Source organism: Budorcas taxicolor, chromosome 1 (genome assembly GCF_023091745.1).
Source record: "Budorcas taxicolor isolate Tak-1 chromosome 1, Takin1.1, whole genome shotgun sequence".
NCBI lineage: Eukaryota > Metazoa > Chordata > Mammalia > Artiodactyla > Bovidae > Budorcas > Budorcas taxicolor.
Window position 1 is genome coordinate 10,153,773 of NC_068910.1, and position 67,720 is coordinate 10,221,492.

The 67,720-nt window shown below is 55.9% G+C and overlaps 5 protein-coding genes and 1 long non-coding RNA gene across 8 annotated transcripts in view; 1 reads left to right on the plus strand and 5 right to left on the minus strand.

Moving 5' to 3' along the window:
* Positions 1–1,160: 1,160 nt before the first annotated feature.
* On the minus strand, positions 1,161–17,838 carry TRAIP (TRAF interacting protein). Its single transcript, XM_052642976.1, has 15 exons — positions 17,741–17,838; positions 12,708–12,765; positions 12,129–12,212; positions 10,102–10,141; positions 9,063–9,190; positions 7,784–7,878; positions 7,260–7,373; positions 6,429–6,516; positions 5,588–5,677; positions 5,015–5,103; positions 2,325–2,480; positions 2,051–2,099; positions 1,650–1,799; positions 1,494–1,544; positions 1,161–1,286 (listed from the first exon to the last, which is right to left on the minus strand). The coding sequence occupies exons 1-15, from the start codon at positions 17,836–17,838 to the stop codon at positions 1,161–1,163; spliced, it is 1,416 nt and encodes a 471-aa protein (XP_052498936.1).
* Positions 17,839–18,056: 218 nt separating this feature from the next.
* On the plus strand, positions 18,057–24,008 carry LOC128050121 (uncharacterized). Its single transcript, XR_008199636.1, has 5 exons — positions 18,057–18,114; positions 18,667–18,708; positions 22,327–22,423; positions 22,649–22,854; positions 23,232–24,008. It is a non-coding gene; the product is annotated as an uncharacterized LOC128050121 (long non-coding RNA).
* On the minus strand, positions 20,672–23,761 carry CAMKV (CaM kinase like vesicle associated). Its single transcript, XM_052642410.1, has 10 exons — positions 23,667–23,761; positions 23,425–23,556; positions 23,176–23,250; positions 22,819–22,957; positions 22,555–22,675; positions 22,325–22,400; positions 22,090–22,226; positions 21,853–21,931; positions 21,535–21,622; positions 20,672–21,244 (listed from the first exon to the last, which is right to left on the minus strand). The coding sequence occupies exons 1-10, from the start codon at positions 23,759–23,761 to the stop codon at positions 20,672–20,674; spliced, it is 1,515 nt and encodes a 504-aa protein (XP_052498370.1).
* Positions 24,009–34,469: 10,461 nt separating the features above from the next.
* On the minus strand, positions 34,470–38,084 carry LOC128045060 (protein piccolo-like). The gene has a single exon (XM_052637522.1). The coding sequence runs from the start codon at positions 38,082–38,084 to the stop codon at positions 34,470–34,472; it is 3,615 nt and encodes a 1,204-aa protein (XP_052493482.1).
* Positions 38,085–47,271: 9,187 nt separating this feature from the next.
* On the minus strand, positions 47,272–60,093 carry MST1R (macrophage stimulating 1 receptor). Its single transcript, XM_052641913.1, has 20 exons — positions 58,855–60,093; positions 55,765–55,953; positions 55,562–55,690; positions 55,218–55,388; positions 54,327–54,487; positions 53,814–53,979; positions 53,564–53,700; positions 52,988–53,149; positions 52,799–52,892; positions 52,432–52,641; positions 52,177–52,323; positions 51,925–52,087; positions 51,653–51,841; positions 51,374–51,577; positions 51,022–51,102; positions 50,687–50,868; positions 50,441–50,550; positions 50,024–50,189; positions 49,502–49,638; positions 47,272–47,527 (listed from the first exon to the last, which is right to left on the minus strand). Exons 1-20 carry the CDS (start codon positions 60,091–60,093, stop codon positions 47,272–47,274), a joined length of 4,293 nt encoding a protein of 1,430 aa, XP_052497873.1.
* Positions 60,094–64,437: 4,344 nt separating this feature from the next.
* Positions 64,438–67,720, minus strand: part of MON1A (MON1 homolog A, secretory trafficking associated) — an 11,295-nt gene continuing 8,012 nt past the window's right edge. For all 3 annotated transcript variants that reach the window (XM_052640025.1, XM_052640017.1, XM_052640033.1), the window contains 4 exons: positions 67,494–67,720; positions 65,796–66,561; positions 64,888–65,035; positions 64,438–64,795 (listed from right to left, as the gene is read on the minus strand). The exon at positions 67,494–67,720 is cut by the window's right edge and continues 259 nt beyond it. In XM_052640025.1, the coding sequence (XP_052495985.1) occupies positions 64,655–64,795; positions 64,888–65,035; positions 65,796–66,561; positions 67,494–67,720 (1,282 nt within the window). In that variant the 3' untranslated portion in view covers positions 64,438–64,654. The remainder of the gene's footprint in view (positions 64,796–64,887; positions 65,036–65,795; positions 66,562–67,493) is intronic.

Here is a 67,720-nt window from a genome sequence, read left to right on the forward strand (position 1 = left end):
CCCACCCAGTAATGAGAGACGGAAGTTTAGGGGTCCTCACCTAACATGCTCAGATACTCAGTTGTGTCCGATTCTTTACGACCCCATGGACTATAGCCCACCAGACTCCTCTGTCCATGGGATTTTCCAGGCAAGGATGCTGGAGTGGGTTGCCATTTCCTTCTCCAGGGGATCTTCCTGACCCAGGGATTGAACCTAAGTCTCCTGCCCTGCAAGGCAGATTCTTTACCAGCTGAGCCACCAGGGAAGCCCAAGTCCTCACCCAAGTTAGGACTTAAAAGAGAAGTCTTCTGGGAGAAAGTGTTCTTGAAGCCAAGCCGCGGAGACTAGCAATTTGGCTGGTAGAGTTGAAAGCTGACGAACGGGTTGTGACAGGTCACTTGTGCTTGCTGTGAGTTCCCTGTGTGTCTAGACCCTGGTTCACCCATTTGCTTTCCTGCTTATGGCCTTGCACCGTGCCCAGGTTACAGACTGTGGACAAAGCTAGGTGATAAATCGCTTGTTAGAGTCTCCCTGTGAGAGGGCACATGCCTAAGGGCGGAATTTCCGGGTCTGGGTCTAGGTGAAGGTGCCCCCTTTAGAAAATCATGCAAGTCAGTTTTTCAAAGTGAGTGCAAATTTACCCTCCCAGAGCCAGAAAGAAAAGACTGTATCTTTTTTATTTCACATAGAAATCTGCCCCCTCCTCTCCCTATTACCATTGACCATCTCCTGCCCTGCCTGGCCCAGGCCATGCCAACAGCAAGTCAGAAGCAGGCAAAAGCCTGGGCGGGCCGAGGTGGCCTGAGAAGCCTCAAGACCTTGGTGCTTACAGTCAACAAAAGACCCCGGTCTGAGGACCAGAAGTAGCCCAGCCACATCTGATCATGGCTATAAAAAGAAGTCTGGAACAAGGGGCAAGCCCTGCCGGCAGGAACACTGAGCTGATCACGTCAGCCCCGACAGGGAGACCCAGTATGATGGAGGTGGGGCAGGGTGTGTGCAGGAAAAGTAGGTTTCTGGGCCCCACTTTCACCCCCATCTTCTTATTTATCCTTGTCCACTGGGCTGGTCCTAGAAGAGGAGCCATGCCTGCCAAACCCTCTGCCAAGCCAGTCACCAGTCCTTGGCCTGTAAGTCAGAGGCATGTTTCTGGCCACCGATCAGACTCACTGTTTTCACTACCATAGGAAATTGTCCAGTGTGGCCTGGGAGGGGGTGGGTGCTGTCCTGGCCCCCAGTTTCTGCCTAGCCCTGCCCTTGGGCTTTGGTTTAACCAGCAGTGGGCGGATCATAGTTGTGTCGGTCTGAAGGAAATGTCAAGGAAGAGGCCTACAGAGAGGACTGGAACGCAGGGCTCAACCTTGGGGGTGGGCAGCGCTGCTACACGGGGCAAGGTCTGGCTCTGCCCGCCTGGGACTGCAGCCACCAGTAAGTTGGGGTCTGGGGGTACAGGTGAGGGATGATGTGGGCACCATAGCTTAGCTCAGCCCAACACCACAAAATAAGGATACAGGCTGGATGAATTTTGTTCGGCCTCCAAGTCCATCGAAGCCAATCCTTACCTAAAGCAGAAGGAAGAGGTAAGTGGGCTGGCCTAATGGGCGAGGGCCACCCAGCCCCACCTGCAAGAAGGCAGACACTTTTCCCTTGTGGGAAACCACACTCACTGCATCTGTGCTGCGGCAGGGCTCTGCCCTGACCCTCTTGGTCTGTTTCTGGCCCAGGAGAGCATTCCGGATGAAGACGGGGAACGCGCTAGCCAGCTCCTCATCAGGCTCCCCCAGACAGCGCTGGCCCCCCAGTGAGAGCTGGGACTCCTGCAGAGGGGACCCCAGAGCCAGGCTCGATGAGACAGGTGGCAGCAAAGAGGGGGGTGGGAGGCATGTGGGAACAGGATCAGGATCTCTGGTGCCTCATCCGGAGGCAGGAAGGACAGGCAGTAGGGTTCCCAGGGTCCTCCAGGAGTGAGAGGGCTCCGGCAAGACCCTGACCTCTCAGAAGACCAGCTTCATACTCAGTCCTGGCCAAGGATGGAGGGTGACTGCCTGAACATCTTCAGGGGCCTTACCTGCCTGGGGCCTTTGGTTATCTTCTTGGGAACATCCTGAACAGGAGAACTGCAAGAGAGAGATGTGAGGATTAATGACATAAGCAAGAGAAGGGCTTTGTATAGAGTGAGTACTCAGGAGAGGGAAGAAGAGGTGGCTGGAACCAGATTCATGTCCAAACCCAGGTGACCCTCAGTGCCCTGTCAGCCACTCAGAGCTATTAGCACAGGACCTTCAGAGATCTCTTAGCCATCCTCCCTCCAGGCTGTGGAAGGGCCAGGGACTACCACTTACTGTGCTTTCTCAGGGAAGAGCCTCTTGGCAAGGCCATGCTGGGTGGTGGAGGGCTGGGATGGGGGAGTGTCCACATTAAAGGTAGCATTGAGGTCAATATCATCGCCAAAGGCTGGCCGGCGAAGCTTCAGGCCCACCATCTCCACAGGAGCTGGGCTATAAGGCAGAGACAGTTCGGATACTCAAGATCACAGTGGCAACAGCCCCTCAAGCATTAGAGATGGGTCAGCTCCAGGGGCCTGGAGCTCACACCTGGTTTAAAGCTATCCTTCAAGGAAACCCTAATCTCTCCAGAAAAAAGAGATAGTCCTTGGCTTGGTCCTTCACACAGTAGAAGTCTGGAGACATGCAAGGAAGAAAGCAGAAACCCACAGAAAACCCAAATACACAAATAAAAAACGTTTTGTTCAAGAAGCCTCATTTCTCAGAGTGCATGCAAGGATCCTGTCAGAGAGGTGACCACAGGCTGAAGCAGATGGATGTTCCTTCCAGTGCTACTTATCATGGCCAGTGGACATATTAGAGGCTGTCCAAACAACTCCCCTAGAGGGCTGGCACTTTCAGAGCTTGAATATGAGACATACATTCAAGTAGTGTTCCTAGAGACTTCCCTGGTGGTCCGGGGGTTGGGAATCCGCCGTGCAATGCAGGGAATGAGGGTCTGATGCCTGGTCAGGGAAGATCTCACGTGCCACAGCTGGGTGTGTACATCCTGGGGGGACCAGGGTGTACACAAGCCTCCAGAGCACCTCTGTGGCCCCTGGCACCCAATGGCATCTGAATATGAAGCAGTACCTGTGCAGAAGACAGTAAGCTCATTTCTGCCGAGGAGACTAGGGAAGGGAGTGCAGAGGACAGTGGACCCTTCAGTGTGGAGAAGAGCTGGGGGACACGGAGCAGGAGGACACAGAGCAGAGGGACACAGAACAGGGGCCACGGAGCAGGGGGCCACGGAGCAGGGGACTTGGAGCAAGACACAGAGCAGGGAGACACGGAGCAGGGGGACACGGAGCAGGGGGACACAGGGGACACGGAGCAGGGGGACACGGAGCAGGGGGACACAGGGGACATGGAGCAGGGGGACACGGAGCAGGGGGACACGGAGCAGGGGGACACAGGGGACACGGAGCAGGGGGACACGGAGCAGGGGGACGCAGGGGACACGGAGCAGGGGGACACGGAGCAGGGGGACACGGAGCAGGGGGACACGGAGCAGGGGGACACGGAGCAGGGGGACACGGAGCAGGGGGCCACGGAGCAGGGGACTTGGAGCAAGACACAGAGCAGGGAGACACGGAGCAGGGGGACACGGAGCAGGGGGGCACAGGGGACATGGAGCAGGGGGACACGGAGCAGGGGGACACAGGGGACACGGAGCAGGGGGACACGGAGCAGGGGGACACGGAGCAGGGGGACACGGAGCAGGGGGGCACAGGGGACATGGAGCAGGGGGACACGGAGCAGGGGGACACGGAGCAGGGGGACACAGGGGACACGGAGCAGGGGGACACGGAGCAGGGGGACACAGGGGACACGGAGCAGGGGGACACGGAGCAGGGGGACACAGGGGACACGGAGCAGGGGGACACGGAGCAGGGGGACACGGAGCAGGGGGACACGGAGCGGGGGGCCACGGAGCAGGGGACTCGGAGCAGGCCACGGAGCAGGGGACACAGAGCAGGGGGACACAGAGCAGGAGGACTTAGAGCAGGGGGACACAGGGGACATGGAGCAGGGGGACACTTGGAGCAGGGAACTCGGAACAGGACACGGAGCAGGGAGACACGGAGCAGGGAACTCGGAGCAGGGACACATGGAGCAGTGAGGACACAGAGCAGGGGGACACAGAGCAGGGGGACACGGAGCAGTAAGGCAAGGGGTGTCCTGCTGCGAGGGGCAGTGCAATTGGCCCGAAGCCTGAAGGTCCACCCCGCCCACAAGGCCAGCTCCATGAGGGCTGAGTGCAGAGGGTCCTGGGAGGTGTTTGGCAAGGGACTGGTAGGATGCCCAGGGGTTGCTATGCTGGGCAGATGGGAGGAGTAGATGGTCCCAAGCCTCACACAGAGGTGGTAAAAAGGGAAAGGGTCAGGGAAGCAGCTCCTAAGTTAGATGGGCAGGCTCCAAGCAAACGAGTGGATGCGCGGAAAAGGGACCATAGTGATTTTCCAGCATTGAAAAGTGACTCGAATAAAACCGGCTGGGTCGCTGGGTTATGTTTTCTGTTCGGACCACCAGCGGGCCAGCCAGGCCTGAGGACCCACTCAGCCTGTCGGCTTCCGGGCGGCCACACAGGCAGGGACAGCCATCCCTCGGCCTCTTGGCTCCCTCTGCTGGCAGCTCTAGTGTGCCAGTGCTGGGACCAGAGGAGAGCTCTTTTGGTGGTGGCTTCATGTTTGTTTCAGAACCTGGGGCAGGCGGATGTATCAGGTGGGCTGCTCCATACACAGGATGCCCCTCCCCTTTCCCTTACCATCCCCAGGGCCTTTCTGGCCTTTCTTTGTCAAAGCCCAGGGCCTGCCTCAAAGCTGCGTTCCACCTCAGTCTTGGCTGTCACTCAGGCCAGGAGGTCCACAACCTTCAGGCCGACCTGGGCCACCTACCCCCCAACAAAGCCAGAAAGGGTGAAGACACCCTTACCAGGGAGCTCCTCCAGCTTGGAGTCCCTGTTCCACCCCAGAGGGTCAACGAACCTCTCTAAAACGAGGCGGTTGATAGTTTCACTGTCTCCTGGTGGCAGCTTCAGGGTTTCCTGCAGTATCGTCAGCTTTTTTTTCAGGCTCTTCAGGAAGGAAAGAGAAGAGTGTGAAAGAAAGACTGAGGCACCAAGTCCAGAGTGGCCACCATGGACGTGAGCTGTACGCATGAAAGGCAAGCCCACTGGGACCAGAACAAGGCCTGAAAGTCAAATATCAGGCTCAGGAGGCCAGGACCACCTGACCTCAGAACCCCTCTGGCGGTGACCTCCTCCGGTGACCTCCTCCTCCTCCTCCGGTGAACCCCCCTCCTCTGGTGACCTCAAGGATGCAGGTACAGGACAGACTGTCAGCAAGATCCCTGTGCTCTCTGTCCTCTGCTGAGGAGCCCAGGCTTCAGACCAAAGCCCAAGATTCCTGTCCTGACCCACCCTGAACCAGGAGGATACAGGGAGCCCAGAGCTGCGACCACTGACTGATACAGGGTTTGTGGGCAGAACTCACCCAGCCCACATCTTGGAGGGCACATAAACCACCCTTCCTTCCCACCTGCTCGTAGATGTTCCTCACCGCGATTTCCTTGTCAGCACTCTGTAAGTCCTTCTGAGATGACCTCAGCTCCAACTTGGCCTGGTCCAGTTCAGAGCAGACTGTCTGCAACTGCAAAAAAGTGTAAGGAGCGAAGGATGAACACAGGGCTGGCTGTGTGCCCCGCCCCCACCTGCTGCTACACTAGCTCGTGGGAGCCCAGACCCAGGAGGAGCGGGGGACACAGGGAAGACCCGAGCTCCATGGGGCTGGACCTTTGTCTTAGTCTGGCAGTGTTCATCTAGAGCAGTCCAGGGCTCCTCCCTACATCTATGCCCTGACATGCACCATGCCCAGAAATAAAAGCAGCTGTGTTGACTGATTCAGGTTTCAAGAGGCCTTCTACAGGGAGTCAGTCCCCTGGTGGTCTAGTGGTAAGAATTCTGGGTTTTCACTCCACAGCCCAGGTTCAATCCCTGGTCAGGGAACAGAAGAACAAGGGGAATAAACCAAATGGCAAAACACAGCACACACACAATAAATAAATAAAATAAACAAACCACAAAGAAAAGAACAAGAGGCCTCCTACTCTAGGCCTGGAACAAAAAACAGGCCCCTGAAGCCATCACATTTGTGCCCCAGCCAGCTGAGAAGTACCCAGAGAGCAGAGGGGAACAGAAGTGTGCAGGTGTTGGGGTGACAGTTGCGTGACCTGCCACCCTAAGCAGACAAGCCAAGCAAGCCAGAGTCAGTGCCTAGTGAGGACCAGAAGCCAGTCTCTGTGAGTCATCCCACAGCCCCAGGGCCTGGCCTAGGAGCCGCTCACACGCATGACAAAAGGACAGCCACCTCTCCCCTCACCCTTGGCTCCCCATTCAGTTACCTTGCTTCTGGAAGAAAACAAGTCCTTCTTCAGTTTGTCAGCTAGCTCCCCTGAGGCCTTCCGGGCCTCTTTTAGATTCTCGTACTCTCTACGAAGGGACCATGGAAAAGAGATGTCAGCCCGGGACACCCCCCTGGTCAGACTGAGTCACAGCACCAAGCAAACACAAAGCCCAGCCGAAGCCCCCAGCCCTTCTCCTTCCAACTCTGACACCGGAGCCCAGCAGGGACCGGCTGGCACTGCAGGGTGTCAAGCACCCCAGATGCTAAAGAGCTAGTGAATCGCTGTTTCCTGCCTGCTTGCAGGCACTGGAGATTTGAGAGGGTGTGCAGGAAACCCTGGCCCCACTAGGAGGCCCCCTACACCAACTGGCTGCACACCAGGCATCAGGGATCCTTCATACCTGTCAGCCAAGTGGCCCCTTTTCTCCAACCCCACACCCATGGGAATGAACACCTGAGCTGTTTCTGATGCAAGCCAGGTGGGGTCAGTAACCGCGTGCTAATGGGGAACAGGCTCCAGATATCAAACTGGAGCATGGCGAGCTGTGCCAACCTCCTTAGAAATAACACTTCTAATTCACATGCAATTCTCTCAATAATTCTGTGAGGCAGGTTATTATTATCTGTTCAGGAAGCTAAGGATCAGAGACGTTAAGAAACTGGCTCCTGGCCACACAGTAAGAGGTGGGATGTGGTTCAAACGAAGGCAGCAGGGCTCCAGAGCCTGCTCCTCACTCTGCCTGCTCGCTTCATGAGAGACGGGCAACACGCAGAGGGGCATGGCTTGGGGGCCATGACTCAGCTTGGATACCGGGGCCAGAGTACCCACTTCTTGAGGGACACGCAGAACACAGCCAACTGCTCCACCGCGGACTGTCCCACACCCATGTCTCGGATCATCTCCTCCACCTCGGGCCGCTGGCTCTGGAGTAGGAGCTCGATTCTGAAAAACACCCGGCCCACGGCATTTAAAATCTGGAGGCTGATGGGTAGGTACCCAGTGCAGCTCTGCCTCCCTTTGCTGCCGTTGCTATGGAGACAGCCTGAGCTGCTAGGATGCTTTAGCAGGCGGCTCTGCCCAAAGAAAGGCCCCAGCGCAGAGCTTAGCACAGCTGCAGGGATGGTGCTGAGAAAGGGTGCTGACAGAGGGTCTCAGGTCAGGGATGCCCACGGAGAGGTTCTTAGAACAAAAGCCCTGCCAGGTTTCCCATGGAAAGTGGAGGAGCCTGCAGAGGCTGAGTAAGGACTGAGCCCCCCGTGGCCTACAGAGAGCTGAGCCATCCCCTGCTGCAGCCCCGAGAGCCGTGCCCCGGGGATGCAAGGGCACAGGGTAGGCCCCAGCTCTAAGCTCACCGCTCCATGTTCTTCATCTTGCTCCGGAGTCGGCGGGCCTCTTCCCGTGCTTGCTTGGCCTCATCCTGCTGCTGCTCCAAGTACTTCATCTGCTTCTGAAGAGCAAACGCACCCCAACATGTCTGTTGCTTGGCGGATCCCAGGGGCCAAGGTTAAAGTCGCCGGGAGAACTCCACCCTAGAACCGTCTGCTTTTGAAAATACTGATAAGCATGTGTGCAAGCCCCAGGAGGTAAGGCTCCTGGGCCCCACTCTGACGTGTGCTTTTGCTGCTACGAGGCCTTGGACCAGCTGCTTCCTCATCCCCCTGGCTTGCTTCCTCCTGAGATACGTCTTACCATCAGCATAGCCCACTCTCAGCATCTAAAGGCCTGCTGGGGGCTGCCAGAGTCCAGCGACTGTGTAGGAAGCTGAAGAAGCCTGGAGCACAGATCCAGGCCATGCTATCCATCAGCTATGGACAGTTGCCAGGGTAGGACAGCTGCCCTCAGCACCTGGCCACTTCATCTCCGACCTGGGAACGCCAACACACTCCTGCTCTGTGGCCAGGTGCTGGTCTGCTCCTTCCTTCCCATTGGCCAGGCCACATGATCCAATCCAGCCACCAAGCAGAGCCAGAAACGGCGAACACCCTGGGGCCCTATCCGTTCACCCGGCTGGGTCCTTTTCCTTCTCAAATGGCATCCGGCAATGACTGGCTCCTTCATATGAGGTCAGAATTTCAACTGTGGATTCAGATCAATCACCTCCTGCCCCTTGGAGAGCAAGAGGCTCACCAACCCAGGCTGATACAAAATTCATCTGGGTCTAGAGCCGCTTGCTCTGCAGGCTTTGATCTGCCCGGTCAGCTCAGCACAGCCAACTTCAAAGGCCCCCTGCTCCTCTCTGGGATGCTGTTTGATCTGGCTCCAGAGAGCAGCCCAGCCAAGGACAGGCACGCTAATGGAAGGTTCTTCAGGCTGGCTTTGTCAGTGGAGTACAAACCACTTTGGGAAACACGGCCTAGGCTCACTGAGGTCTTGGTTGAGCAGTCCTTCCACGAAACACTGGGCAAGCCTCACCTCTCCAAACTAGTACAACAACCACAGGTTCGGGCAATACGACCCTTTTCTCATGGGCTGGGTAGGAGGCCTGGGGAAGATGGAATTTCCCTCCATTTTACAACTGTACAGACCACGGTATTAGCCAAGGCAGACACAAAAGACAAGCCCACAGTGGGGAGCCCAGGAGGAAGACTGTATCTCCCCAGCAACCTGTGCCCACGGGGGCTGGGGACCCACCTTGAGGGCGGAGCACAACATCTCAGCCTTGTCCAAGGCCCTCTGCAGGGACTCCACAGTGGCGTTGCGCTCGTCCAGCGTGTCCCGCAAAGAGTCGATGATGAGCTGGTTGTCTCGTTTTTCCTTCTCTGCAGCAGGGGTTGGGGACAGAGGGAGAGGAAAGGCCTGTCTACTATGCACTATGAGAACCTGGGGCCCTGGGCCCCAGCACCCCACCCCAGAGCCAGGTGAGGAACAAGTCGTGGGCCACAGGTCAGGCAGCCTGCTTATCTCTCTGGCAAGCACCAAACCAGGGATGCCCAGCCATTCTGGGGATGAGACCCTTTTTCTGCTGCTCAGAGTTACTGGAGTAAAGATTTCACTGCTCCTTGATCCCACAGTCTAGTTAATTCATCATCCCAGAACTCAAGCACTGAAAAAGTCAAAGTGAAAGTCCCTCTGTCGTGTCCGACTCTTTGCGACCCCGTGGACTTTCAGTCCATGGAATTCTCCAGGCCAGAACACTGGAGTGGGTAGCCTTTCCCTTCTCCAGGGAATCTTCCCAACCCAAGGATCGAACCCAGGTCTCCCACATTGCAGGCAGATTCTTTACCAGCTGAGCCACAAGGGAAGCCCAAGAATACTGGAGTGGGTAGCCTATCCCTTCTCCAGGGGATCTTCCCAACCCAGGAATCAAACTGGGGTCTCCTGCATTGCAGGTGGATTCTTTACCAACTGAGCTATGAGGGAAACCCTCAAGCAGGTTCCTGCCAAATCTGGCAGCGGAATCCTCAACTACAATATTCTGACCTGTTAGGTAGACTCCTCCCAGCCTGGGTCCTAGGCGAGCAGCCCCAGGACAAAGAAGAGGCTCACCCCATCTGGGTGAACAGCATCAGTCACCTCCCTTTCCTTTCCTTTTCTGCCATCACAAGAGCTGATAAGACTTGGATATACCAAGCAGGGAGAGCCCCTGGATATGCCAGAAGGCTGAGGGCTTCCTCCCAGGCCTCAGTCCAGTACCCAAGTCAGGGGCTTCCCAAGGCCCCTGGGAACTCACCTTTCTGGGAAAGCAGGGCTCTGGTATTATCCAGTTCATTCTGCAAGGCAATACTCATAGTAAGCAGCAAGAAGGCATCACAGCTGGCCCCCACCCAGCCTCACATAAGGTCTGTGGGGAGCCCCAGGCGGGGACAATGAGGCCTGTGGGCCCAGAAAAGCATGAACCTGCTGCTCCTCAAGGCCAAGTGAAATCAATAAGGGAGACAGAAGCCTTGCTTTGTCTCTGAGTGTCTTTTTAAAAAGTCGGTAAAATGCAGATAATCTCAGGTATAAGACCCTAGGACAGGAAAAGAGGCATAACAGGGGGCAAAATAAGTGGAGCCTGGCCTGCACAGTCGGTTTTATGGCAGAAGCTTCCATCGCTTCCTCAGGCCTGTGCCCGTCCTGACATTCCCTGGCATTAGCTGGACCCAGCAGGGACACAGAAATGGGATGGCCAAGCACCCTGGGCCACACTGCTCCCTCCACCCTGGGTCCTACCTGCTTCATGGTCTACCCCCTCCCAGCCCTAAGCTGGCTCTGTGTGCCAGGACTCTTCCAGCCCCAGAAACCAATAGGGTAGGGGAGCCAAGACAATTCTGCACCCCTAGATGAAACCTCACCTGCACTAGGCTCTAACCAGACTGTTGTGAGGGTCAAACGAGCCTCCCCAAGCCCATACATATGTTCCACAGCCACTGCCACAGAACCACTGAGAGGCTGGAGCAGAAGAGAGCCCCACTCCCACTCAGGAGTCCCATGAACTCAACACCCTTGTGGGCAAGAGATGTACCTACTCCATAAGCAGGAAAACCAGGCTCAGTAGACCTGAAAGGCTTGGCCTAGGGTCCGTGATGGTAACTGGATGCAGAACAATCCTCATCCAGGTTACTCTTCCCAGGTCAATGCAAGACTCATATTATGACCAATACAAGGCCGGGCCCCTCTTCGGGGCTAAGCTCCTGTCGTCAAACTCTCTACTCAGGACTTTGGGGCAGGAGCTGTTGGTGGCTGAGCTGGTTAAACAGGCTGGACATCTCAGCTGGAAGCCGTGGGTAGAGAAGGGCACACGGGCTGCCTGAGAGCAGCTGCCAGCCCAACCTTTCCACTAGTCCCTAGCACCTTCCACACCCAGGCAGGGTGCCTTCCAAGTCCTTGCTCCAAACTACTCAAGATTTTGCCTCTATGTCTCCCAGATATGGCTTAGAAAATCAGAAAGAACTGAAGCTGCCTTTGTTGCTTTTCTCACAAGGAGGACACGGCTTAAAACTGGGAGCAGTTACCATGACGATGAACACGTTAGCTTTAAGCACAAAAGCTCCACATCTTGAAGCAGTGAGGTTCCAAGGACGTCACAGCCCCCCGGGGGCCAGAGCCGAATGAATCCTAATCTGACAGATGGCCAGAAAATTAACCCTCAGAGTCCAGGTTCACTTGCAAACCCCAATCCCACTTCCTTGAGAGGTTTCTGCCAATCCAATCCCTTTGTGCACGAAGCAAGCTAAATCTTAAGCTTGGAGGGGAAGCAGTAGAAGTGTAGAGGGCCCACCCATCCTCCCCTGCAGTGTGGGTTTCCATCCTGGCTGCATATCTTGATTCCAGGGGCCCTGCCCTCCATTCCTGCTCTGGGAAAGACTCAGGCACCTGGATACACACCAAGCTGCCCAGGCAGTTGTGAACAGGCAGGTTTGCGAACAGTGGGTTCACACATCTTCCCTGGCTGAGGACTGGAAAAGATGGTTGTACATTCTTTGCAAGGTGAGGGGACTTCGAGGGACACATTCTAAACTATGGTCAGAACTGCTCTGAAATCCCAAGAGGAGGGCTCACAGTCAAGTGGCTCCCCTTCCTCCCTGACAGAGGATTTCTCCAATGACTGGAACATCATCAATTATTCTCTGCTCTCACTGTCCCAGCTTTGAATTCTCTATCAAGTCTCCCCTTCCAGAACCCATCTCCAGACTCTAGGTACCCTCCCTGGGTAGGAGCAGAAAGTGAACTCTCAGAGGGCCTGGGATTCAGCAGAATGAGATAAAGTCTGGGTACCTTTAAGAATTCTGCATCTAAGACATTCTCCTCCTCCTGGGCAAGGTCAAAGTAGAGCTTATTGATAATGGTTCTTTTGCCAACCTGAATGAAAGAACGAGACACAGTGTGACTGCATAGCTGGGTCACGGGCAAGGAGGACAGGGGACATGCAGCCAAGCCCATCTCCCGCCTAGCCTTTCACAGCACATCCCTTGGAGGGAGGTGACCTCTGCAATCCTGTAGGTGTCCCAAGCTGGCTACCACTAGTTACTGAGTCATGTCATTACAGATCCATGTGGCAACTGCTCAAAAGATACCCCAACTCTAGGTGCTGGGCATTGCAGGGGAAAGGCAGATAAGGAGACCAAATCTAGCCAGGTGAAGACTGGCCCAGGCAACGAGTCCATCTGCCAGCTCCCCCTGGGCAAAAGCAGGCCTCCCGCACCATTTAAGAGCACAAGTGAGGCTCCACCAGCCTCAAACCAGATGGTCCAGACAGGTCAAAGACATTGCTTTGCTTCAGAGACCTCTCCTCATCCTTGCTCCCTGGCGAGGAGTATCTTTAGCTGAGGAGTTTTTTCACCCCACCAACTTTACCTGGATTCGGCACTGCGGGCAGGTCCGACTCGGTGCTGTCTCAAACCACTGAATTAGGCTGGAATGAGAACAGAAAAACAGACTGGTTTTAGGGGGAAACATACAGGCCAGGTAGCCACCCCGACCATTACAGCGTCTGTCCTGCTCCTCTCTGACCCATCACCTGCCCACCCAGGAGGGCAACACCTGAGGTAGTGATGGTATATCCCACAAAGCCTGACTCGTACAAGCAATCCAACCAACTGGCCCTTTTTTTTTTTTTTTTCCTTGGCCCTTGCTGGCTTGGACTTCTCTCTCCTGAGCTGTAATTTTATCAACTGTCTAGCCTTTAATTGAGGTTAGGGGCAATGGTCAAAGTCAGGGTCCCTCAGAGACAGGAATTATAATATTCCAAAGGGGTAACTTTCAAAGTGAGGGCAAACTAGAGGTAGCAAGCAGAAGTAAAAGTGAAACACAGCCCAGCTATGCACCATCGATCTGCCCTAAACGTTAAAATATTCTTCTACTAGGGCATTATCTGCTGGTCCAGTGGTAAAGGACTCTGCGCTTTCACTGCCTGGTTGGGGAACTAATATCCCACAAGCCAGGTAGCGCCGTCAAAACAAAATCAAAATGTAGTAGACAATCTACTAGTTGGCCTACTTGTGGACAATCCCCCCAGGGACCACGGGAAAACAGTCCTTTTGGGAAGATGATACCATCTTTCTAGACTGCGATTTTTTTTTTCTATAAATAATTTTTCAAATACATATAATACAAAGCTAACCATGCACAGTGAGGGAATACTACACAGCAATGAGAATGAATGAGTCTATAACTCAGAACAAATTATGGGTGAATTACATAAACATAAGACTGAAGAAGAGAAGCCTGATACCAAAAAAAACCAAAAGCAGTAAATTGTGTTTAATTCCATTCACATGAAGTAAAAGGTAGGCAAAACTCATCTATGTTGCTGGAAGTCAAGACAGTGGCTATCATGTGTGGAGGAAAGGCAGACTGGTGGGAGTACCTGGAAGACTGCACGGGGCCCTTGGACTCTAATCCACAGAGACTGGTAAGAGGCCAGAGGAGAAATTCAGGCAAGGCTTTCTTGCGACTGCACCAGGAGGGAGCAAAAACAAGCAACAGGTGTCCTTGCTTGCTCGCTGGGGAGAGGAGGGGAGTGAGGAGCGAGTTCCTCATATGAGGTGAGTGCAGAGGGGCAGATTGGCAGGCTGAGCCACAAGGGTAGCTTAGGTGGTGGTGTGCCCACCCCTTTGGTGGTCCTGTGTGGAGGGATCCTGTACAGTACCCTGGTTTTGCTCCAGGACCTCAGAAATGGCAGCTGGGTTTTGGCCTTTTTGTATCTTCTTGTTCATAGTTTGCGCAAGCTGAGCGCGTATATAGTTACTTTTAGTCCCTTATAGTTTCTTCGTGTTCTGTTGTCTGAGGAGGCATTTGTGTAGGTGCAAATGCAAGCATTCTGGAAGAGTGTCCCGGGTCCCAGTCTTTCTCAGCAGGAGGTTTCTGAAGTGCTGATGTCTTGCTCTGAATTCTGGTTACATAGGTGTGTTCAGTCTGCAAAAATTCTGCAAGCTATACATTTCTTATATTTGTACTTTTATGTATTATACTATATTTCAATATAATGCTTGGTTTTAAAGTAAACAGTTACACAAGAGAAAGCACTGCATATTGTAAACCAGAACATAACCACAGAGACTTCAGACACTGGAACTGTCACTCACCATGACAGACACACTATGCTGGATAAAGAAAAATTAAGATCGAAAATATCAAAAGAGAATTTGAAAATAAAAGGTGACATATCAGAACTTAATACGAAATAAACAGAAATTCCAAAACTGAACAAATGGCCCAAATTAAGAATTCAATGGATGAACTTAATAGCAGTTTAGGCAGAGTTGAAGATCAGTACATTGAAAGATATGTCAGAGGAAACACTGGGAATTAGAAAGGTGGAAAAATACATAAGAAATGATAAGAGATATAAAAGTTACCGTGAGGTCTAGGATACATATAATTAGAAGTTCCAGGAAGAAAGCGTTAGGTGGAATAACGCCCTCACCTCTATGTCCTAATTACCAAAACTTGTGAATATGCTACCTTATAAAACAAGAGTAATTTGGACCTGTGATTAGGTTAAGGAGATGGGGAGATTATCCAGGGGTGTCTCATGTAATCACAAGCGTCATACAGAGAGGTTTGAAGATGTAACACTGCTGACTCTGAAGATGGCTAAAGAGGCCATGAGCCAAAGAAGGCACAGCCCCACTTACATCTTCATTTTAACCAAGCAAGACCCATTTTGGACCTCTAAAATTATAAAATAACTTCTGTTGTCTTAAGCCACTAAGTTAGTGGTAATTTGTTACAGCAGAAATGAGATGCTAGTATAGAAAGAAAAGAGATAATGGAATAGAGGCAATATATGAAGAAATATGGCTGATAGTTTCCCAGAACTGAGTAAAGATATTGTTCCACAAGTTAAAGAAACCTCATGAATTTCAAGCAGAATAAATAAAAATAGTAACAAAAAGTGAATTGAGGTAACTATATTATTGTCAGACAAAACAAACAGGTCAAAAAAGCATACAAGAGATAATGACTTTATATATTGATAAAACGCTCACTCCAACAAGAAATAACAATTATAAACATATATACACCTAACAAAATAGACATGAAATATATATATGAAAGAAAACTGTACAGAATTAAGGGAGAAATAGCAAGTACAATAAAAGTTGGAGATGTTAATATTACACAATTTCAATAATGGATAGAACAATCAGACAGATGATCAATATGGAAACAGAAGGCTTGAACAACACTTTATACCAACTAACCTAACAGATGTATACTCCCCCCAACAATAGCAGAAAACACATTCTTCTCAAGTGCACATGGAACATTCTCTAGGATAGGCCATATGGTGGGCCACAAAACAAACCTTAAATTTTTTTTTAAGATTGAAAATCACACAAAATAGATTTTCTGATTAAAATAGAATGAAACTAAAAATCAATAACCGAAGAAAAATGGAAAATTCACAAATGTGTGGAAATTAAACAACACACTCTTAGACAACCAATGGGTCAAAGAAGAAATCGCAAGGGAAATAAGAAAATACCATGAGATTAATGAAAATGAAAACATATCAAAACTGTGTAAGACAGCAAAAGCAGTGCCAAGAGGGAAACTGATAGCTTTAAACACACACAGTAAAAGCGAAGATACCCATTACGATGGCTATTATTTAAAAAAAAAAAAAAGTTTGGCAAGGATGTGGAGAAACTGGAACCCTTGTGAATTGTTAGTGGGAACGTAAAATGGTACAGCTGACACGGAAAAACAGAAGGGCAGCTTTTCAAAACATTAAACATAGAATTACTATAGGATCCAGCTAGTCCACCTCTCAGGATAACCCAAAATAAATGAAACTAGGAACTTGAAAATATACTTCTACACCAATGTTCATAGTAACATTATGCACAGTAGCCAAAACATGGAAACAACCCAACGTCTATTAACAGATGAAGGGACAAACAAAACGTGTTATTTTCATACAATGAATAATAATCCCTTAGTCATAAAAAGGAGTAAAATTCTGAAACATGCTACAACATGGATGAACCTTGAAAAGACTGTGCTTAGTGAAATAAGCCAAACTTAAAAGAACCAAATGTGATTTCACTTATATGAGGTCCCTAGAAAAGAAAAATTCACGGAGACAAAGTAAAACAGAGGTTTCCATGGGCTGTGGGAAGGGGGGAATGGAAAATTATTGTTTAAAAGATTCAGTGCTTAGTTTGGACTGATGGAAACGCTCTGGTAGTGGTGATGGTTACACAACATTGTGAATGTACTTAATGCCACTGAATTGTACTCTTAAAATGGTCAAAATGGAAAGCATCTTCGAGCTCATCGAGTAAACATTCTCCTGAAAAAAAATTTTTGTTTTGAAAAATTTTTTAAATTTTTGAAGTTTTCATTGAAATTAAATGGTGGCAGACATGTCCAACAAATATTGCAGGAATTTGATCCCTTTATGAATCTTGTGAGAGATTAATGTGTGAAGCTGGGCAACAGAACAATACTGAAATGGTGGTAATATGAGAAAATAGTATCATCATATCAGAAGTTTTGGAGCAAGTATAAACAAAGGCTGTGTTCACCAGAAAAATCAATTGCTTCCATATGTCCTTTCCAAAGGGCCTATTTTACTATGATATAAAAATCAGGTCATATACATTTTTCATAAATTAACTTTTTTGTTAAGTAAGCTTTTGCAAAATGTTAAATGTTAAGTCTTATATATATATTATATGTTGCTCCAATAGAATGGTGTATAGTGAAAAAAAAAGGAAAAGGAAAAAATGGTTAATTTTATGTTACATGTATTTCATCACAATTTAAAAAAGAAACTCGGGACTCAGCCTGTCCACAGCTACCAGGGGGATCTCCCCACCAGCAATGCACTCAACAGAATGGTCCTACCAGTCAGCAGAACACCTTGATTCGAGAGCACCTCCTTGCCATTTGATGTTAATTTGGGTTTGCTTAGGTCAGTGGAGTGTCTGACCAAGAAGATGACTCTGGACAGAATCATTCCAAACCCAAGCAAACCACAGCAAACCCAGTAGACTGTTGGCTACCAGGTCTGGCAGAAAACAAAGGGCTCACTAATGTGGTGAAAGCATCTGCACGGACAAATAATTTTGAAACCACATTTCTCTGCAAGCCAATCAAAGAAACCTCTACTCTGTCTTCATTAAACCAAGCCTTGTACCTCCCCCGCCTCCCTACTCCGCAACCCACAGCCCCACTCAGCTCAGCTGTCACTTCCTTGGGGAAACCTGCCACACAACTCGCCTCTGCCCAGGTCAGGAAGTCTCGTGGGATTCCCATCTAATGCCTTCTTCATCATCAGTCGGGGGTCCAGGGACGGGTCACCCGGAGCCCCGACACCCCACAGTCCTGTAGCCCTACGGGAGCGAGGGCCCAGCTCCAACACAGCGCTCACTCACCAATGCGAGTGGAAGGTGTGGCCGCAATGGATGGCGGCCACGTCGCGGGAGTGATCAAAGAAGTCGGAGCAGATGGTGCACAGGGCACGGATAGGCATGATGACTGGTCTCGAGTCGCCGAGGTAGCCAAGGAAACGGCGACGGGTCCAGCTTGGCGGCCGTGCCTCCGCGTCTTCACTAGCTTCGAATTTGGCTCCACGGCTCAACTTCCGGGAGAGGATCGGAAGTGGCTGCACTGAAGGTTAGGTCCCGATTGGAAGAACCCTCGGGGGGCGGGGCTTAACGGCCCCGCGGCCGTGGAGAATCCTGGGGCGGAGCGCGGGCCTGAAACTAACTAGCGGTAATTCTCACGCGGTTCGCTTTTGAGACCGCAGGTACAGCGGGAGCGCAGCGTTGGGTTGGTACGGGGACCAGCTAGGCTGCTAGCCGGGCCCCTTTTGGGGGCAACACAGGGCGTTATGGTCCCAAGCCAGAGGTGGCTCGAGGTGCGCTGGGCACGGGCTTCTGAGCCCTGTTCTCTCAGCGCAGCCTTCTCTACTCCCTCGGAGCAGAGTAGGGAATGGGACGACGGTCACGATAGAGCGGGTCCCCTGGGCTCTGGGCGGTGCTTGACAGTATAGTGGAAACCCATAGTTCCCAGACCGAAAAAATGCTGCATTCTCTTAGCCCTCCTTTCTGAGTGGTCCTAGAAGGATGGACACAAGTCCTAACCACTCAGGACATCTCAAGCTCACGTAGGATCTATACAAGCAAGACTTGATTCCTGAGTTTAGAGGTGATTAGAGGTGGCAGGGCCAGTATCCTGACCTTAGTCCTAGCTCTCGGGAGGATCAGTTTTGCCTCGGGACTGCAATCGAGTTGTTTTGGAGGCCCAGTTGCATCTTAGACAAGTGACTAACAAACCTTTTTTATTATTCCCACATCAGAGTTGTCTTTGAGATCCTCTCTGAGGAAGAGCGGCATCCCTGGTGAGTTCACCTGGGCTAATCTCAGCTGGAAGGAGTACTCCTAGGAGTTTTTGTGATTAACTGTTTTTAGTAGTATTACTCCCCTCTTCCCAGAAAAAAAAAAAAACTTATACACAGCCCCATAATGTAAAGCTTATCTGTTCCACGTGAAGTGGACCTGAGTGAAGTCCTTGGGACCTATGTGGAAAGCCACTGTGTTGTTTACAGGAAGGAGAAATCAACACAAAGGGCAGGATAGAATCATTGTGTAATGCCTATCCTGCACCCACTCCACAACCCAGGGAAACCCACTTTGGCCATGTACAAAAAGGTCTCTCCCTATGGTGGGTGGCCCTCAGCGGGTTCCAGGTCTCATGCCTAAGTCGACACAAGGACTCCTTGTTCAACAAGACTTGTCAGAACAGTAGCCTCACATGGTTTTCTAGAGTCCAGAGGACCCCACCCCTACCATCAAGGACCATCCTGTGGCATCCCAAGCAATCCGCATGGCACTGAGCTCAGACCACTACCAGCGAAACTACCCCCAGCCTCTACCCTCCCCACTGCCTTCCAGGGGCCCTCCCCAGTGATATAGAGGAAGCAAAGGCGAGAGGGTGGCCAGAGGCTTTGGCAGAGTGACATTTATTTGCCAGGTTCAGCAGGTACACAGCCCACCGACCTTCATACACCAGAGCAGACCCACAGGCATGCAGGGAGAAGGGCAGGACTACCCCCGAGTGCCAAGCGAGGGCTGGGACCAGTGTGGCTGCCTGCCCAGGCTCTAGTAGGGTCTGACAAAGGGCACCTGCCAGGAGCCTCCATTAGGAAACTGGGGAGCTTTATTCACTCCCTCATTCCAGCAAAAGCAACTCAGCGTGGCCCAGAGACACCTGGGCCTCTCTCTAAGCCTTGATAGAAGGAGAAGTGGGTCATAAACATAGAGAGTGTTCCTGTCTATTTCACTGTTGAATTGAGAGAGCAGAAAATCTGGCCCTGTGAAGGGCAAACCCCCAAATCAGACTATGGGACACTGCCAGGCAGCAGGCCCGCTGCCTGGGGTGGAGAGGACTGTGGACTGAGCCTAAGGAGCCCATCTGGGAAGAGCCAGCGGCAGCTGTCCTTGTTCGGCCCAGGGTAAGGACCCAGCTAGGCTGGTACACTAGGTCCTGGATGTGCACTCCGCCCTCCCAGATCTCATCGCCACATCCTAACTGCTCCTCCTTCCCCTTGCAGGCTCCTGAAGCGCAGGGCACAGGGCAGCCCACTGCAGGACCCAGGGGGGCAGGAAAGAAACAGCGCGAGGGTCTTAGGAGAAACGTCCCAGGGACAGAGGTGGGAGCTTCTACCCTCCAACTCATTCTCATTCACTTCTGAGGACCCCCATGGCTACCAAGCAGCGCCCCCGGCCATGTGGCCAGTCTTGTCTTAAAGCATTCTGCCCAAGATTACAGCCTTCTCTAACCAGCCTGTTTCCACTCCTAGAGCAGCCCACACACCACAGGCACATACCTTCATGTGCAGGAGCCTAAGACCGCTGACAGGGCCTCGCTGGAGGACCAGCTCTCAGGGCAAGGCCACCCAATTTAGGGCCTGGGAGAGGATGGGACCTTCAGGGCCTGCCTGGGTGTGGGGGGGAACTGTGAGGCAGAGAGGGGAGGGGGGCAGGGGAGCAGGGACCTCCTGAGTATCCCTAGAGCAGCATCCCACAAGAAACAGAAACTGATGAAGCTAGCAAAAGACAGAAAAAGCCACAAGGAATCCATGCAGGGGCTAGGGCTGGTCCCGCCTCTGGCCTGCCCATCACTCACGCACATACACACAGGAGATGAGACTGGTCTCCTGTGGCCCCCAAACATGCCCCATGCTGGGAGGCAGGGGCGGGGGGGAGCGAGGGCATCATGCCAGTGACTCTATGTACAGTGAGAAGCCCCTCATCCACTCTCCCACCCTCCTGCCCATCCCCCGCCCCCCACAGCCTGCCCCCTCAGCTGGTCTCCACCCTCCGAGACTCCTGGGCACAGCCAGCAGCCTCTTCCCCTTTACTAGAGGGTGGAGCCTGGCCTGTTGCGCCCCCTGGGGCTGTGCTGTCCGGCTGGGCCAAAGCCGGCTCAGGGGTGGCAACAGCCTTGGCAGCCGGTGTGGCACTACTTTGGGTGGTGGGCACGGTGCTCTCTTCCACGGCTGGTGTGGCTCTCCCATCGGTGGCTGGAGTAACACTTCTGTCGGTGGCTGGGGTGACGCTCCCATCGGTGGCTGGGGTGATGCTCCCATCAGTGGCTGGGGTGACGCTCCCATCAGTGGCTGGGGTGGTACTGCCATCTGTGGCTGGGGTGGCACTACGGTCGGCGGGGGCCACGTTCTCGCTCTTTGTAGCATCACCTGCTGTGGCTGGGGTGGCACTGCCCCCAAGGGCTGAGGCAGCTGCACTTGCAGCTGTGGCCCCGCCTGCAGCCCCAGGGGTGGCAGTATCTGTGCCTGGAGCAGACTGGGCTGCAGCCGTGCCGGACTGCTCTGGGGCCCTGAGCCGTTTCATGAGGGTGGTCACTCGGACAGCTTTCTGAAAGGACAGTGGAGAGAGGCTCAGAGTGAGGCTTATAGAAACTGGATCTGTTTCTTCACAAAGGCCAAACCCAGACCATTCCATGAGGCTCTGGCTGCCTCTGACCACCCCAGAGCCAGGGACCCAGCTGCTCAGCACACCTGCCTAAGGTTATAACACTAACAGCTACACCTGATGGTTTAAGAAAAGCCTGTGTATGTCTGCAGGGGTGTGATGCAGACAAGAAACTGTGGTGCCAGAAGGAGCACTGAGGATCAAGCCAGGAAAGAGAGCCATCCAAGCCTTACCTTCCACTTAGCTCTGGCAAAGTTCTTTTCAATCTGGGCACAGACACCATCCTTAATGTTCTTATCAGAAGCAGCATTGCCAGAGATCCTGGAAAGGGTACAAGTGTGTCTAGATCTGAGGGCATATGGCCTTCATGGAGACTGTGCCCAACCCTTTCCTTATAAGATCCTCTGAGCTGGCCTGAGCTCTGGGTACCCCCCTGAAACCCAACTCAAGGCCTCAAGGATGGAGGCTGCTAGGTGTGAAGAAGACAGAGGACAAGGAACCCCTGGACTCTCCTCCCATCCTTCCTGCCCGCCCCCCTGCTCCCTGCTCACCACTCATGGGAGATGGCCTCTTCTGCAGTGATCCGCTGGTCTTGCTCCACCTCCATCAGCCTTGTGACCAGGTCTTTGGCTGGGAGAAAGCCAGGCAGAGTCTAGGCATGGGCACCCCTCTCACAGTCTAGGGGTGATGAATGGGCTCGGGGATGGGATCAGAGTCCAGCAGAGAAGGTTGACAGCAGTCCCCCACACCAGCCCTTTACTCTGCCCTCATGCTGGGTACCTCCTTACCTGCCTGTGAAATATCATCCCAGTATGGAGAGTCAAACTCATAATCGCCAGCCAGGATTTTGCGGAAGAGATTCTTGTCGTGGTTCTCATAGTCATCTTCCTCTACCTCCTCATAGAAAGGTGGATTCCCTGAAAGCCTGCATGGGGGCCCACACTCAGGGTCATTCAGGAAGGCCATGGATGCAGACCGTCTTCCCACCTCACTGCCAGCCTGTTTGCCCACTTATCCACTCACAGGATGTACATTATGACTCCAATGGCCCAGCAGTCCACAGGGCGTCCATACCGCTGCCGGCCTACCACCTCTGGGGCTGCAAACAGGATCCATCTGCTGGTCAGTATCAGCCCTACCCTGGCCTTGTACCACCCACACCCATTTGCTGGGATGGGGACTTCCTCCTCCACTACCCAGAGTCAGTCTTTGAAGGCTGTGTCCCACCCTGCCCTGCCCCACTCCCTGCTTGCCCAGGTATTCGGGGGTTCCACAGGGCTCCTTGATGAGGCCATTCTCTAGCTTGGCCAGGTGAAAGTCGCTGATGACAATCTTTGAGTTCTTCAGTCTGTTGTAGTAAACCAGGTTCTCCAGCTGCTCCAGCCGGGAATGGCATGCGAGTGGGCAGATGAAGACACCATGAAACCCTCAGAGGGTGGACCATGGCCCCGAAGTGCTGCCCACCCCAGCCCCGGGCCAGTTGCCAACTGACCCTTCGACCTGGTTGCCGGCCTCACCTTGAGGTTCCTGTGCACGATCTTGAGTGAGTGCAGGTAGGCCACCGCCTCCAGGACCTGCCGCACCACGTTGCTTGTATCTCGCTCCGAGTAGTAGCCCTGGTCCAGGATCCAGTCAAACACCTCCCTCCCCGTGGCCCTGAGGGACACCAGCCCCTGAGCCTGGCGTGGGCAGGATCGGGGGTGGGGCGGCAGGAGTATGTGGGCAGGCTACCGACACCAGGCAGCTGGCTGGGCAAGGCACATAGGCCTGGGACCCCAAGGGTCCAGAAGGGGGGCTTGCCCTGGCTGCAGAGGGCAGAGCAGGTATAGACCTGGGAGGACTAAGGACTCCTGGAACCCCAGACCCACACTCACAGCTCCAGGAAGATAAAGTACTCCTTGCGAGTCACAAACACATCCACCAATTGCAGGATGTTCGGATGCTTCACCCTGGCAGCAGAGAGAAGAGCCAAGCGCTAGAGCTGGTTGAAGCCCCTCAGAGAAGCTTTGGTGGGCCACAGCACACTCACTGGCCGGAGGCTGGTACTGCTTGAGGTCCCTGGCCCTCGGAGCCCTGCCCTGCTTCCTCCCCTCCCCCTCCCCACCCCAGGGCCTCACACTCACATCTTGAGGATGCCTATCTCGTTCTTTGCTGCCTTCCGCACCTTGCGGCCATCCCGCTTCTGGAACTTCTTGCAGGTGTGCAGCTTGCCTGTCGTCTTGTCCTTGGCCCGGAAGATCTCACAGAACTCCTCACTGCAGCCAGCAGGCACTCCGCTCAGCCCTGGCCTCAGCATGGGCTGTACTCCACTCCCCTTTCCCCAGCCCTGGCCCGCCCACCCTGGCCCAACAGACCCGGCACTCACGTCTTGATGACCTGTCCCAAATCATATCTGTCAGTCACCTCCGATGGCTGGTTATAGTTCTTCTTGTCGCCCAGAGTCACACACCCAAACGGCATTGCCGGGCTCTGAGCTGCAGACAGGATGGGGTCTGGTTCAGCTGTCCCACTCCCCACTTCTCCACACAATGTAGAGGTTGTCTTTGGGAAACCCCAGCCTGGCTCAGATCAAGCCAGAGGCCGAGTCTACACCAAGAAGGGCTAGAGGGTGGTCAGACTGGGATCCCACCCCTGCCTTTTTGGCCATACTTCCAGCCACTCAGCTTGGCTGCCCACGCTACAGCAGCCCCTGCTTATGAAAAATATATTAAACTGACATATCCTAGAATCATTCTGCATTATGTATAATCAAAAAGAGATTTATCAAATGATTGATTTAAATTTCAGTGATTTCACAGATGAAGGGGGTTGTAGCTACCCACCCATCAGTCATCTCCGCAAATCTAAAGATGCCAGGCGTTGGCAAAGATGTGAAGAACATGAGCACTGCTGGTGGAGGGCAAGTTTCCCATTTGCAAAACTGTTTGGTGAAACTACTGAAGTCGAACATTCCCTAATAACCAGCAGTTGCACAGCTGAATATACATCCTATAGAAACATATACATTTGTGCAGCAGGACACTCATACAAGAGTGCTCATGGCTGCAATATTCCGAATTGCCCCAAACTGGAAACAGCCCACATACCCATCAGCAGCAGGATGTATTGTGGGAGAGTCACACAATGGAATATTATTACACAACAATGGAAATGAGGGGAATGAGGGAACTACAGCTCTACCCAACCACATGGGCAATCTCACCAATAAAAGTATTGAGTGAAAAAAACCACATAGAATGTGAATCTATCGATATAAAGTTCAAAACAGTCATCACTAATCTATACTGTTTAAGGATACAGACATATTGGTCAAGCTATAAAGCAATACTAAGAAGTAAACACCATGAGACCTCCTAAGAGAAATAAAACAGGTTGTGATTGGGGGGGGTTCTGGAGGACCTATTTCCGAACCTGAGGAGTGGTTTCACAGGTCTGAGCTTTATAATTGGATAAACGTACATACACGTATTGGGTTCATTCCTAGATTTTTGTTATATTTCACAATAAAAAATGTGAGTAAAAATTACGGCCATACGTACTGCCGAATACTTGATCACTATTAAAAAGAATAAAATAGATCACAATGTGCTGCAGTAGGACAGTGTGAGAAAAAGCAGAGGGCAGAACAGTGGGTAAAGCGTGCTACACTGGGGTAAATTTTTTAAACTTTATGTATCTGTGTACACTCAAAGTCCTTTCTGGAAGAAAATAAGAGTGCCCTTTGGGGGAAGCAATTAGGTGTCAGAGGGGCAGATTTATTCTGTCGTTGTTTAGTCGCTCAGTCATGTCCGACTCTTTGCGACTCCGTGGACTGCAGCATGCCAGGCTTCCCTGTGCTTCACTGTCTCTCTCAAACATCATCTACTGAGTCGATGATGTCTACCGTTCGTTAATTTCCTGTTAGAATTTGTACTGTGGTTGTTTTTACTGATTTAATAAATATTGCATTCACGCACAGTGCTTGGGGGATTCCTCAGAGGGAGAACCCCCATCTGGGTAGAGAAGCGAGGAAAGGCTTTGAGGAAAAAGCAGCATTAAGGCCGGGCCTTAGAGGGAAAGGATTTGTCAAGAGGTGTGCAGGGGTAACGGTCTGGAAAAGCAAGACAAGCCTGTGTTGTGCCTCACTGCCAGGGCCCACAGGAGGCCTGGCCATTGGGCCCAGGGGAGAGGCCTCTGGCCATGGGTGGCTACTCCAGGCAGAAGGAGGGGCACAGCTGGCTGCACTAGGTTCCAGGCACTCTGGCACCTGGAGCGTGGCCCCCCACGGATCTGCCACCCTGCCAGCCCAATCCTCACCTGGGATGCAGGGTGGACTGGTGCACCTGCAGGAAAAGGCCTTCGCAGCCCTTGCTCAGAGGTAAACCTCAGGAGGGGAACTGGTGAGAGAGTCCGGACCTTCCCAGATCTGACTCAAAGTTGGCCTCCTTAATGCCTGGTTGGTGTGACACTGGGGTGATAACACGCTTCACACAAAAGGCTGCATTCAAACTGCTCTGCTTCTCTGACTGTGCACGGTCTCTCACCAGCCTGATTAGCACTTGCTGTGCAAAGCGCCTGGCCTGGGGCCTTGAATACCTAGGTGCCCTGCGTGAAGTGATTCACAGCCACAGGGTATGGAGGAGAGAGGACGCTCCCACCCGAGGAAGAAGCTGGCTCAGAGGGACTTTGCCAGCCAGGGTCAAAGGCCAGGACCCACACAAGCCCCGTGGCCGGCCCTGGCTGGCGCTTGCTTTTTCCCAGGAGGAGGTTACTTTCTTCCCAGGGCATCCAGTCCTGCAAAGTCTCCCTCGAATTTGCCCTCCGCATTAGAGAACAAATTCCACCATTCCCTCACCCAGGTTCTTTGGGCTCAGGGAACACAAACGCATTTTTCATCAGCGTGATTCAAGCCAGGGCTTAAGCCATCTTGTGAAGTACTGCAGAAGCAAACAAGAGAAGCTTTGAAGATCGTCCCTGACTGCGTATCTTTGCCACTGTGGTCACAGCCCGGCTCCTGCATCTGCTGGGAAGGAGCATGTGGCTGGAATCCCACTCTCACAGCTAAGAGCAGAGGCGAGGCCACCCACCACTGCTGGCCACCCATCTCTAAGGCCTAACAATCCGAGGGAGGGGGCTTGCATCAGTTGCCCCGATGGCTCTGGTGTGTAGCGATTCCCTTTCCAGGCTGCAATCCAAGGGCCCTTTACGGGGTGGGAGGGTGATACCTCAACCTGCAAGTCCCCCCAGAGGGCTGGGAGGGACCTATAGCTCAGCTCTGCTGCTCTGCTTACACTATTCCCTCTGGCAGGAATGCCCTTCCCCCTAAGCCTCCCATCAGTATCCTATTTGTCACGGCAGAGTTATTTATAACATTCAAAAAATCAGCAACTACCTAAACAACCAACAACAGGTGACTCGCCAGCTCAACCATGTCCACTCAGTGGAGGAAGTGTGGGCACTGGCAGGGGCACTACCCATCCTGGCCTCCCTCTGGAGCAGCCTCCACGTGAGCCAAGTGCGGAGACCAGGGCTAAATCTCTTCTTTCCTTGTGATTCCCAATGTTCTAAGGTTATTTGTGCCACAGATCATTGGTGACCATCCTGAGGTTCCAGGTTCAACACAGCCCTTTGCTGAGATAACTTCTACCACCTCTACCTCTCCCCAGCCCCACGCCAATAGCTCCCTGCTTTAGCCACGCAGTGTGGGAGGTTTTGTACATGCCTGTCCCTGATCTTGGCCCTGCTTCTGGTCTCGCATATGCACTCAGACCTGCAGGGACCCAGGGCCAGTCTTGGGGGTCTGTCTCCACCATAGGGACCTCTACTCAGTCACATCAACCTGGAGCCATGTCCTGAAGCCTCGTGGCGGGACACACCTGCCTCCCTGCTCCCATGGCTGCCCTGATCTCAGCCAGTCACTACCTCCCTTTACCCATCTAACTGTACTCACTCGCCTCCACCCGCAACCTGGCCCCAGGACGAAGAGAGGAGAAAGAGGGGCCCTGCTTACGATTAGCATCTTGGTCCCTTCTACCCCCACCCACTCTCCCATCTGCTACCCACTGCTGCTGCCTAGGAGGCTGCTGGTGTGTGTACCAAGCCCCAGGCACCTGCTGGCAACAAGGGCAGCCCTGGCCCCAAAGCTGAGAGGAGCAGCTGAGACATCGTCAAGAACAGTAGAAGGCCAGGCAGAAAGAAAGAGTATGTTTCTCTCCCCCGCGCCCCACTGCCAAGGCCTGGACAGCCCAGGGTCAACATCCAACAGCACAGAGCTCCCTCCCAGTGACATGGGACCCTGGCTGGACCTCAAGTCCACACTGGGACAAGGGAGGGCACAGAAGTCCCATTGCAGCCATTTCCCTAGAGACATGCTTCTTTCCGTTCGCTGCAGAAAAGCTGACTGGTGTGCACAGGGGGTGGTCCCAAGGGAGCTTGGGGGAAGCACAGAGCCTGGGGAGCCTCTGAGGGAGCCTGAGGGCCAAGCATCCCCTAGCTACTCAGGTCTGACCCCTCGGGCAACGCTGATGGAGCCTCAGCTTATGGGTGCCTTGGTAATAAAGGGTCCCAAGCGGCCCTATCGCAGCCTAAGGCAAGTCTGGCCCAGGGGAAGCCTGAATGGGACAGAGGCCCCTCCAGAGGTCCAGCGGTCCCACAGAGTCCTGGCCCCTCCTCCACTGGGGTCAGCCTGGTTCTGGCCCCACCCTTCATAGCCATAAACTGGAGTTTCCTGCCACCCTGTCCTCTGCCATGTGGAGCTCCAGATCTTGCAGTAAATCTAGGGAGGCCAGGAGGGGCCCAGGAGGCCTCCAGCAGCCTCCCAACAACTGTGGGCAACACCTCCCGATTTAGTGGCAGCTGTGAACACCAGCCTGCAGGCACCCCCTCCCCTTCCCTGCTGTCTACTTTCAGGGACCAGAGCTGGGTTTCCTGCTGTAATCCACATGCCTTGGTCTGAGCTCTGCCCAGCGTGAGGCAGACATTTCATCCACAGGATGGGTAGAAATAGAGACCTCGCTCTCAGGTCTGTGTCAGGAGGCAGAGTCAAGTTTCTCGTCCACCATCCAGCTGCTTTAGGTAACTGGGAAGGGGCCTGCCCTGGCTGGGCCTTAGTCACTAGTTCCGGCTGCTGACTATCTCCCATCTAATTAGAGCACATGCGGGGTTGGGGAGAAGGCTCTCCAGTCTTGGGGTGGGCATACAATCCAGTGCTGTCTCCAGAAAGTTCAGCCTTCAAACATGCAGGCTGAGCCAGGAGCCAACTGATCCCTTCCAGGCACCCGGGTTCCAAGCTTTGAGCCCCTGAAGGAAAACCCACTGGCGGCCCTGCTGCCCTTTGAGTGGAGGAGCGGAAATGCAGAGAAGGCCCTGTGAGTATAGGGTTGCTATGGTGATGGAAGTTTTTAAAAGGGGGGAGGGGTAAGGAAAGGTGTTATTCAAACCCCTTCTCCAGGAATTCCCTGAGACTTTTGTCCTGATTCCTTCCCTATGGGTTCTGTGACCCTGGTCTCCATCAGGGAAGAACTGGGAGACTTTAGGAAAAAGAGGGGCAGGGCCACAGAGAGACAAAGGCACAACCTGTGGTGGAAGGGGGGTAGAGAATTCATATAGTAAAAAGGACGCAGGCACAAGGACACAAGAGAAAAGGTGGGCTGGGGGTTTTGAAGGGGCCTATGGATGTCCAGCAGAGCCCTAATGTCTCCATGACCATGTGCTCTGCACACCTGGGCCAGGAGCTGCCCCTGATGCCTGGACCTTTGAGACTGACCCCTCCTGTATCCCCCTAGACATGCACTGAACTTGGTGTGGGAAGAGGCCATCTGTTGTGGTCCCCTCGGTCCCAACAGTTCCTCAGCCCCTCTCCCTGTCACCAACGCAGCTTAGGTAAGGCAGTTCCAACATGTCGAAGGCACAGGCGTGGGGGATGGAATGAAGCTTGGAGACCTGGCTACTTCCCTTTGCAGCCCCTCTTGTCAGCTGACCCAGCTCTGCCTGGATGCACCAGCCACCCCACCCCCCACCCCCATCTGCTCTTCCCTAGAGGCCTTGGGTCCCCAGGGCCTCTCTGGCAGCTCAGCCTCATTCCCTGCCACGGCTGCCCCCCTCCCCAACAGTGGATTTTGCCTGAAGGCCAGAAACAGCACCCCGAGCAGTCTAGAAACAGGATAACAACTGCACAGCATCCTCCCCACCCCACCAACTCTGCCTCAGTTTCCCTGGATGGAGATCACTGACTCTGTGGCCTTCTCCCAGGGCAAGGACTGCCCACCTGCCAGGACAAGGATGGGAGAGGAGGGCCAGCAGCTGATATGGGAAGAGGCAGCTGATACGGGAGGAGGAGGAGGATCCCTACCAAATACTGTAAACGAAAAGGAGAGAGACCTCTGCTCCAGCCCAGGGCCCAGCCTGACAGAGAGGGGAGCAGAGACACCAATTTCTCAGTTGAGGAAAATCGGGCCCAGCAGATGCCTAAAGCTGACAGGAATTGACTGGGGATGGGGGACAGGGAGGACACCAAGTCCCTGCAGGTGGTCCTTGGGGGGCTCAAAGCCACCCTTGGAGGAGGGTGGCTGGCCAGAAGCTGGACTGCTGCAGACTGAGCTTTTGGTGATGGACAGAGAGCCCTGCTTCCTCGGAGGGAACCTGGTGAAGCAGGCTCTGCCTAGGGGGTGCAGACAAAAGCAGTTTGGCACAGCTATGGGGGGCTGGGAGAGCCTAGGGTCTCTGCCAGACGCTACAGGCTGGGGAAGGCAGACTCACTCTCTCATTGTTCACCCTGCCAGCCGGGGGTTCTGCTCCCTAACCGTGCTGCCACCCTGACCCCCTTCCCCAGTGCTGCTGACTCGCCCCCGCTGGCACAGCAACACACATGCGGGAGGCACACGTGTGAGCACCAAGCCCCGCACCTCCCGGCAGAAACATGTGCGTCCCCCACCCCCACCGCGCAGCGCTGGGTCGGTGTCCTGGACCCTCGGGGAGGCCGCCGAGTTAAGGCTCGGAAGCTGGATCTCGCCTAGGGGGCTGCTGGTCCCCAGGGGCTTGAGCCTCCTCCCCCACCCCGCGGCAGCCCCGCCCAGCCCCCTTCAGGTTGTCGCCCATAAAGAACTCTCGTTGTCATGGAAATTAGCGACTGCTTAGCTGGAGGGAGGGGGGGTCCGGGGGCAGTTGGGAGGGGCTGGAAGCGGCTTTGGGAGTCCAGAGGGACCTCTGAGCCCTCGCCCCCAACCCCCTGGGGCAGCTCAATGTTGGAAGGTTACTGTTTTCACAGCGAGACGAGGGGTGGGATGGGGGACAAGGAGGGGAGATTGGCCTGGACTTGAGTCTCAGAGGCTTCCCTTGGGACCCCCGAGCCGTCTGAGGTGATGGGGAACTTCAGCCCAACCCCGCACGCCCAGCCCTGGATCTGCAGAGCCCGCGTACTCTGCCCCCGCCAGGACCCCAAGCCGTTGCAGCGCCCCCGCGCACTCGGCTACCCAAACCTCGAGCCAGAGACCCAATCCCTTAAGACCTCGCAACGTGCGTTCCGAGGGCCCACCCCTCCCGGCTCACCCCGCACCTGCAGCGCTGGTCGGTCACTGGGAGGATGCGATCGAGGGTTCAGTGGGGGCGCCGAGGGCTACGGGGGCGGCGGGCAGAATCCGCTCCGGGCACGCGGGGCAGACGCGGCGCCAGCTGCAGCCACTTCGGCTCGCGAACCTCCAGCATCTCCCGCCGCTCGCCGGCACCGGATTCGCACCCCGGGCCGGGGGCGGGCTGGGGGCGGGGCCTCCCTCAGCCGGCTCCGCCCCGACCCTGGAGGAGCCAGAGCCCGGAATCCCACTCGAAGAAGGGCTGATGAGGGGTGGCAGCAGAGACGGTGAGCACTGGCCTGCGTGGCCCGGGCCAGGCTCTCGAAGGTCCGCTTAGGCACTCGGACTGACCGGGCGACAGGGACTGGAGGTACCTTATGATGCTCATTGTAGAGGGTGAGGCAGAGTAGAAGGTGTGGGGAGAAAGCCTGAGTCCTGGAATTGCACAGGAGTGTCTGGGCAGGTAGTGATCTCTAGGGTACTGGCGCTCTGTCCAGCCCCCAAACTGAGTGAAAGGCGCTCAGTCGTGTCCATCTCTTTGCGACTCCATGGACTATAGAATCCATGGAATTCTCCAGGCCAGAATACTGGAGTGGGTAGCCATTCCCTTCTCCAGGGGATCTTCCCAACCCAAGGATCAAACCCAGGTCTCCCGAATTGCAGGCAGATTCTTTACCACCTGAACCCACCAGCTCCCAAAACCTGACCCAAAGAGCAGAACCCACTAAAAGAACCAACTGGGCAGTCGCTAGGGCAAGCTTCACTATAGACTGGCCTCCCCTAGCTAGTAAACACATGGGGGTGTGTGTGCATGCAAGCTAGGGCCCCAGACCTTGGTGCCAGTCTCTCTGCCCACCCTTCTGTCCCTTCCTGCCAAGTTAGAGCCTTTCCCATCTCCAACTCCCAGCCAGGGTGGATGGCCCAGTCTGCCCCCTCCAGTGTGCCTCTGAATTTCTCAAGCTCTGAAAGTTACCTATGATAAGGGTAGACTCTGCATTCTTTCCCATTTAATCACCCTTGAGCACTTCCTGAGCACAATCACCCCTGGTGGCCTGGGCTAGGATACAGGGATACAAGAGAACTTACAGCCCCCAGGAGTCCCAGCAGACCTGCCCCCTTACCTGAGAACCTGCCCCCTGGCTGAGAACTGCCAGGAGGAGGCTCTGCAGGAAGTCCTTGGCCATTTCTCTGTGCCTTGTCATGGATGCAAGTGGACCAAATGCCTGCCATGCCACCCCCCACCCCCACCCAATCCTTAAGGCCAGTGTCTCAAGGCCAGACTTAGGCTTGCCCGGAGCTGGGCCCCACCTCACCCAAACCCTTCTGACCCCATCCTTGGTGGGGTCTTCTCCAAACCTTTGGCCATGAGTGAGTCTCTCATGGATGGTTCCCTATGGCTGCAGGTGTCCAAGTTAGGAAGTTGAAGCTGGGGGTGGGGCTGGAAGTCTAGCCTGGGACATGACTACTTAAACAGGACCCATCAGTATCTTTCTCCTCAGGGGGTGTTGAGGAGCCCTTCACATCCTTCCCTGGCTTGGTCACAGCCTCTCGGCTCCCTGGGCTCTGGGTGGTCTCAGCCACCACACCAACTCCACCACTGGGGAGGACTCTCCTGGCGAGCTGGGCACAGGCCAGAGCCTGTGTCCTGTCTCCGGGTGCTCAGTTCGTGTCTGCAGAATGAATGAATGAATGAATGGCCTAGCACTCAGTCCTTCCTGCTGTCTGCCCACTGTCATTGAAACAGGAGTTCTCTGAGTTGTATGGTGCATCGGATCCACGGCTTGCCAACCCCACACATCACACACATTTTCTGCCTTTCCTGAAGATCATGGGGGAGACGCGGGGCCAAGGAGAACTCCAACATCGGGGATTTCGAGGCAGGGGAAGAGGTGGCTCGCTAGAGCCTTGCCTGCTGCTGGCAGTGCTCCACCTCTTCTGGGTCCCGTGCACACTCCATGTGCCTGTGGGTGAGCACGTGGCAGGGTGTATGTGCACATGTGTGATGATCTCTGTGAGTGTGCGCTCTTATGCCAAAGGAGATGGCAACAGCACAGTGTGTGCAGTGGTGCCCAGGGGCACATGTTTGCATTCTGTGTGCACCCAGGCATGCTTGCGTGCCATGCGCACATGGACGCTGTAGCTAGCTAATCCTGGTCCCCTTCCTGACTGACACAGCCCTAAGGATAGGGTCCGACTCAGGGTGTGAAAACTGGACTCAGGAAAAGGGCAAACCATGTCCAGGGATGGGGTGGGCTGTGATGACCCTATATCATTGGCCATTTGTAGACTGTCCACAAAGGGCCGTCCCTCACTCTCAGGTATGTGTGGAGATAGCCAGGTCTCTGTCCTTTGTGGAGAGGGCACCCTAAAGATGAGGACCCAGGATTGGGACAGGGGCGTGGCTTGTTTCTCAACGCTCAGCCACAGGGGCATAGGCAGGACAGGGCCTCAGTATTTTGGCTTCAGCCACCAGCTGCCCTCCAGACAGGAAGTAGCGACACAGCCGAGTGCCTCCCCTCACCTCTTCCTGGCCATGGAAGACACAGACCTTTGTTCCTAGCCCCACTCTTCAGAGCTGGACAAGTCAGGGGCCATGGATTCTAGCCACCCTCTGACCAATGGGAAGCCCTGTAACACATGGTGGAGTTTGGGACTAAAACAGGTCAGTTGGCGTTGGCATTACCCCATAGTCTCTATTAGGATCTCCTAACAAGATCTGTATCCTATTCACCCTGTGGGCAGGGGTGGCCCAGGTTGGGAGACAGAGGAGGCAAAGGGACCCACAGTTGACAGTTCTGGCTCCCACCAGAGAGGCAGGATAAGGTGAGAATCTCCATATCCACAGAGGCTACAAAGGAGCCTCACCCTCCAGCTCAGTTTGTATCTCCCATCCAGGACCCAGGACTTATGAGCCTGATTTCCTGCCCCATGGCATCAAAGGCCAGCACTCCTACTCCTTCATATTCTGACTGGCTGACAGAAGCCCCTGCCTACCTAGCACAGAGCTCCAGCCGTGGTTCAGACTTGAGAGGAAATCTGCACTTTCAGGTCAGCTCCCCCAAGAAGCCCAGATTCCGACACAGACCCTCCCTTGGAGGCAACAAAGCTCCAGGCCCCCCAGTCATCGGTGGAACTGTTTGGCTATTGTCGATGTTGCTGGCCTCAGCCCCCATGGAGGACCCAACATGAGGGAAGGCAAGCAGTCTTTTCCTCTGGAGCTTGGGGAGGGGGCTCCCCCCCTTCGTGACTCACTCCAGGCTGTGTGGGTTATTTCATTATGTTTCAAATTGCCATGGCAACTAGCTGGCAATCAAGGGTAATTGAGCTTGTCGCCAGGGCAACAGGGCAAAACCCACAGCAGCCACTCTCTCTGGTTGCCCTTGGGGTGCAGTAAAGGTCAGGCTAGCCCAGGGCCAGTATCAGCCAAAGGGCTCTCGGCCTCCCTGGAAAGGACAGAATTCCCAAGGCCCATGGAATTCCAGTGTGTAGAGGAGGGTGTACCTTGGGAGTGCCAAGGCCCCCATCCCTGACCCCACGCCTGCAACCCCTGCCCTTCTCTCTGCCACCCTGTGCCTAAATACGCCATGGTAGTCAAAGCAAGCAGAAACAGAACTTTTATGTGCTCATAGATGGTACTTGTAAATGGCCCATGGGCCCTCCTCGTCATACTCACGGCGGCTGAGCCACAGGCTCTGGAAGGAGTTCCGAGACGCCATGATGGAGCCTCCGAGCCAAGCAGCAACGGCCCGGTGCGGAGAGCCCAGCACAGTGGCACCGGGGCCCAGCTCCTGTCTCAGGCGCTCAGGAAAGCCATTCAACAGGGTGCTGCCACCGTCCAGCACCACATTGGCCAGCAGCTGCTCCTGCTGCTTGGCCTCCAGCCGGCTGATACTGAGGAGGGCTAGTTGCGGAAGGCCCGGCTGATTGACGCCCAGCAGATTCGGTTGGAAGAGAGCCTCCGGGCAGCAGAAGCGCTCAGAGCCCAGCGTGATGACCTGCTTGTCCGGAAGCACAAAGTCCACCCTGGTCTGGGACTGCATGCGGGCTCGCTCAGCCGTCATGTCCATGGCCACGTAGCAGCAGGTCTCTTTAATCTGGTTGACCAGCTCTGCCTTGAGTGGTGATTGGCCACCCGCCAGCAACAGCCGAGCCAGGTGTTCCGTAAGGTCGCAACCCGCCACGTCCAGCCGGTAGGTGTCAAGGGGGGCCAGATCCCCAGTGACAATGGGCGCCACGTAGGATGTGCCGTGGCCACTGCCCAGCACCAGCCCAGTGGTGCGCCCGTAAGCATAGAGCGCCAGCAGGGCCTGGTGCACTGTCTGCATGGCTGGCACATGGAAACGCTCGAAGAGTATTTCAGCCACCTTTTCTCGGTTGGTACGTGGGGAGATGGGTGAGTCGGCCACAAGCACAGCCAGCTCCTCGGGCTGCACGCCCAGCCTGCAGTAGAACAGGTGTTGCCACAGCACCTCCAGGGCATCCCAGTCAGAGACCACACCTCGATTTAGCACCGAGTAGGAGGGCTCTTGCTTCTCAGGCACCGTGTACCTGGGCTGGCCCTGGACTGGGTGTTGCAGCAGTTGCACGCGTGAAGGCAGCACACTGAGAACATGGTCCTCTCCAGCCAGCCCGCATTTGGTGAAACCTGTGCCTGTGTCAATCACCACGGCAGCCATGTCCTGGTAGGGGCCCAGCGGGTGGCGGCAGAGCACTGGCGACCGTATGGCCAGAGCATCCACGGTGGGCACCAGCTCATAGCAGGCCCCGCGGACCAGGCCGAGGTGTGCGACCACCGGCGAGTGGATCGTGTCCTCGTTTGTCAGCTTGAATTGGGGACCCTGGAGCTGAGTGCCCACTGTGACCATGGGCAAGACCTTGCAACCAGTGCCGGGTGTGGTGATCGTGATCAGGGAAAGTTGCTTCTTCTGCACCTTGGGGGAGCTGCCATGCTGCCAGGACAAGAGCTGATGTAAGCTGGAGCTTTGGGCAGCACTGGCACCAACTTTGTCTCTGTTTACACAGACGCAGGTCTCCTCAGGGGGCATCCGGTGTACCTCCACATGGGTAGGCGGGCCCAGTGGCTCACCTTCTTGGCCCAGGGTAGAAGCCTGACCAGGCTCCCTAGTGGTTAGGGCACCCCTTGAGAGGGTGGGCTCATTGGAGATGAGGGGTTCTTGGGAAAAGGGAGGCTGCCTGGAAGTAGGGGTTCCAGTGAGAGGAGGTTGAGCAGGAAGGGGGGGCTGCTTGGTGGAGGGGGCCTGCTCAGCTAGTGGGGGCTGACCACCGAGGGGGTCCTGCCCAGCACGTTTGACCTGAGGGCTGTCAGGGTGACAGCTCTCTTTCTGATTGCGGCTGCCTATATCTTCCTGGAGTGGGGGTCTGAGCACCTCCTGGTTTTTGGCTGCTGGCACCAGCTCTGTTGTCTGCTCTGAGCTCATCCACTGTTGTTTCTTGGTCTGGTCCAGAGAGGTGTCCTGCATCCCAGGGGCATCCAGCATCCAGATAGTGCGACTCCTTTGGTTTTTTTCAGCATCAGGTTTGGACCAGCCAGGATCATGGGCATGACTCAGGATCCTCTCTCCAAATTGGAGCGGTGTCCCCAGTAGAACGGGCCCACCGAGCATCCCCATCCTCATGGGTGTCTCAGCACCAGGGGAGCCTTGTGATTCCAGGTGGACCCTGGCCTCTTTGGGAACCAGGGCCACCTCTCGGTAGCTTCCTGATGAAAGGCTGGAGGGCACTGGGCTGGACACCACGGCCGTGGTGGACCAGAAGCTGGAACGATCACTGTCGGGGGTGAGGATGGGCGTGGGCAGTGGGCGGGCGGGTTGCGTGCTTTCGGAGGCATAGATGGCTGGGTGGGGGTGCATGAGGCCCACCAGCACTGCCCGGGAGCCCATGGGATCATGGCACAGCAGCCCCATCCTGGTGTTGCCCGTGGCCATGTCAAACACCAGCACACGGTCTTCCGCAGCATCCTGGAACTGGCAGGTAGGGGCACTGGAGGCAGGTATCTGTGTGGCTTCCCTGGGAGGTATTGGGGCTGAGTTGTGGCCGCTTAATTGGTAGGCAGACGGCGGCCTGCTGGAGCAGGGGTTGTTGCAAACATTGAGGGCCTGCTGACTTTGCTGAGTGCTGCGGATCTCGTGGCTGTCCCTCTGGCTCTTGGGGGTTCCTGGGGGCCCTGAGCCTGGTTTGGGGCTGCCTGGCCTAGAGATACTGACCAGGGGCTTCTCCACTTGGTTCTTGGGATGCCTGGGTAACACTGGCCTTTGGGTAACCTCGCGTACCTGGGTCTGGTCCAGGGATTTGTTTAGGGTGGGTGCTGGGGTGCGAGGCTCCTCCTGAGGATGGAAATTCAGTTTGTTCTGGCAGCATGTGCCCCCTTTGGAAGAATCCAACTGGACTGCCCATTGGTTGCCATATTTCCCAGGCAAGAGGTCTTGGGACAGGCCCTTGGTGGTGGCTTTGGTATCAGTCAGGTGGTCAGAGTTGCAGGGGTAAGATTCTGCTCCTGCCATTGAGATTGGATCCAGACCTGGAGTACTGGCCCGAGTTGGAGTTGGCGTTGGAAGAGCCTGAACCGGACCTGGGCCCTTGCCCTGGCCCTGATCATGACCTGGAGCCAGAAAAGGACCTTGGGCTGCAGGTGAACCATCCTCCCCTGAAGGAATATACGGTAGCCATCGGCTCTTCCTAATGCCTGCTGGGGCAGTCTGCTCGGGGCTGCAGGGGCCTTTGCCCCAGCCTACGAGGACTTTAGCTGGAGCCTTGCCCTCCCCCATCACCTGCACCTGAAGCCGGGAACAGTAGAGTCCATGCTGGGCCGTGTCACTGGTGGCATCACCGCGCGTGTACACTGGTAGGGCCGGGGTCCTATTCTCCGTGACGAGATGTGTCTGGGCTCCCACGAAAGAGCCTGGGAATGAGCTAGTGGAGGGGGGTCTCGGGGTATCCTGGGAGGCCCTCTCACAGCCACATTGGGAGGTAACCTCCGTAGGCTCCCAGAGGTGCTGGTGACAGGGCTCATGGGTGTGGGCCTGGGAGGCTGAGCCATAGGCCCCATCAGAGTTGGCCTCGGTGGACAATGGCACCTCGTGCCTCGAGGATGTGGATCCTGAGTTTATCCGTGGTCCCTGGGACCCTCTAACACCACCCCCCAGCTGCTGGCTGCCAACTGAGGGGTGGCCCTGGGGGCCCGATGGATCAGGGCCCCCCACTTTCTTGGTGACTTCCATAATCCTGCTCCATGCCCTAGGTGCCCTGCCCCCACTTCATTGCCATGGCAACCCCACACATCACAGCGCCCCATGACCTGGGGGAGGGTGAGAGAGTGTGGGAAACCAGGGGCCCCACCCCCCTGAGGAATGGGGGCCTGCCCAGGGAATCTTGGGTAACGGAAAGACCAAGGGATCCCCGTGAAGTCTGGCAACCCTAGACTGTCCTCCTCTCTCTCGGACAGTCAGATAGTCACTCTGCCCGGGCCAGCCAAAGAGCGAGGGTAGAGCTCCTGGAGGTGAAGGCCCGTGTAAGGCCAAGGGGGAGGAAGTGTAGGCAAGGGAAGACGCTGAGGGAAGCCCCTGGGTTCCCAGTCTACCTCAGATGTCAGACTTGGCTCTTTTTCCCCATTTCCCATGTGGCAACCTGATGCTTAAACCCTGACCCACGGATGCTGTTCGAAGTGTGTGAGGCCCGTGGGGAGAGAGGGGAGGCCAAGCCTCTTCACCACTCAGTCCTGAGAGGCGGAAATGGGTGAGGGGCCCAGACTCAGGCTCTAACTCCCCTCCCCCAAGTTCCCCGGCTCCCGCTCCAGGGACAGCCGCTCCTTGGCAGTCTTTCTGCTCCAGGTGGTTTTCGTCTGCCTGTGCCTCCCAGAGCCCCCTCCCCAGAGCAACATGTCCTTGAGGCCCAGCCCAGTGTCCCCCAGAGGTGGGGATGGGGGTGACACGGGTGGGGGTGGGGCCTCTGCTCAGAACCTTCTAGTCACAGTGCTCTAGCTCTTGTCACATTGTGTCAGCCTCACGCTGGCGGAATACTGGGCGTAGGGCTAGGCCCTGGGGGACACTGGACCAGCCAAAGAACGATTACGCAATGGGGCACAACAGGGACACAGAGGTTAGGGGACTGCCCACACCGAGGGCACAGGGCTGGTTCCACACTGGAGGAATGGTGGGTGAAGGACTGGGTACCGGGGCCACACACAGTGAGGACAAATGGGACAAAGGACTGGGCTTGGGCAGCACACACAAAGGGAGGGTATTAGACCAGGTGGGCGGTTCCACGCTCCATTGCGTAGATGGGCAAACAGAGGGTCCAGGAGGCATGGGACCCTTCTGGCCCACCAGCCCAGGCCCAGTTGAGCCTGGCAGCCATAGAGAACAGACTCAGTTTGGGGACCGCCCCCATTGCCGAAGGCCTGGGTCTGGAAGTTCTGACTGGGGTGGGGTCAGACCTTCCTCCCGCCCCCAGCTATGAGCCCTGGGCCTCTTCCCTCTTGTCCCCCAGGGCTATTCTCTCAGGCCTCAGTCTTTCTACCCAGGAAACAGGTCTGTGGAGAATGCGGCTGTAGTCGTGTCCTCTGAAACGGTGTGTTTTCACCGAAGTTAAAAACAGTGCTTACGGTTGGCCGTGGGGTGTGAAGCGATGTGACCAGGGACCAAGGCTAGCTTGGTGCTTCATCTGTACCTTCCTGGGCAAAGCCTGACTCAGCCACGGCTCAGGCCCCCAGGGCCCCTCCCCGTTCCCCAGATGCCGCTTTTGATGAAGAAGAGGGACAGAGGTCTCTGGACACACTATTGTCCAGGAAGGTGGCATGTCCCAAGGCTCTGTGGCCTGTGCGTGCGTGCATTCACACATACACACAGGCTTGCTGAGGACTGTTCACCTCAGTAATCTCTGTCCCCGAGCATACTGCTTTTTTTTTAAAATCTGGTTTTGTTTTTCCCCGTGACAGAGATGCTAGTAGCAGCCTGTTGTGCTTGTGGGAGGGCTGGAGCGGGGGTGGGGTGGGGGTGGGTGGGGATGGGGGCGGGGGGGGTGGGGGGGGTGGAGCGGGGAGGGGTGGGGGGTGGGGGGGCAGGGAGGGTGGCACTGAAAATCATTGCCTGGCCATCTCCTGAGCCATCCCCCCACCTCCTGGGGAAGTGAGGCATAACCCTTTCTGCCAGGGCTGATGTCCTCAGCGACAAACTGACCTAAGAAGGGTGTGGCCCATGAAGGAAGGACCAGAGAAGGCAGTCTGGAGCGGAGATGGCTTTTCCCACCTGGGACGCAAACACCCCTGATGGCAAAAGAAAACACTGACTGCTATGGATTGGGCGCTTCCTCTGCGCCTGGCAGTGCTGAGCACCGCGAGCCAGCCTCACAGCAATTCAGTGAGAGCTGGGTGCTGTCATCCTTATTTTACAGAGGAGGCAATCAAGGCACAGGGAGGAGAGAGAGACTGCAGAGGTTGCAGCTAGTGAGTTGTAGAGCAGAATCTGAGGCCAGGCCACCAAGCTTGGGACCCACACTTCTGTAACTTCTGGTGCCACAACTAGGTGCCATGCCCAGGGCCACGCGGGCATGGACTCTGCTGGAAGGGAACCAACATGCCTCCCTTCTGAGCTCTGCAGCCTCAATCCCTCGATACTCAAGCGATATCCCACTTGGCCCTGCTGCTTCTCCCGGTAGCTTAGCAGGCGGCTCAGGCTTGGGAGAGGGTATTTTTCTGGCAGGCACTAAGCCAGAGCCTCCCAGCAACCTGGTGGTGCTGAGTAGGGGCTAGTTACTTACCCTGTGGGACCAGGCTGAGTCTTTTGTACTCACAGTTCTTGGCTGATCAAAGCCCACTCCGCTTCATCCAGCTCAGGGGAGGGGCAGCGGGGCAGTCAGAGAACCTCCCAGGCTGGGCCCCTTCTACCCAGCCCCTCTTGGGGATCAGGCAGGGACATTGCCCCTGTACCCCTCCCCCCAACATGTTTTTAAATAGTCTCTCACCAGGAAGAAGGGCATCCAATTCTATTTCTGATTCTGGAAAGTGAGGAGGGCCAACGTGTTGCCATGGCAACCTGGAGAGCCCCTCCCCCCCGGCTGAGCCCATTCCCCAGGCTGAGGGCTGCCTGGGATGCAGAGGCCAAGAAGCAACAGGGAGGAGCTCAGTCTGAGGGGATGGCCATACCAAGACTCCTCTGTGAGGGCAGGGTTCAGCGCTGCCTCTCTTCACACTTCACCTGACCCACTCTGGGCTGGCTTGGAGAGTTGGGGGAGCCCCAAACGCTGGGAAGAGGGTCAGACTCCAGGAGATGGGGACAGTCCGCTCACTCTGAGAAACCCTCCTTCCCCATGGATCAGGCTGGAATCCTCCTACCCAGGAGGCTCTGGGGACAGTAGGCAGGAAAGGCCCCGTGAGCAGCCAAGTTCCCCAGACCTAGTTTTTCAACACAGACGTGTCTTGGGCTCGGTGGTGTTCCCAGGGGTCAGCTCATCAAGTCCCTGGCCCTGCACTCTTCCAGGTGACTTGCCTTCCCTGCCCTGTACTCTGGGAAGACTCTAGACATCTTAAAAAAAAAAAATCTAGGATCAAAAGGAGCCTTAGGAGGACTTTCCTGGTGGTCCAGGGACTAAGACTCTGCACTCCCTGATGCAAAGGCCCTGAGTTCAATCCCTGGTCAGGGAACTAGATCCCACATGCTGCAACTAAAGAGCCCATGTACCTCAACTAAGACCTGGTGCAGCCAAATAAATAAATAAAATTAAATATGTAAAAAAGAAGTCTTAAGGGGCTCCCAGTGCAGCCAACCACTTGCCAATGGAGTGAAAAGGAATGCAGCAGCTCATCCCTGCCTATTGTCCAGGGGCTCAGACACCAGCCCTGTGTCCCAGAGGCTGCACATGGGTAGCACTTAGATCTGTGGAGGGAGGGCACTCCAGGCAGGAACACAGCCCAGGCAAAGGCAGGCTTCTGAAAAGCCCCCTGAAAGGACCTAGTTATCAACCCTCTCTGGGTGGATCTGATGGGAAACCAAAGCCCCCCAGGAGGAAGGCTGTGTCTGCCGCCTCTCAGCTCTATAGCCAGCACTCTGCGTTTTCCTCTCCTCCCTGTGAACCCTAACTTCCTGCTTCCCTGAAAGTCTCTTCTGGCCCGGGGGCACCATCCCATGGAGATGGCGCCTTCTCCCTGCCCTATTCCCTGCCTGATCCCAAACAATGGCAGTTACGGTGCAGAGAAGACCAGCCCTAGAGGAAGCTATGGCGGGATGAGGGGTGATAATACACCTCACCTGGGATGTGAAAGGCAGAATCCAAGAGTGCGGGAAGACGTGTCTTTTGAGCTCTAAGGCACAGGGAAATTTAAATAACAGATGTTTAAACAACCTTCCCTGCAAGCCATGGTGCAGTGACCCCTCTGCTGTGATGTGTTACAGCTTAAAAATAGCCCACAATGAACCGCTCTGAGCTCCAATTGACTCAAGCTTACGTAACTCTGCGTGAAAGATGGCCAGCCGCACCAGCCACAAGGGAGGCAACGGCACAGCCACCCTGACTGCAGTCCACAGCTGGCTGAGGGGCTGCGGCCAGCTCCGCCCCCCCCCACCCCCCCCCCCCCCCCGCCCCACCACTTCCCTGGGAGCAGCCCCCATCCAGCCAGGAGTCAGGAGGGAGGAGGAGGGAGTCCTTGCTGCCGGAAGCAGGGCCTCAAGACTAGTGAGAAGAGACCTCCCACCACACCTGCGACGATGTGAGGAGGGCTGCCTTCCTGCATGGTCCCTGTGGAGGGTGGGGGAGACTTTAAGAACAGATGGCTGGTCAAAGAGAGCGGGGCAGGAGCCCATGGGGGCAGAGTGATAGGGCAACCCAAAGAATTCCTTTCCCCCTTTGAAGAGGGGGCTCCCCAGCTCGGAGAGACATGTCAGCAGGACCGATGGCTGGCTGAAGCTGTCACTACCTTGTAGCCCAGGGAAACTACAGAGGAGCCTTGGGGACACTCTCCTGGTGGTCCACGGACTAAGACTCCACACTCCCTGATGCAAAGGCCCTGAGTTCGATCCCTGGTCAGGGAATTAGATCCCACATGCTGCAACTAAATAGCCCCTGTATCAAAACTAAGACCTGGTGCAGCCAAATAAATAAAAAATAAATAAAATAATGTAAAAAAAAAAAAGAAGTCTTAAAGGGTTCCCAGTGCAGACAACCACTTGCTAATGGAGTGAAAAGCAATGCCTGTTTCCCCAGCAGCTCATCCCTGCCTATTGTCTAGGATCTCAGACACCAGCCCTGTGTCCCAGAGGCTGCACATGGTGGCACTTAGATCTGTGGAGGGAGGGCACTCCAGGCAGGAGCACAGCCCAGACACGTGGGCTGTGTGCCTCTGGGGGCCTCTAAGTCTCCAGGTCCTGGCTGCACCGGAACCGGGGCAGGGGGGACGTGGGGGGACTTGTGGCACGAGGAAGGGAGATCTGGCTTCAGAGCTAATTGAATCCTGTGATATTGGCCACCAGCTGCTTTTGAGTCCCCTGTCTTCCCTGATGCATTCCCAGATCCCAACTGCCCAGTCTAAGATCACAAGTTTGTGAGTGGCTAAACCAATATGAAAGGGAATGAATGAGAGAGAAGGCAAGGATGCCCCTGGATCTCATGCTCCATCTGCCTCTGCCTGTGCAGAGCCCCAGGGATTCACCAATGTCCCTCTGCTCCCACCATCAGAGCTCAGAATAGCAACCATCACAGGCTGGGCCCCACGAGCTCAAGCTCCCACAGAGCAACAATGAGACTGATGAGGGCCAAACCCGAGGACCCACCCGCCACCTGCACGGCACAGGCTGGCTGTCAGGACCATACCTCTGCTTCCCTTCCAAGGTCCCGCTCCTGGATGGGTGGAGCCAAAGTTGTGGGCAAATGGGTAGCCATGGAGGGACAGGAGCTGGTGCTAGGCCATCTTGGCATCTAGGCTCATCGGGCTAAAAACTCTGACTGGAATGAACCCCCAAAAGAATGGAGGGAGAGACTAAGGCTCAGCTGGCCTCCAGTGCCAGATGGAGAATGCTGGGGGTAGTTCCTCAAGTCATCCCCCCTTCTCCAGGCTGGAGTAGCTCCACCTTTGAGCTGACTGGACTCTCACACGGACAGAGCAGAGGCTGTAGGTGAAGAGATGCTCAGTTCCTGGGTCTTCACGGAGGAGAGTTCTCCAGCTCAGCGTGGAGTAATAGGTGTCTTTCACCAGGGCCTGGCAGATGCCAGATCAGCACTCAGTTATCAATTCTCAGGGCTGCTTCTCTCCAGGCAGAGGCACTAAGTGTGAAAGATGCATGCTGGGCCTTCCTGAGCCTCAGACCCTCCTAAGAGCACCCATGGACCCCCAACCCCACCCAGCCCTGGGGGAGGGGTGGATCTCCTACAGCTGCAGGGAGTTAGTTCATGCAGTGGCGTCAGAGGTGGACCCAGGGCCTCATGGGCTGCACCAAGGGAATGACCGATGAAGTCATTGTCCCAGAAAGGTCTCAGGGTTTGAAATGGGGTTGTGTCTGGAGCCCTCAGGGGTGACCCCTAGACAGCCTTTGGATCCCTGTGGAAATTCTCTGAAAGGCTGGGGCTTTGGCATAAGGGGAATCCCAGACCAGACTCCTGGTCCCCATCAAAGCAGGTCGGTCTACCCCATGTCTGCCCTCCAGGTGCCAGACGACACTGACACCAATGGGCAATCAGGAGGGTGTGAGTCATCTGCCGCTTCCTCAGCCCCAGCTCCCAGCCTGGCCTCCCTCCAGCCTCTATTGGCACCTGCTGGCCCCCAACCCCACTGGGCTGCAATGGAGGGAGATGAGGCTGACGAGCTGACACCCACTCCCCATAGCTCATGATGGGAAGACTGGACTCCCGAAGCCGTGGGAGAAAACTGTGCTCATCCCATCCAACCCCAGTGACAGGCCTGGGCTCAGGCCTCCCCCAAGGGAGAAGTAAAAAACAAACAAATAAATAAGGGAAAGGCAACCCAGGTTTCATGAGCCCTGGAAGCCACTCAAAGTTCCTGTTCTGTTCAGCCCATGGCGGGCAGCCAGAACTAAACCCCTCCTTTCTTCCCTGGTGGCCCAGGCAGGAACTGGAAACCCTGAAGCAGTTCCATCTTCAATCACTCCAGATGAATGTAGGACTATCAAATGGCTCTGAGAACAGAGTTCAGAGCTTGGGGGCTTCATTGTTAGGGAGAGGCGGTGCAGTTGTGTCAAGCACCTGCTTAAGTAAGTCCCCTCTCTGGAGAATCCTGGCCCTGGAGGCCTTTGGCCCAGAAACAGGCTCGAAGCCCCACACTCTGGCTACACGGGAAACTGACACCCGCTGAGCGTCTTCCGTCTCCCCTCTCTCCTCGATAAGCTTCCCTCCCATCCAGAGAATCCCCTTCTTCTCTGAGTCTCTCTCTTACATATATATATATATTTGGCTGCATCAGGTCTTAGTTGCAACACATGGACTCTTTAGTTGCAGCATGCAGGATCTTTAGTTGAGACACGCAAACTGGCATGTGGGATCTAATCCCTGACCAGGGATTGAACCTGGGCCTCCTGCATTGGGAGCATGGAGTCTTAGCCACTGAAGCACCGGGGAAATTCCCTGAGTCCCTTTCTTATCCCTTTCTTATCTGGGCTCATGATAAGCCCATGGTCCCTAAGCTGCAGAGGCCCAGTGGGGAAGGAGCCTCAGTCTAACTTCAGTGAAGCCTCTGAGCCTTGTCCTCACTCCTCACCCAGCTCCAAGCCTGGGGTCACCCTTAAATCCCCAGGATGAGATTAGGGCACAAGGACTACCAGGCGGAGGGATAGAGACAGTCCTTTCCAACTGGTATGGGGACCACAGCTGTGGAAGGGTTCCAGGACCATTCCACTCACTTCTCTCGCAGCCTCAGGGGTGACACAAGGCAAGGAGGGAGCCCAGAGTTCCCTGGAAGAGTGTGCAAGGCTACAACCTCCTCCTCTGTGCCTGCACTCTTGGGCATCAGGGGTGAAGTGGTAAACGGGCAGATGGAGCCCATCTCTACCCCTCTCTAGCTTCTAGAGCCCTGATCTTCAGACCCTTGCACAAGAGCTTGAGTCTCCATTTAAGCTTTACCTACCTGTCCTCAGAGTCCTTCAGGTTCCCATATCTGGGCCTCCCTCTTACCCGAGGTGACAGAGTGGGCAACAGATGGATAGAAAACAGCTAGGCAGCTCCAGTCCCAAGGAGACCCCTACTCTGCTTACCAGGAGACTCTTGCCCCAAACCCAGGGTTCCATGCATGACAGGCCAGAGAGCTGGTGACTCAAAGGGGTGGGAGCCTACTTCCCTTAGGGTGAGTCAGGGTCCCCCAACTGATGAGAGAGAGGCCACAGGAAGCCTGAGCAAGAGAGAGGACCCACCACGGTGCAGGTCCAGGGCCCAGTCACCCTGGTCGCCCAGGTGTCCACACCAAACAGGGCCCAGTGGCCCCCTCAGCCTTAAGGACGTGCGGGAGCATCAGTCCAAGGAGGAAGATGCTCTCCTTCTCCGGTGGAGCTGCCCCTCTAGTGGCTATTGTACTGTGGCCTTGATGAGTATAAATAGCCTGAGCCGTCTGCACCTCGAAGCTGGTGCCTTGAAAGTGTGGAGCTGAGGCCTTGCTGCAGGCTCATCTCTCTCAAGGCTGCAAGAGCAATGCTGGCATGACTGGGAGAGAGGGGGACAAGTCTCCATGCCTAACAGTGCATGGGGGCGGGCAGTTAGGGGAAGCGTGCCGGTGGAGCAGGGAGCCCTGGAGTGGGGCTAGGGCCTGGGCAATGGGATGGCGGACTGGGCAACAGCAGAAACCATCGCGGCTGCTGCATGTCTGGGTTTTCAACCCACCCCTCTTGGTTCCATCTGAAAGTCCCCAGGGGCCTGTATTCTAGATGTGGGCCTGGCCTGCCCTTCCTGTTCTCTGGAGCCTTCTTGCTAACCCAACCCCTTTCCAGCCCCAGGGCCTTTGCATGGGCTGTTCACTCTGACAAAACTCTCTTCTTCCCTCAACCATTTCTGGCACACTTCCTATCTGACAACATCCCAGCAAAAATGTCACCTCCTGGGGTGGCCTCCCTTACCTCCCTCTTCATCTATCTAGGGCTGTCCTCCATTCCCTCAGAGCAGCCTGTCTTTTCCTTTCATAGCATTTACCACAAAGTGTACTTAAATATTCATTTGTTCATTTACTGATTTAAGGGCCAGTGGTCACCACTGAGTCCCCTGTGCCCAGCAGCCAGGCACACAGCAGACACCTCATAAATACTGCATCAAGGATCCCCGCACTGGCTCCTCCTGAGGAGCGAGAGACCAATATGCCTTGCAGTCCTCCTATGCCCCTGAAGGTGGAGGGACTGGGACACAGCAGAGGCCAGCCCAGAGGCAGCTTGGGGTAACTGCCACCGCTATGCAGGTCCAAGCCCCAAGGCCTGCCTGGGGCTGAGGTCACGTGGGCCTCGGTGGCTCTGAGAGGGGCCGGGGCCGCCCTGGGCTCCTGTGCACTGTCGGGGACGGTGACTGTTCCAAGGGCATGATTGCCTTGTCAGGGGCACCAGGGCCCATGTTCACGTAGGCCACGGGCAGCTGCACGTAGTGATCCCCTCGCAGCGCAGCCACCATGAGTGCCACTTCCCCTGCTAGCTCTCCGAAGGTGGGTCGTGCCGTGGGGTCCGCCGCCCAGCAGTGCTGCATCACAGTGTACCTACCAGGGAGAGGAAAACATTAGGGGCACGGTGCACCCCCACCCAGAGCTTCTGGGCTATCCACTTGCGCTTAGCCCCCTGGCAGGCCACAGCGGATGAGAGCGGGTGACATGGCTGATGCCTTGCCTCACCCAATTACAGGGAAGCTCTTATTATAACTGCCTGCCTTCCCACCCTGGCAGAGGCCGAATTGCCTCAGGGGTTGAGAGGCTGGACTCCTGTGTCCTGTGACCTGAGCTCTGTGACCTCAACAAGTTTCTTAACCTCTCTGTGTCTCTGGATCCTTCTCTGATCACAGAGCTGTTGGGGCATAAAGTGAGAAGACTCCTATGAAGTTCGGAGCTTAGGGCCCAGCTCATAAGCTATCGCAGTTATCATCACAAGTCTTCCAGGAAGGAAGCCCAGGTCTGAGGAAATGGGGATTCAAAGCCCTGAGATTGTGGAGCAACTCACTGGCATCCTATGGGCTTTCCTGGTGGCTCAGGTGGTAAAGATTCTGTCTGCAATGGGGGAGACCTGGGTTCGATCCCTGGGTCAGAAAGATACCCTGGAGAAGAGAATGGCAACCTACTCCAGTATTCTTGCATGGAGAATTTTATGGACAGAGGAGCCTGGCGGGCTACAGTCCACGGAGTTGCAAAGAGTCGGACACGACTGAGCAACTAACACTTTCACTTTTCTTTCACTTTCTTTGGCACTATGGCTCCCAAGCAGTTTCTTTGGGTCTTAACACATGCCCCTTTATCTTGGAAATGTCATCCCTGCCCTAAATGATACTAAAAGTGCCCTACCCATGATAATCTCGTATAATTCTCAGACCTCTGAGGGTGGTACTGTGATCACTCTAACTCTGCAGATGAGGAAACTGAAGCCCAGAGACAAGGGACTTCCCCTGGCTTAGAGGATACTGGCATGGCCCCCTTCATTCTCCCCGTGGTTGCTGATGGCTCTTGACTGAGGTGCCCTTTAGGAATTGCCCTAGGCAGAAAAGAAATGCCTCCTCCAGGCTCACACGCCTTCCTCCTGGACAGCTGTAAGCAGTGACTGATGTATGTCCGGTGCAAAGACCCGGGCCCCTGGATCTTAATTTCAGAAAACTCTGAAGGGCCACCGCAACTCCAGAGATCCCGGGGGATGGACAGCAGCCTCTTTTACATCTGCATCACAGCTCTACTTCTTTCCTACCTAGTCCTGCTTCCCTTGCCCCCAACCTAGGAATCAACCACCTGCATACATGTAAATCTCCATCTCAGAGTCTGTTTCAGGGAGCCTGACCCGGAGGCAGAAGTTAATTTCCCTGACTTTGAAGCAGATGCATCACTGAAATAAATAATGAAAAGTAAAAGCAAGGCAGGCAGGGCTGTGAGGAAGGGTTACTCATACCCTTCTGGAACACAAGCTGAGTGAGACAGGAATCATTAGCCACCTTTACCTGTGACCTGGTTCTTCCTGTTCTAACCTCAAAGACCTGAGCATGGCTAAGGCATGCGTGCTGCTCATGAAGCTGAACCACCGGACAGGCACTGATGAAACACAGCTGCCGCCATGCCTCTGGGAACAGGGAATATGAAACTATATCCAATGAAAAACAATTTCTGATCTGGAGATGTGGAGGGGGCTTAGTATGGGAGCTAATGGAACCTTTCCTTGAGGTTAAGTAAGTGGAAGCAATGGAAAACAGCACCCCTTGCTGGGGATTGTGGGGAGAGGAGTGCTGGGAGATGAAATCACTGGCCTCAACCAATGATTAGGAATGCTGTTACCATGGCAACCATGATCTCCTTCTAGCACCAAGCCCTGATGCTGGTGGAACCAGTCCGCAGATGAGGAAACTGAGGCCCAGAGAGGGTCCCTTTCTAGGTCAACCTGAGAATGAGTCAGAAAGCCAGGCAAGAACTCTGTCTCCAGCCCCCTCCTTCCCTTCTTGTCTCTAGGTCCCAGCTCCCTCCCCATCACCATGTCCATATACTCACAGAGAATCTGGGCAATACTCAGGCTGGGGCAGGCGCCGACCCTGGGCCAGGAAGTGAGTGAGGTCAAAAGGGTCGATGTGGGGGTATGGAGGGGCACCCCGCGTCAGCAGCTCCCATAACAGCACACCATACGACCACTGTGGGAGGGGACAGGTGAAGGGACTCAACTCTCAGCTCAAATCTGGGGACAGGTGGACCCCTCCAGGTCTGCTCCCTCCCAGAGCCTGCTAGCTGGAAATGAGGGGCTCCAACCCCAAATCGGAATTGTTCTTCTATACCTCACAAGCATCTTCGCTCTGTCCCCACCCACCACCCCTGAGCCTGCCCAAAGTCGGGGCTCAGCAAGGCCTGGATTGCCTGTGAAGAGCCACCTCTTGCCCTGATACCTGCCCAGAGATGGGCAAATGGTCTGCGGGCACCGCCCAACACAGGGTTCCCTGGGTTCATCAACATCCAGAGTTGAATGGGCAAGGCCGAGTGTTGTCTGAGGCTGGGTGGACTCTGGGGCAGATGGGGCCTCACCACATCGGACTTGGTGGTGAATCTGTAGGTCTGCAGGCTCTCCAGCGCCATCCACTTGACAGGCAGGCGAGCGTGGCGGTGCTGTTGGACACTGTAGTATTCCTTGTCCAGGACATCACGGGCAAGACCAAAGTCAGCCACCTTGACCGTGAATGACTCATCCAGCCTGGGAGGGGAGGATCGCACTCAGCACTGGTCCCCACCAGGCCCGAACCCATCTATCTCAGGCCCTCACAGGGTTTCTGAGCCACAGCGTCCAACCCAAGCCTGCACTGGGCAGACAGAAAAATGGAGGGCCAGAAAGAGAAGGACATGTCCAGGGCTATAGAGCAAGGAATGGAGCGCGGGCCTTCCCTGGGGGCGCCTTCAGGTGCCTGCCCCGGCGCTCCGCCCCCTGGCTTCTCTCTGGCCACTCACATGCAGTTCCGAGCAGCCAGATCCCTGTGCACAAACTTCTGCTCAGCCAGGTACTCCATGCCGTGGGCCACCTGCAGGCCGAAGCTGATGAGGTCCTTTACTGTGGGATTCTGGGGTTGGGTGGGGAGCACAGGTGGGCCAATAGGTGAGGGCAGAGCAGCTCCATGCCCAGCTGCTGCCCAAGCCCCACCCCCGCCCCCACCTATCCACCCCCGAGAACCCAGGGTCAGCTAAGCACTGACTGACCCGCTGGGGTGAGCGGATGAACTGCAGCAGGTCTCCATGGCGCATGTAGGGCAGCAGCACGCGGGGCAGCCCTTCCGGGGGCAGCACAATGCCAATGAGAGCCAGCACGTTCGGGTGGTGCAGACGGCGCATGAGCAGCCCCTCGCGCAGGAAGGCCTCCACCTCCTGCACCTCTGTGATGCCTGCAGGGAGGCTGGAGTCAGGCCCAGGGCGGGGAACCCCTTGATAAGGCTCAGATGGGGAAAGGGAGGAAACAAAAGTCTCCCGCTCAGGGTCACGGAGCCGAGCGGTAGCACAGCAGGGACAAGGATCCTCCCAGCCTCTGTTCCACTTACGACTCAGTGACTTGATGGCACAGTGGATTTGATTCTGGGCCTCGTCTATGTATTCTCCATGGTAGACAACTCCAAAATGGCCTGATGAGGGAGAGATGATGAGAGGGGCCCCAGGGCCCAGAGCACACACCACTCCCACCCACTGGCAACCAGACCTCAGAACTCCAACTCATGATGGCAGAGCCTGCAGCCCTCCCATACCCACTTAATCTGCACCAGAACCCACTGAAGACAGAGTTCCTATTTCACAGATGAGCAAATGGAGGCTCAGAGTCCTGCCTGACTGTTCCTCAAGCCCATGTCATCTCAGGACTCCATCTCTCCCCCATTCCACCCGGTCTGGCACCCATACCTTTGCCAATGACTCGGTCAGCATGGGTGACCACCCTTTCATGGGGAATCAGTACATCCTTGACCTCAGCCAGGAGCACAGAGTCCAGGTCCCCAAGCTGGATGGATCCTTTCCGCAGCAATGGGACACGGGACCCATCCCCGCTGTCTGAGGAGGATATTCTGTGGACCTGAGTGGAGGAATCCTGGCCAGTGATAGGAGGGGCTGTGGAGGAAGAGAAGGAATGAGGGGCTGGTGGAGCAGACAGTATGGTCCCACCTAGCACCTCCAGCATCTCACCAAGGCCGTTTCTGTAGTCAGAGCCTGAGCGGAGCAGAGGCAGAGGCATGGCTCCAGGGGTCCGGTCCAGGGAGGCCAAGTCTTCCAGGTTCGAAGAAAGAACTGTGGACAAATGCCTGCTAGTAGCCAGCCACTCCAAGGTCCTAGAGGCTGACCCAGACCCAGGAGGTGTGGGCAGACCCCCAAGGCCTGGACAGAGAGAGGATATAGCGGCTTGGAGACGTCATAGTTTGGGGGTAAGGGTTGGGTCAGGATGGCAGTGGAGGGCTCACCTAGCTGCTTCCTCCGGTGGTAACTGAAAACCAATATGGCCGCCAGCACAGCCACAAGCAGGAGCAGAGCCAGGAGGACACCGAGGAGCGTGCTCTGGGGGACCCCTTCCAGACCTGGCCGCACTACCTTGCCCAGGGTGTAGCACCCACCATCCACGCAGACCTGGGGGGCATTAGGTGGCAGCTCAGGCCCAGCCTGTAGACTGCCCCACCCACCTGTGTCTCCTGAGGAGGGCCAACAGAGCTGCCTACCTGCAGTGGAGCACCGTCCTTGCCAAGCTGCAGGGAGGGGGGCAGGGGGCAGACTACCACATCCCCCCGCAGCTCGTGCTGGCAGCTCTTGCCACTCACAGTCACATTCACAGCCACGCAGTCGGCCACAGTGCCCAGCCCGATGTACTGCAGAGACAGTCACGGGGGCTGGCCAGTGCCCCCCCACCCTGCTCCTTCGGCGAGGCTGCAGCCCTACCCCCTCCACTGTCCTCACCCCTCATCCCCCACACCTACCTCAAACTTGATGGCATGCTCCTCAGGCTTCAGGGGGGCCAGGTCCTTGCTGGGTGGGTGGGGTGGAGGCAGGAAGCGAAAGCCAGGCAGTGTGTAGCCAGGAGCTCCATCCCCACGCACACTCAGGTTCCCTGTCACCCACCCTCGGCGGCCTCGGACCACATATTCGGGCAGGCGGCACCTGTGTTGCTCTGGGAGCTGCCCCTCACACTGCAGGGCCCAGGTGAGAGCGGTAAGCCCCGGTATCCTACCTTCAGCCACCCCGGCCCCCTGAACCCAGCATGGGCTGGAGCTGAACTCAGGGGACTGGTGTGGCCTTCCTCCCTCCTGGCGAGTGCCCGCTCAGCAGCTGCCAGCGCCCACTCACCCTGTTCTCCACTGCCCTGACCCCGTCATGGAATGACAGCGTGAGGTGCCATGCTGAAGTCAGGTGCTGGCCACGGATGGTGACGTGGGAGCCACTGCGGAGGAGAGCGGGGTGCTGGCCTCGGGGTGCTCTCCGAGGCTGGATCCCTCATCCTTCAGGGACCAGAATGGGCGAGGAGGTGACACTTACGTATAGCCGCATTTGGGGCTGATGCTCAGGACAATGGGGTCTTCCTGGTAGTGGAAGTTCCAAGAGCCAGGCACCTCGGCGCCCCCTACCTGCAGGCGAATGGGAACGCTGGCCGTTGCGGCCCCAGGGGGCGTGGTGCATAAAAGCTGCCCCTCGCTGACCCTGCAGAACACGGGGATTGGGCTCAGGGGCACCTTCCAAGTGATGGCCAGGCCCAGCTCCTCCAGGGCCCAATAGACCCCTCCCAGTTCCTCTACTGGTCATATCCCCGATCTGCCCAAACTCCACGGTCTGTTTGAAGACAAGGTGGTCCCAGTAAAGCCTCCAAGAAGTCAGGGAGGAGCAGGGGCCCCATAGCGCTGGCTGCAGCCAATGGACACTATAATGGGCTCTCTCACCATCCCCAAACCACCTCTGGGCTGGAGGGAGCAACAGACACTTCTTCCTGGACCATTCCCTCCACTGAGTGACTGAGCCCTCCTCCCCTACCCTGTCGGGGATCCAAGCCCTAACCTGGTGAGGGTTCCCCTATGTGGGACCCTGTCGCCTCCCATCCCCCTTCCCACTGGCTCTTACTGTTTCAGTGGGCACTCAGTCCCATTGACCAGCACAGCTTGGCTGGTGCCAATAGACAGGCCTCGGCCTTCAAGGGTGAGGCAGGTACCTCCTGCCCGAGGGCCAAAGAAGGGTCGGACTGCTGTCAGCACTGGTTCCTAAGAAGGCATGGAGGTGGCTTAGCTTGGAATAGGAGGCCCTCCCCTCCAAACACTTCCCTGCCCGAACTGCCCACCTGCCCAAGGACACAGACAAGGCAAGGCAACCTCACCATGAAAGAGAAGCCTCCTAGCATGGAGGTGCCATCTACCCGGAAGTGCCTGCCCAGTGGCATATTGGTCACAGTGAGGCTGACGTTTGCAGGCCCAGCTACCTGCGTGCTCAAGGGCTCCAGCTCACACTCAAAATCCTCTATGAAGTCCTTCCGGGGCAGTCGGCTGGGACATCAAGGGAACTCAAGGTTGGCCAGGGTGGTGGGTCACACAGGCCTACTGGCCTGCCCACCACAAATCACAGGTCTCCTCTGAGCTTAAAGATATCATCTATCTACCCATGCCTCAATCCCGGGTCAACAGGAACTGTCGGTGCAGGGACTAGTTTGGCCATAACTCAACAGACAGGTAAGGCACATGCAGGCTCAGAAAGGAATAGAGGTGTCACCCCAGACACAAAACAAGCAGAGCCACCGCAGCTTGCCTCATGCAAGCTGAGGACAGGATCTCACAGCAAAGGGGCTGCTTGGTTTACCCGCATCAGGGACAGAAACAGCAGGGACCAGTCATACCTGAGGTCTGAGTTGCCTTTAGGTAACAGTCGGCAGGGACTTCGACCCACAGTGACCTGATGGGTGCCTTCAGGCACCAGACCAGGAGGGTACAGGTAAAAGTTGGTGCCACATAGGGTCAGTCTTGTGCTGCCCCTTAGGGGTCCACTGCGGGGATAGAACTGAAAGGGGGAGGAGAACATAGCCTGAGTCCCTCTGTCGGTCAGGACTCTCAGGCCTGTCTGCTTCCCCCTAAGTTTTCTGCCATACTCCTTGCCTGCCACACACTCCAGTCACCCTAGGTCATGCTGTGTGCTGGATGCTAAGTCGCTTCGGTCACGTCTGACTCTGTGTGACCCTATGGACTATAGCCTACCAGGCTCCTCTGTCCATGGGATTCTCCAGGCAAGAATATTAGAGTGGGTTGCCACGCTCTCCTACAGGGGCTCTTCCCGACCCAGGGACTGAACCCCCAGCTCTTGCATTGGCAGGTGGGTTCCTTACCGCTAGTGCCACCTGGGAATCCCTTCACTCTAGGTCAGCAGTCCCCAGCCTTTTTGGCACCAGGGACTGGTTTCACGGGAGACAGTTTTCCATGGACCAGGAAGAGGAGAGATGGTTTTGGGATGATTCAAGCACATTGTATTTATTGTGTACTTTGTTTATAATCTAATGCTGCAGCTGATCCAACAGGAGGTACTGATCGGCAGCCCGGAGGTTGGGGACCCCTGCTCTAGCTCACATGCTAGTCCCCATTCAACACTATTCTGTCTCAAAGTCTTTGAATGTGCCCTCTTTGTAGCTACTTAGGACATCCCAGACCTGAGGAAGATCATGGTTAAGACCTGCTGACTCCCACCCCAGGCCCAGCAGGTCCCATCCCTTAACTGTGCCCTGCCAGGCAAGCCATACCTCAGTAAGCTCGGGTGGGCAATAGTCCTGTTGCCAGGAGCCAGGACACTCCTTCTGCCGGCCACACATGCCCCCACACCATCCACAGCCCATGAAACGCTGTGCCCGCAGGCAGCGCCCACAGGTGAGGAAGTGGCGACAGCCAGGGCCCCGGATCGGTACCTGGAAGACCTGGAACAGACAGGTATCTCAGGGGTGGCTGAAGGGGGAGGCTAAGCCCCCTATAGCTCCTGGTTCCACTGTAAATCAGGGTGGTGAGACCTGTGTGTCAGCGCCTCCCTGGATTCCAGCGGGACTCTGTGCTCCCAACAGCCCAGCCCCAGGCCCTACCCTGTCCACCTTACCTGGTCCCCAGAGGCAAAGAGCAGGTGGTCCCCAAGGCGTCTGACACCCCGATGCACGGGCTGCCCATTGCTGCCCAGTGAGAAGTTGGACACGTACAGCAAGTAGTTGAGAGACCTGGCCAGCTCCACCTGGGACAGGTTGGCCATGAGCAAAACGGGGACAGGGATCCAGGGACGAGGGGCCGCGGAGACGAAGGACTCACCTGCAGGATGCGCCCATCGGCTGTGCCCATGTGGGCCACTGTGACGTTGTCGAGGCGCGTCACGTACAGTGCTGTGACCTCCACTGGTCCCAACAGCCCGTTGAATAGGTCCACCCGTAAGAGGCTGCTGCTGACGAGCAGAGGGAAGTGGCGGCAGCTGATATTGGGGCTGGAGACCCCCAGACCAGGCTAGGGAAAGTCAAAGAAGGAATCAGGGCTCATCTCCATGTGCTGAACCCTTCGGGCCTCTGTCAGGGACCACAGTGGCCTAAACTCCCACTTCTCACCTGGCCTGGCTGGAGAAGGACCCAGACCTGCCAGGCATCCCACCTTCCATCATGCGGCTTTCAGATGCAGCCAGGCCAGGGAAGAAGGCCAAGGCCAGAAGGCTGGCTCCCCCGCCCAGAGCCTGGCCCTTCCCTGCCACAGCCATTCTGATAATGTGTTATGGAGCCTTCCAGAGACAACCCCACTCTGTTCTCACTACCACGCTGTGGAGTTGGCTTCTCTTATCACTCCTATTTTACAGATAAGGAAACGGGCTCAGAAAGGTCTGCCCACCTGTCAAAGGCCTTGTTCCCTCCCAGGAGAGGAGCCGGGTTGACAGTCTTGAGTTCCTGACCAGAGTCCTCTCCTGCCCCCTGCTGGTCCTGCCCCATATTTCAACAAACCCTGTCACCTCTTAAGGCTTCAAAGTCTCCACCTGCTTAAGGAGCTGAACTCTGAGATTAATTGGGCGGCATGGGCTTGGTAACATGGTCCTTCTCCCTGAGACGCCAAAGATCTTCCGGCACCTCCAGCCGCCACCTGTATCTCCTTCGAGGTACAGGAGGGATAAACCAGGGCCTGAAGGCCTGGGTGCCAGGAGACACTAATTTCTCTCCTGTTTTTAGCAGGAAGGTGTCTGGGGGACACCCAGTGCCCCAGGTCAGGGTTGTGGAAGCTTCTGGGAAACCAGAAGTGAAGGTATGGATGCAAGAGTATTGGAGCTGGATGCAAGGTACAGGCAAGGCTCTGTAGCCCTCGTAGCTTGGGACCCTCCCTTGCCAGCCCTAAGGGTCCTCCTCCTGATAGGAGGCCCCTGTCTGACAATGTGTGCTTAACCCAGTCCTGAGACCTCAGCACTGATTGTAAGTCTTAGAGCAAGACCTCAGCATAGAGCTGGGCCCTGAAACTCCACACACTGGATCTATAGCATGGGTGGGTGGGGACTAGAAGTCTGTCCTAACTGGAGGTGAGTAAAAGTCCTGATCCTAGCGGGAAGCCAGCCAGGTGTTTTCTGTATGACTCAGGGACAGGTGGGGCTGTGCACTGGAAAAGAGGCCCTACCCTAGTCAGAGGCCCTACCCTGTCTGTGCGCCCCTGGGCTCCAGGGCCTTGGCTATGGATTCCTAGGCTTTTCTGGGGACCCCAGCCTCCTGAAATCACTGAAGTGTCCAGTACCCCATAGAGGAGGGTGACTCCACCAGACTCAAACCCCACCTGAACCCATGGAGGGCAGGGACCAGCTCTGAGGCCCTCAGGCTTCTTGAGGGCAGCCACAAGGAACACAGAGTGGCTTTCCTCCTAGAGGCTGTGTGCCCAGTCACTGGACAAACATGGGACAGGCTGGTTCACACACTGCTTGGGGGCCTGGCCAGACTGTGGGCAGGGCTGGAGATTAGCCCTTTCGAGCCTTGTACTGCCAAGTGGGGCCGGGTGTCTTCTGATCTCCTGACCCCTAGCCAAGTCAGAGAGAGGTCCCGATTCCCCAGAGAGAAGGAGAGGAGGGCAGTGAGGGTTCCCTATGCCCAGACTAGGGATTCCCACCCCTAGGGCCTCCTCAACCCAGATGGCGTCAGCTGAAGGAGGAGGCTGAAGATCTCCCCCTCTTCGTTGTGTGTAAACTCTCCTCCTGTCACTGGGACATCAATCAGAGCAAAAGGAGACAGTGAAGAATGTCACAGAAAGGCCAGAGCCACAGGGCAGATAACGACTCTGAGACCAGTGACTATGGGTTAGTTCCCTGAAAGGCTACTTGTCCAAGGCCATTCCTTCATTCATTCACCCATTTTCCTTGGTTTAATCTCTTGTAAGTAGGGTGGGACTGTTTCAGTGGCCTCAAGAAGTCAGTTTTAGGTTTGTCCTCAGGGAAAAAGCATTTCAAGGACCATCCTCTTCGTCTCTATTCCAGCTCCCTAACACCATGGCTGAAGGGAACCTGCACAGGGTCTGCCGGGAGGAGCACCTTGTTCAGCCTAGGCTGGGAGACCTCCTTCCTGGGATGAGAAGGGCCCCAACTATGGTGAAAGAAAGCCTGGGACTCCTGCATGATGAACCAATCCAGCCAGCCCCTCCTAGGCCTTTACTCATAAGCAGATGTTTATAGGTGCTTGCACAAGACCGGGGTGAGTCTCCTGGAATCCACTAGAGCCAGGCCGCCTTCCCACTATGTCCTGATTCCTCTCCCAGTCACCCCACTGAGAGCAATCAGTGATGAGTGGGTCCATAAAGCCTAGGGCAGGCAGGCTCCCGGACAAGCACCCAACTTTCAAGGCCCAGAAAGATCTATGGAACAGGGGTGGAGGGGGGCATTCTCTGACAACTCCTGCCCCACCCTCTTGGGAAAGCAGAGCAAAACAAGCGCTCCCACAGGGAAAGTGAAACTGTGTTGGTGAGTAGATGTGAGTCTGGGTGAATTTGTGAGTATCTGCCTGTGGATCGGGGGTGAAGGGCTGCTTTTTGTGTGTGTCCCTAGGTGTATAAACTGGGGGCAGGTAGAAAGGGACAACCACCATTGTACCCAGAGTTTGGAAGTATGCCTGGCAGAGAGATAGTTATGATGCAATCCAATTTTCCCATAACCAGGGAAATTACCCAAAAAAGCAAGAGGCCATGGTAAGTGAGAGGGTGAAACAGGAAAAGGGTTTAGCAACAGGATCTAGCCTGGCCAGATGAGATTTCAGTATGCCATTTGACTGACTCCCCCTAAGAAACTGGGTGGAAGAGAAAGCTTCTCCCCACCTGCCTTCCCCCTCCTAGACTCTCTCAGCTGTGGATGGGAAGTGAACACACACTGCTCACAAGTGAGAGCTGCTTCCTTCTGCTTACCGCATCTGGGCAAAAACTGGGCAACTGGAAGAAGTCCAGGCCTCGCCGGAGGCCAGGAGGGACAGGAGGCTCACAGCAGCGCTCTACGCCCTGCTCGATGAGAGTGTCCAGCAGGTGGACCGGGAACGCGCAGACCACAGAACTGGGACCCGCACCTGGGCGGCTGTCTTTGCTAGCTGAGAAGACCCCGAAGAGCACTTCCTGCCCCTCAGGGATGCTCAGCTCAGCGGCTAGGTGGCCGCCCACTGGAGCAGCGTGGGCTGCCCGCAGCACCGGGTAGGGCTGCCCACCCTCATGGGCCGCGCGTCGCCGGCGTTTAGGGGCAAAATGGCAGTCAAGGACCAGCTCTCGGTAATCGCCCAGGTCGGTCTCGACAGCACTGAGCCGTGCCAGGCGCGTGTGCAAGGCGCCAGGAGCAGCTGCCACGTCGGTGGGCTGTACCATCAGGAAATAGACGAAGGCTCCGGCGTGGAAACTGTACACATACTCGATGCGGTAGGAATCGAGGTGCTCGGGCAGCACCGAGAGCGCTGCGAAGCCTGCTGCAAATCCTGAACCGTCGGCCTTGAGCCGCCGGATGGACACCGAGAGCGGGCTGAAGCTGGCGGCCACTGCCGAGTCCAGTGACGATGCCACGTACAAATAGGATGCCTGGCCCTGCTCAACCACAGTCACGAGGGTGCCTAGAGGGCTGGCTACACAGTCGGGACAGTCCTCTGGCCGATTGTGCTCTGAGAAAAGGCAGACCGGTGGCGCCAGGTGCAGGGCTGTCCTGCCTGGCTCTAGCTCATGCAAGAAGCAGCGGCCTCGAAGGCTGGAGCCACAGCTGATCAGTGCGGGAAGCGCGGGGTCCAACACCAGAACCTGTGCATCTGTGTCTCCTGGCGGGCCAAGGGGGCCTGGGCCACAGGCCTCACACGTCTGGCAGCCAGGGGCCCCAACAGGGCCGGTGGCCAGGCTCTCAACCGGCTGCAGATCAGGTCCAAGCACATGCAGGCGATTGCGTGTGGCCACGAACACCGCACTCCCTTCCCTGCCGCCCTCGTAGGTTGCAATGGCTTGTACCGGACTGCCGGCGGAGAAGCTGGGCACCGAGTACTCCACAGCAAAGTCGCGGGAAGCAGCATACGGGATGCGCGGGCACTGCCAGGACCCGCCAGTCTCGGGCACCGCCGGCAGCGTCGGCGGCAGCAGCAGCAGTAAGAGAAAAGGCTGCAACAGCGGCGGGTGGAGCTCCATCGAGGCCCAGGTAGGGCCCCGTGGAGGTTTCCGCAGACCCGGGCCTGGCTGGGAGCAGACTCGAAGTCTGGGTTGGGACCCGCCACGAGGGTCGATCGTGGGAGCCCCGGGACAGCTGACCCCACCAGGACTCCTGAGATGCCCACCGCCCTCTCCTACCCACAGCGGCCGAGCGCCTGGCGCGGGCGGACACACGCAGACAGAGAGGCCGCCTCACCTGTTGCTCTTGTTGCCGCTCCCAGCCGGAGATTAGAGCAAAGTCTGTCGGAGCTACCCCGGCGCGGCGGACAGAACCAGGGCGTGGGGGCGGAGCCGTGGGCGGGGCCTTCTGGTCGGCTGGCTGGCCGACTTTCCCCGTCCTCGGAAGCCTGGGTCCTACACCTACGCTTGGGCCCTTTTTTCTCAGTGGCTTGTGAGTGAGTGGGTGTAGAGTGGCCCGGAGAGACGTTTAGTAGATCTGAGCTGTCCTGTCCCGCCCTCTGACGATCGACTGGGCGGAAATGGGAGGGGTTGCCCCAGCGCGTTTGAGGACCATTTGGTATCTTCTTCTCTCGGCTCCAGGATACAGCAACATCCTCAGACACTCGTTCCTGGTCAGGGCCCAGGGAACCCTTTTTGTGGGGACCAGAAGCCAGAAATGTGTGGAGAACCAGAGGGGAGGTGTGAGGAGACCCCAGGAGTGGCACTACCCTCTTTGAAAGTGTTATTCAGTCGTGTCTGACTCTTTATGACTGTCGCCCGCCAGGCTTCTCTGTCTGTGGGATTCTCCAGGCAAGTATACTGGAGTGGGTTGCCATTCCCTTCTGGGACTATCCCTCTGTGGACCTGCTCTGGGCTGACTGCGACAGGATGGCGGTCAGAGGCTACTGCCTTGCATCCGGCCTGCCCAGGGCAGTGGGAGTTATAAGATGGGGCCCACCCTGTTGGCTGGATCTTAGAGTCAGAGGAGAAGCAACTTACATGGAGGCCCAGCCCTAGCTCTGGTCTGTCTACCACTGCCTCAGTAGGTGGCAGCTGCAGGGATGGGGTCAACAGAACACAAGCTGGCCTTGCTTCCTGGTTCTGTTCCAGCACCTCCCTGATATGCAGGAGACATTGGCTTTGGCTTTCAGGGCACCTCTAACCTGTTCTGTTAGCCTTGCTGGGCCTCAGGCTTTCAGTCTCTGAAATGAGGTGGTTGCCCAGAGTTCTCTCTCCAGGCTGTGATTTGTGCAGGGTGGGAGTAGGGGAGTCAACCCAGGTCTCCTCTTGCCATCTCTCAGCATCTGCTCTTTGGGAACTACACCCCCCAACACTGGAGTGTCCTGGGGGACATCTTTAGCCTGATATCCCCCTCAGCCAGGTGGGCCTGGGCCATGGAGAGAGGGAAAGCTTCACAGAGTGACCCTAGGTTGAGTTCTGAGTGACCTGTGAACTGTGAGTCCCAGAGATTTGTAGGGTAAGGAGTGCGGGTGAGGAGAGGAGACAGCCCAACAAGATTCAGCCTGGCCCTACAAGAACCTCCTCCACTCACCTCCAGCCTATACTCCTAGTTCCTCATTCCAAGAACACCTTTTCCCCTTCCTTCTCTTGCAACGTACGTGGCATCTCCTCCAGGAAGCCTACCTGATCTGGGTGGTGCCAAGTCCATTTTGTGGGTGCCATATACCCTGTGCTACACCTACCCCAGGACAGTTCACTCTGAATAACTGACGCCCCCCCTTCACCGATTCCTAATTCGGGACTCCCCTAACCCCTCCAGGCTGGAGCTCCTGGAGCAACTGGGGGGAGGTGGGGAAGAGCATAGGGTGGCCACACCCAGTGCTGGAAGGATACTGCACCTGAGGCAACATAAAAGGCACTCCCTTCTCTAACCTGAATTGCCCGGAAATGAATAGACACCTTCAGAAATTATGGCACCATTCCTATATTCCACAGTCAACATGTCTAAAAGGTAGCCAAGTGGGACAAAACTGAAATAAAACGTTCCCTGCCTGGCACTGAGGTATGGGTTCTTGGGACCTCCATCCTGGCTCGGGATATTGGGAGAGACTTCTAGGGATTGGGAATAAATTTCAAGGGCCTTCCCTGGTCACCTGTTTGGGAGCAGGGAGTGGGTCTGCAGTAGTCAACAGTTGGTTCTCTGCTGCCATCATGCGGCCAAGCTGTTGACTGCCTCCAGGCTGACATCTCTCAGGTAGCCTAGACTTTGGACAGCAGCCCTGATTTTGGATAGGGTGCCCTTTCCTCCCTCCTCATCTGCTTGGTCTGCGGGAGGGGAGCAGGCAAGCTGCGTCGGGGAAGTCAGCTAATGGGGCCTTGCAGTGCTGAGAACAAGTGCTTTTCTCAAGGTGAATTCACAAGACCCAGCCAGGGTTCAGCTTAAGCACCTACCCCACTGTCCTTGAAAAGAGTGCTAGCCACTTTGCCCTCTGGGATCTCACTTCCCTGTCAATGCTACCACAGAGAACTGGTGCCAGCCTCTTTCTCCAACCCAAAGATCATCCTGGTAGCCGCAGGGGGATCTCTCTAACCACAAAATATCCAGATCACTTTGCAGCTTAAAAATACTCAGTGACTCCCCATTGCCTGAATTTTCCCTGGAGTTTGAGAACCCTGGGCCTTAAAGACTGCTCCAGCTTCACTGTAACCCAATGAACCTGTCATACCAGTTTCTTTACCATATCAGGTTTCATACCAGGTTCATCCCTTGCATGTTCTTCCACTAGAAACACCTTTCCTATTTGCCTGTTGTCCCTTCCTTGCTACCCAAACAGGTAAACTCCACGATCCTAGATGCCTACTGTCCTAGGTATACACACTTATCTAATTGTGACTCTCCCTTCCCACCCCCACCCAGAATAGGTACTGAACTGCAAGAAGCTGGGAGCCCTACAGAGATTAGGGCAGCCAACAGGGACACTGGGGGGCTGACCACTGACCCAAAAGAACACCAGTAGCTGTCAGAGACAGGTGCCTGGCATCACCTTGGCCCCAGAGACGGGTTTGGTGCCCTGGCCAAAATTCAGGGAAGTAATAAAAACAGGAAACAGGCAAAAAAGAGATGCAAGGCATGTGCAGTGTGAGTGGCAGCCACTAAGCCTCTGGCTGCTCCATAGGTGCTTCAGGGTCTGGGCAGGTAGCCTGCTGCCTAATCCATTCTAGTATGATCTGGGGTGAGGCCAAGGGGTGGGGCCAAGGGGAAGGGCTATGCTGCCTTTTCCTGAGACAGTAAGTGAATCATTCCAGTGCATCCTTGGCCCATGCCACCCACACAGACACATTCTCTAGCATGGGTTGGTTTTAGCGGCAGAGTGTCTTGGTCCGGCACTCAGAGTCATGTAAGGGTGATTCACTCTATAGTCTGAAGACCATATTCTGTGGACATTATTCTCCTATAAGTATTTCTGAGGTCTTCTGCTCCCCTGGCCAATGAGATGGTAGAGCTATGGCATAACTGCGAGAGCCTCTAGCAGGAAGGTTGAGGCTTTCTGCACTGTGCCTTGGGCTCTGTCCAGAAAAGTTCTCATGTTGAGTGAATGCGGCTGGGCCTTCACTTCTGAGCCTCCTGGGATGTTCATGGTGACCCACGTAGGCTGGGCTATGCCAGACACTGGGCCAGGTGACTGAAGAGGGCATCGGCTGTTCTTCTTAGGGCAGGATCCACTCCTACCCCAGAGGTCAGCTGGGTCTTCTTCCAGGTTCTCCAGCTTACTCTTGAGGAATGTGCTGGCTGGAGGTAGGGGAGCCGAGGTGGACAGCCTTCATGAGGAAGCCTAAGCTGGGACAGTTTTCCCAGAGGCCTACAGCTGGAGCGAGGCTGGACTCTGACTTTGCCTGTGCTTAGCACTAGGTCACCTCACCAAGGGCTCCCAGCCATGCCAGGGCTCAGACCCTCCCCTCTTGGCTGTACCTGTCTCACTCAGCACAGCCCCTGCTGAACAACAGCAGCCCCTTAAGCAGAGCATCAGCCAGGGCTCCCACGTGGTTGGGTAGTCTTTGGGGCACACAACTGGGGATCCCACCAAGGAGTGACAGGGGACACACCAGGGGCTCAGACTGGGGTGGGGGTGAGGCTTCACAAGGGGTTGGGGGGGAAGGCCACTGGGGTCCCAGAGAACTCTTTACATGTGGCAGGACTCCTGCTGAATGAAAACAGCCCACCCCAGGGGCAGACTCTGAGCGCATGTGATGCTGTGCGAAGGAGGGGAAAGAGAGGCCCAAATGTGCATGTGCTAAAGCAACTATATTCCAATAAAATTTTTTAAAAATAATAAAATCAAATAAAATCATAAGAGAATTCTATTTAAAAATGTGCATGTGCCCCTGAACATGGGGAAGCACGGGCAGGGCTTAGGGAGGAGGAGCCAGGGTTTGTATGTGAGTGAGAGAGGGTGAATGAAGGAACCAGGGACAAGGCCCTTCAGTGTCTTCCCCAAAGCACTTTAATGCACACACCACCCCACAGTTGCTGCCTGCTGCAGCAGGGGGAGGGGGAGCAGAGAGGCCAGTGCCACCTGGAGGCTCCCACAGCTTCCACAGCCCGGTATGCCTAGGGGGGCTGCGCCCACACACATTCTCATCAGTATGTGAGGGGCGTGAGGATGAAGAGGCGGTCTTCCTCTTTGCGGATCCAGCGCATCAGTTTATGGATGGCACTGACGGCCGACGCCTTGGTCCCCAGTGGGCTGTAGCACATGTAGAGCTCAAAGGCGCCTGTCACCTGGAGGAGGGGGCACAGGGTGGTCATCCAGGTTGTCTAAGGACCTTGCCCAGGACCCCGAGGCAGCCCAGCCCACCCCACGGCCACCTTACCCAGGCCAGGAGGTTCTCGTTGGGGCCAGTGTAGTAGATCGTCTTCAGGGGGCGGGAGGCATTGTGGGCGCGGCTATGCAGGTACTGGTAGAGGCCCAGAAGCCGCTCCTGCTCCTCTTCACTGTCGTAAGGGGCCTCAATCTCAGGGCTGGAGATGGGGGAGTGGGTTCGCAAAGGAATGACTCCCACTGGCTTCTCTGGAAATCCAGAAATGCCTATTCCTAGCCAGGGAGACTCCACCATGTGGCCTACCCTCCGGATGCCATCCCCCCCACAACCAAGCCACTGTCTCCTCCCTGCTGAAGACTGCCCAGGACAGGGGTGGGGGTGGGGTGGGGTGGGGTGGAGCCCTGGGAGTCCACCCAGACTGCAGCCCTCTTCTCCCCTCGCCCCCAAGTTCATGGCAGTTTTGGGGAACCTCCCTGTGGAGAAGCCAATCTGAGTTTAGGTGTCCTAGAGAGAGTGACAGGACAGGAGGAGAACTGAGTTGGGAACCCTCCGGACCGAAAAGGGGGTAACAGGAGGATAGAAGAGGCCTCATCGGGCCCCAGCCTTTCTGTTGGAGGAGGTGGAGGAGTCCTGCCTGCCGGCTGGACCAAACTGACCCCAAAGGCAGAGTAGCTCCAGGGCCAGCAACCCAGGAGACCTCGGTGCAAGCTTCCTTCCCTGGGTGAATTGGGTATTTCAATGCCTTCTGGTAAATGAATGAAGTAGAGAGGTCTAGGCTGATGGGGAGTAGGGTGATGAGGGGTGGGGTTCCCTAGGGTCAGAGTCAGACAGACACAGCAAGTCGGCTCTTTTCCAGAGGGGTGGTCAGCTTCAGGACTGCATAAGGGCTCAGGCCCAACCGGCGCCCTCTCCCCATGCCCCTGTCTCCCTCTAGCAGTGTCCCCAAGGCCCGCCCTCACCTGGTGAAGAGTCCTGAGCTCTTTGACTTATACAGGAAGTGGCGCAGATCGGGGACGCCCACCTGGGCAACACTGTAGTAGGGCGTACGCAGTGCCTCCCGGAGCGCCAGGTGCGCTCCGCGCTTCCGCAGGCGCTCCTGAAAGCGACGGCGGCAGTCAGAGACCGCAAAGAAGTCCTCGCGGTCGGTGGAGACAAGCAGCAGGCAGAGATCCGTGTCAGGCTCCAGGTAAGAGATGTGTGCGTGGAAAAAGCCAGCCGCGTTGAATTTGGGCAGGCACACTGGCGTCCAGGCCTCGCCCTCGCGGAAGGACGAGGAGGAACTTATGAGGTTGAAGAGCAGGTGCAGGTCGATGGGATGCAGGAATTGGTCCTTGCGGCGCACGAGGGCCACGAGCTGGTTTCGCGCCAGCAAGATGGAGAAGACCAGGCTGCGGGCGCGTGCCTGCTGCAGGCTGGCACTCACCACATCACGCACCGCCGCCGCCAAGGGCAGGCAGCGCGCCGCCCCCATCAGGAAACTGGGGTCTCGCGCCATGAGCTGCAGCAGGTTGTCCGTGATGCGCTCGGAGCCTGAGAGCAGGCGCCGCAGGTCATAGTTCTGCTTCTGCTGGAAGATGTGGCTCAGCTGCGCGCCCGTAAGCAGGCTTAGGATCTGGTAGTAGATGTAGAGCAGCTCCTGAGCCAGTTCCTGCGCCGACTGCCGCGTGCGGGCCACCGCCACCAGCACCAGCGGGCTCCGGCGCACGAACACTACCTTGTAGCCATCTGGTGGGGTGGATGCATGGAGGCGGCATCAGCGTCAGCCCCTCTCCCGGGAAAGCCCTCCCGGATTGGCCTGGCCCAGCACCCTCAGAGCCCGGCTTTCTCGGCTGGAGCCTGTCACTTTCGCGCACGTGTGTGTGTGTGTGTGTGTGTGTGTGTGTGTGTGTCCAACTCTTGCGGCCCCAGGGACTGTAGCCCGCCAGGCTCCTCTGTCCATAGGATTTTTCAGGCAAGAATACTGGAGTGGGTTGCCATTTCCTTCTCCAAGGGATCTTCCTGACTCAGGGATCCAACCCAGGTCTCCTGCACTGCAGGCAGATTCCTTACTGACTGAGCTACCAGGGGGTCGGCTTCATAGACTGGGGAGGCACTTCAGGACAGTGTGTTTACACATTCTTGGGACTTCCCTGGTGGTCCAGTGGTTAAGACTCTGCCCTTCCACTGCAGGGGACTTGGGTTCCATCTCTGGTTGGGGAACTAAGATCCCATATGCCCTACAGTGTGCCCCCCAAAATTATTTTTTAATAAATTAAAACAAAAATAGGAAAAAAAAGCCATAAAAAACGGAAAGAAAATTTTTTTTTAAAAATTAAAAGAAAACCCGCAAATAAACAAACAAAACCCACACATTCTTGGGCTAAGTTAAGTGGCAAGAGCTGGGTGGACTCAAGACCTGCGATTTTTTGGTCACCGCCCCAGGCTTCTTACTCTAAGGGCAAAGTCTATGTGCAAGCCACCTTTGAACCTCACAACAGCTCTATGAGGCAGTCAGTGTTGTTTCCCTGTGTTCCCAGATGAGGACCTGGGGCTCTCTGAGGTGGAGGGACTTGGTCACACAGTATATCCCAGCCCTCTAGTCCCTGGGGGTCCAAAACCTGCTGTGAATGAACTGTGTCGCCAGGGAGACCTCCCAGCACCCCCTCCAGGGGGCTCACCTGCATGGATGGAACGGATGGCGTTCTTGTCAGCCTCTAGGAAGGACACCAGGGCCACCATGACGCCCATGGTGCTGGAAAGTGCCTCCTCGGACCCGTAGCGGGAGTACACAGGCTTCCCTGCCTCGCTCAGCACAAAGACATGCTTCTGGTGCCGGCGCCAGGCCTCAGCAGCCTCTTCCTCATCCCCTTCGCCAGCGCCATCCCTTGGGGGCTCTGTGGCTGGT

Coding starts and splice junctions, on each gene's coding strand:
- MST1R (XM_052641913.1), bottom strand. CDS start 60,093: ATGGAGCTCCACCCGCCGCTGTTGCAGCCTTTTCTCTTACTGCTGCTG. Junction 52,642..52,798: donor TCAGGGCAGTGGAGAACAGG/GTGAGTGGGCGC, acceptor TGGGCCCTGCAG/TGTGAGGGGCAGCTCCCAGA. Junction 50,869..51,021: donor TGCCATCAAGTCACTGAGTC/GTAAGTGGAACA, acceptor GCCTCCCTGCAG/GCATCACAGAGGTGCAGGAG.
- TRAIP (XM_052642976.1), bottom strand. CDS start 17,838: ATGCCTATCCGTGCCCTGTGCACCATCTGCTCCGACTTCTTTGATCAC. Junction 9,191..10,101: donor AGCCCTGCTTTCCCAGAAAG/GTGAGTTCCCAG, acceptor CCCCTGCTGCAG/AGAAGGAAAAACGAGACAAC. Junction 7,879..9,062: donor TGTTGTGCTCCGCCCTCAAG/GTGGGTCCCCAG, acceptor TTTGCTCTTCAG/AAGCAGATGAAGTACTTGGA.
- LOC128045060 (XM_052637522.1), bottom strand. CDS start 38,084: ATGGAAGTCACCAAGAAAGTGGGGGGCCCTGATCCATCGGGCCCCCAG.
- CAMKV (XM_052642410.1), bottom strand. CDS start 23,761: ATGCCGTTTGGGTGTGTGACTCTGGGCGACAAGAAGAACTATAACCAG. Junction 22,676..22,818: donor TCGTGCACAGGAACCTCAAG/GTGAGGCCGGCA, acceptor CGGCTGGAGCAG/CTGGAGAACCTGGTTTACTA. Junction 22,227..22,324: donor GGAGTCATAATGTACATCCT/GTGAGTGGATAA, acceptor GCCCCCATGCAG/GCTTTCAGGGAATCCACCTT.